This window comes from Lichenostomus cassidix, chromosome 1Aa (assembly GCF_008360975.1).
Source record: "Lichenostomus cassidix isolate B80296 chromosome 1Aa, HeHo_3.0, whole genome shotgun sequence".
NCBI lineage: Eukaryota > Metazoa > Chordata > Aves > Passeriformes > Meliphagidae > Lichenostomus > Lichenostomus cassidix.
In genome coordinates, this window is record NC_139480.1 from 42397820 (window position 1) to 42469908 (window position 72089).

General features: G+C 40.1%; 1 protein-coding gene and 1 long non-coding RNA gene across 3 annotated transcripts; one reads left to right on the forward strand and one right to left on the reverse strand.

Annotated features, from left to right (window-relative positions):
- Positions 1–23969: 23969 nt before the first annotated feature.
- On the reverse strand, positions 23970–26539 carry BTG1 (BTG anti-proliferation factor 1). The gene is made up of 2 exons (XM_085046435.1): positions 26392–26539; positions 23970–25251 (listed from the first exon to the last, which is right to left on the reverse strand). Exons 1-2 carry the CDS (start codon positions 26537–26539, stop codon positions 24887–24889), a joined length of 513 nt encoding a protein of 170 aa, XP_084902561.1. The 3' UTR covers positions 23970–24886.
- A 588-nt stretch (positions 26540–27127) lies between these two features.
- Positions 27128–50369, forward strand: LOC146443533 (uncharacterized). 2 transcript variants are annotated; one of them, XR_014848126.1, is made up of 4 exons: positions 27159–29778; positions 30074–30254; positions 44496–44553; positions 47741–50369. It is a non-coding gene; the product is annotated as an uncharacterized LOC146443533 (long non-coding RNA). The 2 variants fall into 2 exon arrangements; XR_014848125.1 differs by having other exon boundaries at positions 27128–30254.
- The last annotated feature ends 21720 nt before the right edge of the window (positions 50370–72089 follow it).

A 72089-nucleotide genomic window follows, 5' to 3' on the forward strand; every position in this document is an offset into this window, starting at 1 on the left:
GAAAATAAATCACAAAGGCAGGCACAAACAAAAGGCAGGTGAGTTTTCAACTGAACGATTAGAGGAGGACAAACGAGGGGGGGAAATAGGTAAAGTAATCCACCAACTTCTTCAACAAAATTTAATCAGAAAAGTGGTTTAGAAAGGAGCAGCAAATCTACTGAAAACAAAGTTTCAAATAACAAACACCAATAAAAGTACAAAATAAATAATAGCCTCAAGGCCAAAGTCTAGAGATTAGCAGAGCAATCAAAACGAGCCAGAAACAAACAATCATAAGTCTGCAAAGCAGTCTGTCAAGCAAACAGCTCTCAAAAGCAGATTTAGAAAACAAGCTCTGTGGAGGGAATGGTCAAAGGCTGACTGAGAGAGCCAATATTTCCACCCGGGCTGGGATTTCTGGTGAATGCCAATCTAATGAAACAAAAAGACTTTTCCTAAAAAGCAAGTACACATTGCAAGGAAAAGGGATCATAAGGAGCAGATCAAAAGTTTGCTGCCATGATCTTGGCATTAAACAGAGCTCTCTTGGCTCTGAAAAATTTGGGTGACATTGACTGGTGTTTACTCTTGGGAAATACACTGGAGTTGTACTGAGGTATAGAGTATATATTAGCCCAGGTGACAATAATCAATACACCTTTGGCATACAGTCAATCAAAGTACACTCTGAGATTAATGCAGCCTTGCCCTGGCTGTGGATCTGGGTACTTATTTGAGACAAAGTGTGCAAAATGTCCCCTTTTTAATCTTCTGCATCTTCCCAAACTGATGAGATTTGGAGGCTACTACATCTCTCAGATAGCTGTGGATTAGTGTCACAATGTGATCACTTGATCATACATGACCCTTACCTACAAGAAGATCATAGCACCCACAACAGTTATATTTCAGAATATTTCCAGCCCTTGAATCTAAACTGTTGGCAAGTTGAATTTTATAATTTTGCATGAATGTTCCATAATTCACCTATTAAAAAAACCCCAAATTTTCTACCAAATAATAAAAAATCTGATTTTTTTTTCCCCAAAATATTTTTTCTGGCAAATTTGACTTTCACCACTTACTCTTTCCACAATGAGACCCCATTGCAAATCTCCTGTTGCACCCTCCCTGCTGAGACAGGCTGTTGCCACATTTGACAGGGGCAAGTCCCCAAACTTGCAATGTCTGTGGGTATTCTGAACTTTCTTGTGACAACCTCGGCACTGAGGTTAGCAGAACTAATGATGTGCATGAAGATGAGTGCAAGTCTAATCAAGTGTTTGCAGGGTCAGACCCCATTATAATATTATTAACACAGGATCATTTAACTGAGAGACCAGAAACTTTTCTTTGTGTCAGAGGAATAAATTCCCTACTGTTTCAAAGCTCCTGAACAAATAGGGTTTTCATATTTGTCTGTGTCTGCTGTCTATTTTGGATCTTTGTCATTTACCCTGGCCCACATTTAGGCCCAGAGCAGCTGAGAGAAAAGTCTGGACGTGTTTATTTTTTTATTGCCCCTGGAACTGAGCCACGAGATAGTCCAGCCTGCAAGGAAACTAACCCTGATTGCATGACTGATAGGATTGTAGAGTAAAAAAAAAATCCCTTTTAAAGTTTACCCAAGAGCAGTGTCTCTTCGAATAGTGTGACCCCGTGGCTTCATTTAACATTCCTAGGACAGAGTCTGCAAGGTTAATGTGTTAAGACAGTAAAAACTTTCCCTTTGCCTTGGGCACATCACTTCTATTCAGCCAGGCAAACAACACCCACCTACAGCAGGCTGCCCAGAAGCCCAAACGCTGCACAGCAACAAACCTTGCCGTCTCCTTGTCTCCTTGAGACTGACATTGCCTGGGTGCTGAATAGCCTGGTGGGAAGAGTTCAATGCAGGGTTTGCACTTTCCCAGCCATTAGCCAGCTGCCACCGCATTTCATTATCTTAGGGGGTGCTTTTGTACATCAAAGGCACTTCCAAACAGTGAGATGAAGTGGAAGTAACTGAGCTTGGTCCACGTTGCGAGTTGCAGTGTTATTTATTGTCGTTATTTTTTGCGCCCGTCTCATGCCATCTGGCCTGCTAACTGTAAAGGCTGCTGATGGAAAAAAGACTCAACACACCCCTCTCAGTTTCTTGGAGTGAATCCTGCTGAATAACTAGGCCTTGGAGCAACTGCCTGTTGTTATCAGGACTCTTCATTGTTTTGCACAAGGAGCCCTCTAAAAAGCAAGGGGAAAAAAACAAAGGTAGCAGACAGGATCTCATGTGAAAACAAAGTAAGCAGAGCATGAAAAGCGTCACTGAGATGGCTTTTACTTTCCTTTCTTTCTGATGTAGCCAAGAAATAAAGAGTTGAAAAAGATTTCTTTTCAGGCTTCTAAAGAAGTTTCCTGTGAACAAACCAAGGTATTGGGTTTTGCATAAGATTGCCTAAAATCACCGTTCAGCTGTTTTAACTTACTTCAGCTTTTGTCTTATTATGGCTTTCTTTTATTGACAAAAGCCCATATGGCTGGTGATTTATTGTACTTCTCCAGCGTTTGAAACCTGCTTTCCATTACTGGAAATCTCTAATTGATCTATTCACAAAATCCTTAAATTTGCATTAAAAGGTGGGAAAAAGTGAAATCTCCCTATGTGTCAAGACTGCTTGTCTTGTGCCTTGACACAAGAGCTGTCAGTGGATGTATGACGAAGTTGCAAACTTAGTGGGTTGGTTTTACAGACCAGGGAATAAACTACAGCAGATTTCTACTTTGTACCTCCCTGCCACTAAAACACCCTGCTGCCAGGAAAATAACCTCAACAGGAAATGCCCAAACATTCATACTGACATTTTATGACATAGATATTTTGTCTAATGATTTCTTTTGCTTTCCTTTAACCATTAACTTGAGACTTTAGAAATGCAGTAGTTTGGCTGTGAATGAGTGTGGGCAATTGACTGTGCAATGTGAAGGTACTGTGGCTTAAAAAATGCCCCAGACATGCAGGTCACCACTTGCAGAACATTACTTCTCTTTTTTATAAAATCAAAACGTTGTTTTCCATTTTTATTTGCTTACTATTAAATTAAGTATTTGCTATAGTGAATCCTTGTGTGAAAGGCTCTGATTCTGTAAACCAAGTCACATAGGTAAAGCTTTTGCTCATACAGTTTCTAAAGGTGAGTGTGCATAAAGAAGACTTTGCAGCATCAGGGTCACAAACTTGGGTGTCCTTTAGTAGGCTTGATTAACTTAATTTGAGATTGGCACGAATAGGGGCTGAGTACAAGACATTTAATTTGGTCCTAAAATCTCTCTCTGTTTTGCACTCACTGCAGATGACCTGTAGCTGTGAAATATCTCCCTGTAAGCTAGCAACTAGATTGCTATCCAGGGCTGACTTGGAAACAGTAGTCAGAGAAAGCAAGCTACTGGCAGCCAACATCAAAAACAAAAATCCCTGACCTTGACTGTTCTTAATACAAAAGCTCTTTTCCTGCTGTTTTTCAATGAATGAACGAACGAGAGCCAGCAAATTATATAGCAGACACTTTCTTCTGAAAAGATAAAGTAAATTTGTTTTTTTTCTATATACAAGCTGCTGGACAAGCACAAAGACAGGAAGCAATATTAGGAAATTCTTAAAAATATGATTTGTGCTGGATAGAGTCTCTTCCTTCTTCTTTATATCACTTTGAACAAATAGTGAGCCAAGAATTTCCTGAACTTTTGCAATTTGCTTGGAAAATGTATTCTCCCTTCCTTGCTGCTGCTTTGTGACGAGTTTATTCCTACTGGTAGGTTTTGAATTTCACTTAAAATAAAACTGCATCTTCTCCATACTTTGCTCCATCTCTACTCCTGCCACCCTGGCTTTCTTTGTAATGGGACTGAATAGGTGCTGCAACACAGCTTTGTTTTCAAGCTGCACACAGATAATCTTCCTCATTTTCCTTCCTCAGAGCGTGGCAGGCATCCTTTCTTGGGTAACCAAAGCTGCACCACACAAATGGAGAGAACAGGCACAAATAAATAAGTCTTTTGCTCATTTTTAGAGCTATGAGCAAGCCAGATGTATGCAGTAAGTCTTCACCAGACAGGTTTGTGTAGTGCCCCAAATGAGCTGCCCACAGGAGCTCTAGGGCTCACGGGACAGACATTTTCATGCGGATGAACTAGGGGATCTGCTCAGAAGCAATATGGCCAATGCAAGTAGGTTTCCCATCTGTTTCAGGCAATAGGATGGCACCTCTTTTGTCATTTCAATGAACATTTATTCCCCATTCAGGACCAAATGGGTAAAACAGGGTCCCTTGATAGGCTGGACAGGCAGCATTTTACCCCAGTGGCCCCACAAGCTGTTGTTTGGGCTGTGGCACCTGGACAAGACACAGCTTGGGGAATGTCTTCTGCAGAGAGATGGGCAGCCAGCACCACCCTGCTCTGCCAGGGTTCCAGGAGGGAAACTGGAGTAGCATGAAGCTGCAGGGCACAGGGCACTGAACATTTGATTTCTAAATGTTCAGAGCCCAGGGAGTAGAGGGAGAGGTTCCAGGAGGGGCTCATTCTCTGGAGAGGTGTGTACTTGGTCTTGGCACAACATTCGTCTGGGGGGAGAGGCTGATTTCACCCTCTGATGAACTGGATTAGGGAAAGATTCACTCAATTAGCCTTCAGACTCAGTGCCTCACCTGATGAAAGCAGGACCAGCTTTCACTGTCCCCCTGGAGCAGAGCAGCAGCTGAGGATGTGCCCCCAGCACTCTGTGCTCTCCTGCAGGGTCTCCCCTGGCAGAGCAGCCCTCAGACCCTCACTGCAGGCAGGTGCACACTGAGGGCCAGACTGCAGCTTGCCCAAAAACAGCCTCCCTGGAGAGTGGGGTTCTCTCCAGCCTCAGCTCCCCTCTGCCAGTCTGCCTGGCTGTCAGATGGATGCTTTTCTTTGCCAGCTGGTTTGGAGCAACCCAAACTGCTACTGCAGCAAGGCTCTGGAGTGGCAGGAAGGAGAAAGGCAACTGGATCTGGTATTTCCTGGCTGTTATTGGGAAAACGGGAAGGAACCAGAAAGAGAAAATGCAAATGGTGCTGCATTCACAGGTTACCCATAGAGCTTGCCTTCCAGGAGAAAGGGGAATGTGCAAACATGCTGCAGCTCTCAGGATTCCCTGTCAAAGCATGGAGCAGCCCTGGCTGAGAACTGCTCAGCCAGCTCCTAAATCTGATGGTCAGAGGTAAAAGGGAGTTTAAATGATGTATCCCATTCACCAAAACAATGATAGTAGGGTCCCATGTGAATATGTATTTCCTCTTCTTCAGAGTATCTCTAAATACCATGACAGCAAACACTAAAGGTAATAATAGTTCTCACTTTGTTTCAGACACAGCAAACTAAAAGCAGCTTTCTTCAGATTTATATTTCATTAAAGGTCACTGTGAATTATGACTCTCTTCTGAACTGCTCAGCTGTTACCAGGCAGGGTCACTGACTGGACAGCAACAGCTAGTGAGCATTGACAACAAGTTATGAGGCACAATTCAAGGAAACAAAAAACAAAAATGGAAGGATATGAATTCTACAGAGCACACAAAGAAAAAATGGGTGGGATGCTCGTTTCCTCAAATTGTGTATCAACTTCATAAGTTAGCTACAAATTATCCCCCATTAAAGGATGAGGGTATCATCTTACATCCCACCTTTGTGTTCTTTTTCCAGCACTCCACTGTGGATCCACATCTCTGATTCTTCTATTTGGAGAACTGCAATCTTTCCACATGTTTTTGAAACACAGAGGATAGCTGCTGACATGATCCACATGCTGGTCTTACAGCACAGAAAATAAAGGGATGACTTCAAAATATCTGAAAAAAAAAAAAAGGAATCACAGTGCAGACATACACTGACTTATGCTCAAATAGTGCTTGAACTATATTTAGCAAGACAACAAATAAAGGATGAATTACAACATCATGAAAACAAAACAGATTTTTTCATGCAAAACCTTGCAGCAGCTCTCAGACAGTATTAATATGCATTTCTGAATGAGATATTTTTAATATATATTTTAAAAGCTCTAGGTTTATTTTCTTGTTACTTCATTGTCTCTTGTTTTTCTAACTTAAAAAATGCATTTTAATCCAGTTGTTCAGTTTCTGTGTTGCCACTGCTGTCTTCTGCTTTCAACATGATGCACACAGTAGCTAAAAATGCTGTTGTACTGATACACTGCATGCAGTACACAGTGTCCCAAGTACATGTTTATTCTTAATGCTTAGCAGTTCTCAGTCATTAGCTAACAAACAGAACTCTTTTTTTTTTTTTTTTTTTTTTTTTAAGGGAAAAATATGGAAAATCCTGTATCCATTTCAAGAAAGTCCTCTCCTCTGGTATCAAAAGGTTTGAACCATAGGCAAGATGCAGGACTTCCATAATACAATGAGAGGTGACTCCATATAAAAATACTGAATTAAAGATCAAATTTATATATCTTTTGTTCCACAAATATGGATTTGCAAGGCATAACAAATGTGTTATATCTTAAGGTACCTCTTTCTAAGGAAATATTTATGTATTTAGGAGACACTAAACTTATGTTACTGTAAGACACATTACTTAAATATCTCCTCACCATTGCAGCAAATAACATATTTGTTATATGCAAGGGATATAACAAGCATGGGTTTATGTTGAAAGATCAAATAGCAAACATATTAATTTTCAAGACAAAGCAAAATAAATTAATTTTTTCTCCATTGTTAGAATTTCACAAATTAGATGCAAATTCAGAGTTAATCAAATCTAGAAAGAAATGAAACTGAATGAGGATGCTCCACAGCAAAGAAAACTTAGTTTGACAGTGTTAAATAGATAGCTGGGATCTGCTGGGAATACCTACCTTGGTTTCATCTGACTGACCTCATATCATTGCTGTGCTGCATAACTACACCTGACAGGTCATTGATTGTCACCATGTGAAAGAGATTCTTGGGGAAATAACTTGGCAGAGAGCAGCTCCCTGTGTTTTTCACACTCCCACAGCAAAAATTCAAGTCCCTGCTCCAGTATTCAGCACATGCAGAGGAGAAAGAAAAACAATGCCCTACAAAAGGCTTTATAAACGACAAAGATGGTTAGCAACAGCCTCACTTGTCAATTAACAGGTTTCAAGCTCAGCTCGCAAAAATGACAGAATAATATTGATTGCAAATTTCAGAATGAAAAAGGTAACACATTTTTTTCTGTCTGCAGCCCAGCTTTCACTCCACAACTCCAATAACTTTAACACTTTCCATGCTCAGTGCTGCTTGATAATTTTGCCACAAGTATGCAGTGCACACACACGTGCACAATAAAAAACCCCACAGATTAGAATGCTGTTTATTCTGCTGCCACAAAAGCAATTTTACTCTACTTTGTGTGACCAAATGTACCATAATGTTTTCATCACCAAGTTAAAGGGAGTATGCCTAATGGTTTATACAGTCCTACTACACAAGACCCCTATTCAAACATTTGCTCAAGTCATGCATGGCTTTAGTCACATGCATAATAGCCTACAGACAAAAGACACAAGAGACAAGGAGGGCTTTATGTATCAGACTGAAAGTAGTATTTCCCTGTGCTCATACTATGTAAACATCAGAGATCTGCAGCATATCATATTAACATGATTTTTTATGACAGCAAAAGAGAGATAAATCGATACCTATAACGACAGTACCTGTGTCTGGAAAGGATGAACATCATCAAAAATTAGAATAAGAAATTTTGATGTCAACTACAAAAAAACCCCAAAAAAACACAACCCTCCCCCAAAAAACCTCCAAACACAAAAACAAACAAAAAGCCACCCACAAAACTGGAAAACACAACAACAAACCAAACCAATGGTTTTTACGTGTTTACATGTTTACAATAAACTAAATTATATTACTTAATATAGATTAATCAAAAAGCCATTTTGTCAGAATATAAAAGAGCAGTCTTTGAATCTCTTTAATAGACAATCTTGCCTTATAATATGCATATAAATAGAATACATCTGTAGCATTTCCATCTGTTCATTCTGAAGGAATGAGATCAGTACCAATATTCCCATTTTCCAATGGAAATCAGAATATAAGTAAAAGGGAAATGAACTAGCCCCAGTAACTCACCTGAAAATGAACCAAATGCTTTCTAGACCAAAAATTTCTAAGTCCATGTATAAAATCTACAAGAATGTGCTGTCTTCCTTACTGGGACTGCAGGTGACAAAGATCTCACAATGGGTAAGGGTTGCATTATTCTATAAAGAACTGTGAAATGGAAGTCCATTCCACAATGGGAAAAAAAAAAGTTAATTTATAGTAATGGAAACTTTGATGGGAATGGGTTGCTTTTGCTAAAATATTGAGGAAGAAATGGTTGCTCAGGTCCAGAATAAATTTTTTAATTAAAATGAGTAAGAGAACTCCCTAAAATCACTTTGTTGTTTGAATCCCCAAGTACAGTGTGTTTCCCAGTCAATATTTCATACTCAGACAGTATCACAAAGACCAAAAAGACAGACTGGTGACGTGAGGTTAATGGAAAAACTGTTTTGGCATATTTATATCTGCTGTGCTTGTGGCCCACAGCTTCAGCATCAGGAGGACTGAATTTCTCAGGTGATGTTTGTCAAATGCTAATGCTAAGTGCTAATGGCAGATGATCTGATTCACTGCATGGTAACAAGAGGCCAACAGAACCCTTCCTCCAGAGAGAAAAACTGAAATAAGCAACAAAAGCCACAAAAAAGCCATAAGACCTTGTTGGGTCTGCTGCAGGATGATGCACCCTGGGGAGGAAGCAGAGCTGCTGATGTGGCAGTTAGATATGGCAGAGTGTTTTGCAGGATAGTTATCTGCCTGCTGCACACCCTGATACACCCACAGCTACAGGAACACAGCTATTCCTACACAATGCACTTTTTGCTTCTCATAGCTTTACATATGGCTACGAAGCCTGAGCCTTTTTAAGAGACTATCTCCATTTACTACTGCAGGTAGTGTGCTGTTTTGTTGACATTTTTCAGACTGTGTGCACTAACGGTTCTAAAATTAAAGAAGAGACTTAACACATGTGAAATGGCAGTACCCACACATTAACTACACCCTCAGGAACTTAAAATATTAGCAAATATTGAGCAATATTTGCCTGTGATCTCAAATAATTACTGCTCCCATCCAGAGACCCACCTTGTCAGTATTACCTGCAAGGTACTCCCAAGAGCCTGCACTGTGTCACAGCTCAGAGAGTGTGGCTGTGTTTGAGATGGGTTTGAGCTCTCACCAGAGCCACAAAGAAAACCTGGCACTCCCCAGTGCCTGCCCTGCCCATAGGCTTTTTTATTTTCCTGTCTCTGATTGGGAACAGTTGATCAACAGTGCCCTGGCCAGGTATCAGGAATAGATATGAAGCAAAGGAAGGAAACTTTGACAGAACTCCAGATTTCTGCTCTTTCATCCTGTGTCAGTTTGAACAAGGGTTATACCATGTGTGGACCTAAATCCTGACTCACTTATCAGGACTGACCCTTGGAAGAGCCTCAGACCACCATTTGCAGGATGTAAGCCTATATAGAGTGTTTGAACAAGGGAAATGGAAGCGTGTGAAAGCTTGAAATTGAGGTTTTGACCTTGGCTTAAGATTTGTGACAACATATGCAGATACAACAGGCAGCTCCTTTATTTACCACCATACAAGCTGTGCAGGTATATCAGCCTTAGGATTGCACTTTTAGTTCTGACAGGAGCAAATCACTTAAGTGAATTTTCCCATTAGCTTTTAGCATTAAGCTCTGTGAAGTAAAAACAGAGTCTTAAAGCCAGCAATGCAACTATCATAAGCTTTACTGAACTGATCTTCAGGTTATAAGGACCATGAGGTACAAGAAGTAGTTTTTTATTTTCTTAACAGACTGACAGAAAATAATGAGAATACAGGTAAAATACAACTGAGCTTTCATTGTCGAGATTTCTTTTTCCCCTTTGTTTGCAAAAGAAAAAGTAAATCACTTAGAAAGATCTTTTAGAGATAACAAAACTTTTGCACATTTGGACTAAATTGAGTGAATTAATTTGACAGGTTGAAATGAGGGGGGAAAATCAGAAACATAGAAACCTTTGCTTTCTATACTTGCTAGTCAAACCATGTAGGTTTCTGATTGTAGGATGTTTTCATTCAAAATGCTGCTAAAGCAGCAAGAATTTTAATCTTACCTCACTGTCTTGCAGGACCTATTTCACATAGTTTCTTTCACAAAAAACAGTGGAATTCTCTATGAGACTTTTATTTAAGAAAAATAATAAAAAGCAATATTTCTGGCAAAGAAAATTAAAGTAATTTTTGAGCCACCAAAAGCCCCAAATATAAGGTCAATGTTAAGTCAAAATGCAGCTGCAAGGTTCCAAAATTAACTGTTTCCCAATCAGAACAATAAAATGCAGGGAAACCATCATATGTTTGTTAATGCAGTACCTGCATGTCTGACCACAGGGATCACTTCCACGGATCTGACTGACTCACAAAAATGCCCAGGCTACAAGAAATTAGGTTTCTATAATAACAAAAACATGGGTAGGGTACAAAAACATGGCCAGTACAGCTAAAAGACATTAGTTCCTTGTTCATTTAGGTTTCTTGTCTGAACTTGTGTTTAAGTAAAAAGAAATTAAATATGAGCTCTGGAACTGCTTAAATAAGAAACACACCCCACAGTTAGACAGCTGGAAAAGCTGTGTTCTTCTCTTGTCCCCTACAGCACATCACACTACCCTATTCTGGGCAATGTATCCAAAATGCTGCTGCTTTTTAATCACATCTGTTGAGCTTTTATATTCCATTATTGGGGAACCCTCTCCCCCTAGAAGCTACAGCACAATCTGGGTTTTCATGTCTAGTCCCTAGAGTACTTCTGAAAACAAAAGACAAGTTCAATCAGACTCCTGCCTTTCAATACTGTGGTCCATCCTGAAATATTGTACTTAACACAGAGACAGCTCTAAGCCACCAGGAATCCAATACAGGTAACTAATTTGCCACTGAGAAGTGGAAACTGATGCTCTGCACTTCTGAGATGTATTTGGGGCTCTAATACATGTTTAAACATGCATTGAAACATCTGTTCCTAATAGTCATTCAGCCACTTTTCTGATATAAACTTTGGGTATGTTTTGGTTTCTCTTTTCTATTTACCTTATCCTCTATCCACTAAACTGTGGGCTCAAAATGATAACACAGCCTAAGCAAAAAACAGGCATCAAAGCAATGAAAATATTATTTTTGAAAGGTCATAGTTTCAACAGTACAAAAAAAGCAGTAAAAACACCTTTGCCTTTCAAGATTCTTTGAGCATCTCTCTCCCTCCTCCAAGCCCCTCACACCAGTTCATGTGAACATACAAGGCTTCATTTTCAAGGCTTCTGTACATTTCTTTATGTCTCCCAGAGCAGAAGTTTTCTTACATGTCTTCACTTTCATAGTAATGGAAGATTGAGTACACTCAGAAAAGTGGAGTAAGAGCAAGCATCTGAAAAGGCTTTGTTTATTGGCACAGACAGATTGTTTAATCATGCAAGTTTTTTAAAGAATCAGAGCTTAAACCAATTTAGTGAGCCTTGAAAACAAAAGAAGTGTCTCTAAAAGTGTATGTATAATTGATACTATTGGAAGCAGGGTCCTTCCTCTCTAAGAAAGGCTGATCCCTAAATACTCTTATGAAATATTTATGAGGGGTTTTTCTTTTTTTTTTTTTTTTTTTGTTGTTAAGACAGCTGCATAAGGCAGAGTTTGGGAAGAAAGAACAAAAAAACCTGCATACCTTTAATGAACCTTAAACCCATATGCAAAGAATGACTGACTACACAGCATGGTATGGCCAGGATCAAGAAATTGATCAAGGAATAATTACTGATCAAGGAATGCAGGGAGAATGAGAAAATGGCCAAAATATAGAAGTTTAGATATTTGTAAATTCAGTCTAAGGGGAAAAAAAATTATATAATATTTAATGTTTTATTAATTTTTCTAATGTTTCAACCTCTCAGTATATCCAGGCCTCCACATTTCATACAAATATTCAAATAACAAACCTGCTTACTTATGTTTAACTTAAGTATATTTTTCAGAAAGTCACACGGTCTTGACATGCAGCCATCAGGAGATAGGGCTCTTTATTCCTTTGGTGGGCTGCCTAAAGGATTAAATTCTTTGTGAAAAATATCCCATCTACTTTCCAAAAATGCCTCAACTCAGGTATTTCACAAACTTTTAATTATCTCCCTTCCATAAGGCTGTAGGATTCATCACCATTCAGTTTCTGATGCCAGGAAGGTCCTTTCAGGCTGCTAAGTGGCTTCTCAGCTGTCCTTTTGATCTGCTAACCAGGACAGAGAGCTCTTTCAGCCCCATGTCACTCAGGTGGCCCTGCTCAGCCTCCTCCCCAGCTCCTGAAATCCTTACACCAACACAAGAAGCAGTTTCCCAGCATCTGTCACATCACATTTCAAAGGAAAATATCACCTTTCCTTTGCCCAGTTGTTATCCACCCAAGGATAACTTTCTGCCCTAACATTGTGTTGCTGGCTGCTACTCTTGCTCATCTGCCAAGCTGCAAATCCATCCCAGCCACTGGACACAGCTTCCCATTGCACAGACAGAGGTCAGAGGAAACACAGGAGTATTTCTTACTCCTAAGTGAGCCTAAATATCTTTCAATAAGGTCAAATTTAACATAAACAGATTGCTTATAGGCAATACAGACCACTCAGTATCAACACTTTACTGTCCTTGTGTGTGCTCCTCCAAATGGTGGCACACAGGCATTTTAAGAGCAGAGATTTTATATGAACTTTCAAAACACTACTGAAAATCCTTAAGAGCACTTTCCCAGTGCTGGTCCCTGCAGAACCTGACTGGAAGCATTTCCACCCAGCGATGAGTCTCCATTGACAATCTTTCTGAGAACAGGCAGTTCTGCTCCATTTATTGTGTTCTGTGACACATTACACAGTTCTTAACAAAGCTATTAAGACTGGAAAAAATATCCAAACAAATGAAAACTCTGTATGTTAGAGCACCAAGGGACAAATCCTCTTCTCTCTGAAATCAGGCAGAGCCTGGGAATGTTTTTTGTTGAGAGCAAAAGCAGACACAACCTAAAAAATTAAACCACAACTCACTCCTATATTGCCACATTCACAGCGGAAATTAATTTGCAGCACTCAACATCTTTCCCTCTAATCCAAGGTAACAATAATCTGTGTAATCTATGTAAAATATTTGCAACCTGGATATTTATCAAATATATAAATATATATCAAAATATTAGTTGAATCTATGTAATCTGAACAAAAATCTATGTAATATGAATAACATTAGTCAACTGAGAAAGTTATTAGTGGATTTAACTAAAACAACCATTAGCATTCACAAGTATAGACAAAAAGCCAAAACAGAATAGCAACTTACTTTGAAAAACCAAGCTAAGCAAAAAAAATTGAGCTGCAATTATTTATTTCTGTCTATTACTTTACAGGTGAGATAAATTCATTCTATTACCCTATCAACAGATCTTCATGCAAAAACTGTGATATTCAGCTGAAAGGTGGTGTTTAAATACCATTTTGCAATCAAATACACAGCACAAGATAAAAGCAAACCTTTTAAATACCTTTTAAAGAAAACACAAGTGAAATGTAATGAGAAACAGTGAAAGTAAGTGAGCCCATGTGGTGCAGGGAAGATGAGGCCACTGCCTGGCCCTTCTCACCATCACTCATCTTGGAAATTCAGCTGAACAGGCAAACACTAGTAGGAAAAACCATTCCCAGCTTTATTTACAACGCATTCAGTGAAAGATAAGGCAGAGCTCAGTGCACCACCTAAAACAGGGAACCTCTAAGAGGCTCTCTACTGCTCTCTGCTCCTCTAGTGACCCTGGCTACTCTTCTCTGTGATGTCCAAGCATCTTCCAAGCCATGAGAAAGTCCTATTTCACATGCCAATTCAACATGAACCTCCCCCTAGTTCCATGGAGCAAAAAGAAAACAAACACATTACAGTGTGCTAGCAGTCTCCTAAAGTAAGAGAAGAGGGCAGCCACTGTTATTTCCCAAATTTATTTCATATTTCATAATGATGAAGTTACAGTTCCCCTGGCTCCCTAGCTGCCCTTCTGGATTTTAGAGCCCCAAAGCTTGGCAGCAGCATCCCCTTCTTGTGCAAAAATGGACATGTGAGAAGACAAAGATAGCAATAATCTGGAGCTATGGAAGAGAAAAACAAAACAAACCAATAAGGAATGTGTTTAAGTCCTATTGGAGTATTTTTTTCTCAGGAAGCTGTACATAAAACATCCAGTGAGTTTAACTTGATTAGCAATTAACTAACATCAATCCAAAGTGAATCCAATAATTTCCAGTTTACTTTGAAACCAAACAGCAGAATTTGGCCTCTTGTGTTTGGTAAATGACTTTTTAAACCAAAAGGAGCATTAGACGAGGACTAAAATAAACACTTATTTCTTCCTTACATGAAGAAAATAATACATATATGCTAGAGCATAGTACTCTATTCCCTGGCAAAAAGTGTACATGGCCACAGCCACAGAGCACAGGAAGATGCCACGGGGTGAGCCAAACCTTCTGCAACTTCTCAGAAATAAATTTCCACTGTTCCAACTACTCGGGAACATGTTCCCAAAATTCAGGAAACACACTGCTAATTATTTCCTCCAAGGTACTGCAGTTCCAGAGCATTTCAAAACAACCATGTGAGCAGAGTTAGCTGTTCTTCACTCGAGGCATTAGGAGTTAGTAAAATGGGTGAGGGTATCTTAATATACTGCAAATAAAGAACATTACCTGTAGGACCATTCAGAAGGAGAGGGTGAGACTTAGCTGATGAGGTACAGTCAGTGATATCTCAGCAAGCTCTTGCTCACTTTATATGAAGAGAAACCCAGTGTTTATTCTAGAGTGCATCCCCTCCAGCCTGGGACACTGAAATCTGCTTGAGGATTTGCCTAGGAAGGGTCTGTTTCTCCTCTTCATTGACCATCAGGAGAGTCTGGGGAACAGGTCTCAGACTCAGGCATGGAAATTAACAGAGAGGTTAATATTGTGAGAGAGGAGACAACAGGCCAGGGAGAGGCATTCTCAGCTGGATGGCAAGCACTAATAAGAGAGGTGAAAAGCCTCTCTGAAACTATTTTCTTCACCTATGGATCACTCTCTCCAGCTCCTGATAAAAACCAACCAAATTAATGTCAACTCAAACAACACCTATGTCACAGATAGTTCATAAAGGGGCATTAGTTCATGGCTCAAGTATTTTGCAATGACATTTAACACAACCTAACTTTAGACTTTCATTTGACTTTCCACCCTCCAGTTTCTCTTGTTCCCTCCTCTCACTGCCATTTCTCCAAAGGGAAGAACATCAGATAAAAAAACCTCTGTATAAGAATTCTCACCACATTTCCAGGGAGAAAGACACAGGCTGTTTTCTTGCCTTTGGTTGTGCCCACCACTTTTTTCATAAATATTTTGCAATAATAATTGCTTAACCATATCATAGTATTTGCAGAAGCTTCTCGCACATTTTGTGCCATTCCAGAATGTTCTTTCATGGTAACAATTTAGGTTCTTGTATACTTGCATGGATGTACCTTTATTTAAATGCAGTTTATAAGTGACTGAACTGTTCAACATTTGAAGTAATTTGACCATTCTTGAAAAGGGAAGGTGGTGTGCAGACCCACCACAGGAACAGCCACTCAACCACAATTACCTCCCTCGGAATAATTTCCACTGAAAAGGGTTCTTTCTTTAGGAATCATTAGCCAAAAATGTCTTTGTGTAGTTTATATTATACCTCACCACCACCAGCAGCAGAATAACTGCCTTTCCACCCCTGCAGCTGCCCAGGCTGCTGACTGAATGTTATCTGCAGCTCGGGCAGGATCCACACTGCCCACAGCCACGTCCGGAGAGCAGGCAGCAGAGAAAACAATCCCTTCAGAACCTCATCCCAGCAAATCAGCACCACCATTTATCTTGGCCTTCAGCAATATATATAGCAACACTGGAGGCAGTCAAACACATAGCAAACCTGAGCATCATGAGGGTGAAGGATGGGTTTATCCCCTGAGTAGGGAATGTGCAAAGCTCCCCAAAGCAGGGCTGCTGAGCAGGTAACACCAACGCTGCAGAGCAGTGCCCCATAATCCCACAGGTGCCCTAAAAGCAGCTCCACAATGCTGGTAAGGTTTCCAGCTAGCACACTTAGTTCACAAGCAAAATTTGCCAGGCTTATTAGCACAGGAGCCTGGGGCTATGAGAGTTAGAATAAATGGAAACTTCCAAATGCACACAAGAAAGAGGGAAGCTGAAATTGAAAGCTTGTTGGGTTTATTCCCCCCTTGTAAATTCCCTCATTTGTCCTCAAGGACAGCATATAAACGTGTACATTGCAGCCCATGTGATCAGACACTCTCTCAAGAACTATAAACAATGCAGCTATGAATCATTATTAGGCTGGAATTGCGTTCATTTCTTTCCCACTGACTCACCATATGGATCATTTGTCTGGTCTTTCGCCTTCCCCCTTCTTTCCCTCCCCCACAGCTCCTCCATGACCCCTTCCTGAAATTCCAGCACAGTTTGCTCAGCACAGCCAGCTCCAGGTGACAACAGCAGCTCACAGCACAGGTGCTCAGCTCATCCTGCTTCCCCCTGCCAGAGGCTCTCAGCTCCCAGCACAGCTCCCACCCTGGCTCAGGCATTCCAGCCTGACGTGACACAAGTCTAGCAACCCCAACAACTTCAGCTCATTCTGAGCAAGAGGCAGAAAAGCCATTTCTGCCATCCCCACCTACCAGAACGGTAACTTCTTACAAAGTGGAGGAAGAAGTGGGTTTGGATAGTTCCACATCTTAACCCACTGCAGTTAGGTGAGACTGAGCAATGCATCAGTCAAAGCTTTCATCTTTCATTTAAAAGAGAAAGGTAAAGCCAGTTCCTAGCCTTCACAGCCGTAGAAAAAAAATGTGTTGAAGTTATGACTTCCAAATCTTCAAAGGCGGATCGTAAATAAAAGCGCTGACATTTATTGCTTTTAAGCAAATCACATACTGGAGTGTGACTCATGAACATTGGAACTGGCAAGCACCAAGGCAATCATGTTGAGAATGAGATCATGATGCAGTAGGTGTGCAGCATTCTCTTTTCAGCCTATTCACTATCTCTATTCTACAGTAATAAAGAAGAAAGTTTCTTTTCAGTCAATAATAAAGATTTTAATGTGCCTCCCAGTGCCTATGGAAATAATAAAAAGTACATTTCTGCCTCACTAAGAAAGGTTTTGACACATACTTGATCTCATAAAATACTGAAGGGCATATGACGTATTCACATGAATAAGTCAAAAGGCTTCATAGTACCCATACCAGTAAAATTAGGAATGTGCAAAGGCTGAAGTCTCATCTTTTAAAACACTGGAACTCCAATCTTCATTTTATTGTTTGTAAACTGCTTACAAAGGGATGTTCCTGTAGAGAGGAGGGTGTAACAAAAGGGGCAAGAAAAAGAAATTACATATCTGTACTGCAGAATTAGTCATGGGGTTACATCAGTTTAATAATTCAGGAGACATTTTGTACATATCAGGTTGGCTTGGAATTAACTTCAACTTCAGTAAACTCTATGAATAGTGATTTCAAATTTGAATGACATGCACGTATTTTTCTACAGAATAACTGCAGAAACTATGGCTTTCAGTATTCAGAGCCAGGGTTCTGCTGTTCACAATGCAGGACTTGTCAATTCTGCAAGCAACAAGCTTTGAAGATAGTCACAGGAACATTTGGATAAACAATCAAGCAGATATATTTGTTCAGCTGTCCCTTCTAAAAAGTACTTACATATTTGCAACGTGTTTTTCCTCAATTATATTACAAAAGCCTCACCTACATTAAAAGTATCCAGACAACAAAGAAAGTATGATAAATACCATCAAAATTTGGAGTCTGGTACCTTCATCACATAGAAACAGGTACTTTACAAACACTAAACTAAATTTATCATTTTCTTTAATGTCATCATGATTCAGGCTGATCCTGCCATTTCCACTGCCTTCTTTTTTCCCTACTGATCCACAAACAGAATGACCTCATGCTGCCTGCAACCAAGGGAGTTAGACAATAGGCTGCAGATGACAAAGGAAGCGGGAAGATAGGGGTTAAAAATGAAATTATTATAACAAAGACTACATCTAGAGGTGGAATCACAAAGCTGGTTAGTATCACCAGTACAACTTCATAGCATTAGATGTACCACACGAGCACCTTGATTTTATTTTGTAGCCAGGATATAGAGGTTTTCACACCTGTAAACAAATGTCTGACTTACACACTATAGAATTTGAATGTTACCATACAGAACAACAGTCCTGGTGCACCCATCTAGGGAAGGGTGCTAGGCTCAACCAAAATGGACCTTTGGTTGGTTGTTCAGCCAACTGCTTACCAGAAACCACAGGAATCTCTCTCCAATATTACAAATGATTGACATGAATATACAAACTAAAAAGGTATCTCAGCTTTATTTCCTGTCAGCCCTGTATCACACTGATTAAAATATTGCAAAGATTCCTTCAGACAACTACAATTTGCTTTAGAACACAGAAAATCCTTAAAATCTACTCATCAGAGTAGCAAATTTAGTCAAGCTGCAAATTTACATACAGAAAAATTAAACAGAAAAATAAGAATACATGTTCCTGTTAATATAAGGAGGATCATTTCCCCCCAGCTATGCAAAATTACAATCTTCAGAACACCTGCAGTGACTTGAATTAAATCACAGCCAGCAGGGACTTCAGGATGACCCACTGAAAAATAGTCTAATAATTAAATGTGTGTCTATATATACATTTATACAAGAAATTTACATATGTACCCCGTGTACATAGAAAAAAACTTTAAACTTCAGTGCAGAGAAGGAATGCTATCTTTCGATATTCTTTTTAACATACAAGAAACTCATTAACTTGCTCCCAGCAAAACTCCAAACCCTCCAGTGATTACATGTTCTGACATTACAAAAAGCAATAATTGAACTTTATAGAGCATAGGAAAGCAAGGGCACACTGCTGGAAATTCTTAATTGCAGCCACTGTCATCAGATGACAGCACTGGTACCAGAAATCTGTCTTTAAGCTGATCTGTGAGCTAGAAGCTCCATGTTAGAGCTCCTCAGGTAAGTTTTGCTGCCTGGAACCCAAGGGTAAATGCTGGGCAGCACCCCCAGCCCTGGCACTGTGGCTGGGCATTCCAGACACTGCTGCTCTTTGCATCCATTCACAGCTGCTCCAAGAAGAATGAAGTTCTCCTGCCTTGCATCCTTACCATGCTAACAGGTTCATGTTTATCGTTTCATTCTGTTATATAATCAGTGAATGAAACAATCACACTGGATTTTACAATGCCCCAGAGAACCTGAAAGCTAGAGGATGTTTCCTGATATCTAAAAGGTAAAAGCTATACCTCTCAAGAAAACTTTAGAATATTATTGCAAACCACGATGAGACACTGAGCAGCTGATCACAGGAATCACTTCATTCTGCAAAAACATAATCGACATTCCCTCAGCCTGGTATTTTTCTGATCCAGTATGATCCTATTTCCCTTCCTTGTATGCTGTCACCAGTCACGTTCAGTAAAGAAAACCTGGAAACTTGACGGTGCAGCATTTTAGTTGTTTTCCTTAGCTGCGAGTCATTTCTCCTTGCCAGCTTTGCAGTCACAGAATTGCAATGCTACAAGGGCAAACATCTGCTGTCAGGCATGCAGCGCTACTGCTTGTGTGGATTTCTTCCCAGCAGCTGGGGGGAAATGCTCCTTCTTGTTTAGACAAAAATATCAAATGGTTAGGAAATAAGGAGTTAGGAAAAGCTGTATACAAGGTTCACGCTTGAGAAACACAAGAGCACAGACTTAGCCACTAAGAAAATTCCACTAGACATGAAGTTAACAATAATTTAGATCTGTTCATTTATGGTAAGTCAGCCATTTTACTGTTGACCTACTTTGTATCAGCAATAATTTGTCACAGTGCATTCTCCAACTGCTACTGAAAGAAAGGTTGAAACCATACATTAAGAGCATAGTGTCAAAGCAACTGATGTTAATTATACCCTGCAATTCCTATGTTGATGAAATTGTCACTGCTAACTATTAATACAGCATTTATTGTCTAAGCCCAGCTTGCTCTACCAACCCCTGAAAGCCACTGAATTAACATCCTGCTTCTCAATGTTCACATTGGAATGTAAACCTGAAACGTGTAAAAATAACCTCTGCTATTACCCCAAGAATGTGTAAATACACATTCCTTTTTGGGAGAACTATTTATCTCCAGTCTATACATGTTTCACTCTTTAAACTAAAAACAGCTTTAATGTTCTTCAGTCAAGTGGCAGCTTTTGCCAATATAAACTATTTTCCCTTAAAATTATGGCATTAAGCTGAGGAAACTTTGTAAAATGTAGAGTACTGCCTGATTTATGGACATTCAGAAATAAGCTTTACACAGACACACAGAAAATAAAAGCAGCAATGTTCTTTGTTGTACTCATTGCTAACCTGCACAGTAACAAGAGATCATATTGTCCCAGCATAAATAAACAAGGTTAATTAGAAGGACACCTTATGCGTATTGAGTGTTCATGTTCAGTGACATCTGCTTAATTTGGTGACAGAAATGTTTACAAGCATCACTACAAACGAGCCATTCCAGGAGCACTAACTGGATTCTTTATGGTTTGCACATCAGTAAAATGTTTTGTAAGGTTCTGTTGCTGCAGTACAGTTGCCCCTGCTTCTAAATCATCTCTCAAGCTTTTCCTTTACCCATTTAAATTGAAGGCAGTCAAGAGCATACAGGCTTAACAATATTTAGCCTAGAAAATTGTCATCTCTAAGCTATGGCATGAGACACACAACTTGGTATGATCCAAGAAGAATCATTTTGTGATGAACAGACTTTTTGATCTTATGAACTGATCCAATATGAGATAAAACAAAAGTATAAGCCGGTGATGGTATTTTCACATCAGGAAAGTGCCTCATATTATTTCCATGTTCTCATGTAGATTGATAAAACAAACCAGTAAGAAGAAAATCCTGTGGCATAATGAGGCCTGTCATATACAGATCTACCTGAAAATCTTTGCAGAGTCAGCAGAAAAGTGGAAAAATAATATCAGCATTATTAGCAATTGAATGAGAACCCTCACGTCTCTATTCAAACCTAAAAAGGACACTAAGATCTACAGGAATAAAAAAATTATGGTCCAAATGGCTGCTTAAGCCAGATGTACATCTCCAGAACAAGCAGGAAAAAAACACATGACTGTAAAGAGAACAGAAAAACAGAGCTTCTTACAGGATAGATGTAATACAACTCTCTACAGGAGGAGCATCATTACCGAGCATGAAAAACAAAAGTAGTATTGAGTGGTAGGATCTGATACCACACAGTAGCACAGTGGGGGAACATGCTGTCAGAAAGAAAAAAAAAACATTTTCTCACCTGGCATAAACTAGCAAGCAACTTTTTATAAAAAGACATTCACTGAATGGTCAGCAAGGCTGAGCAGACTGGTCCATCATTCTGGGAAGAGCTGTAACACTAGAGCCGCGTACAGCTGACACTGCCCTCGGAGCACCAACAGAACAACAGATTATTCAGTGCTCCTCAAGGAAAGTCAGCTCATTTAACCAACCTGCACTGGGCAAGCAGGTCTTGAATGCGTTCTCATCGCTAACATTTGCATTAAAATAACAGCCTGGCTGGTTTCATAATGGCACCTTAAACGAAATTCAAAAGTGACAAGCATTTAGCTTAGTGTGCTGTTTGTTCTACCTGCAGCAAAACAGAGGATTGGCAACAGCCTTCTCTCAGAGACATACTCCACTTCTCTCAATGCCCTGCTGCCACAGTATGCTAAGTACTTTTAAAATCAGACAAGGGCACATTGTGTGCACATTGGGGTATATTTAAATTCCAGCTGGAATAAATCCCAGCAACTCTGAGGACATGGGTTGTACCAATTACTAGCTACAGCTGCAGTTAAAAATTCTGCCATGAATGACAGCAGCTCACCGTAAAAGGACTAAAATGTTAACCATCTAAGGGAGCAGGCCCACTCTTGGTTCAGTGTCACATGCCAGTCTCACAGATGGAACACTTGCTGCCTCACAAAGCTATGCTTAATTTACCAAAACGAAAGTACTGACAGCTGATGCTTTCATAATGTGCATAGCTCACGTCAAAGACCAACTATACAGCTACCCCTTCTGATGCTGCTCTTGCTGTGCAGCAGAAAAGACTACAGGCAGCACCACAATGTGCCAAGCATCCTTCAGTCAGCAGTGAGCTTCATGCAAGTTTAATACAGCTTTAAAGCCAAGCTCAATGTTTTCTTTCTACTCAGATACACTTCTGCTGTCTGCAGACATGTAACAAAACAGAAATGTTTTCAAGCACTCTTACCACTGGAATAAATTTCTTGCTTGCAGATTTAACAATTTAAAATGTCATCTTAAGAGAATTTTAAAGGTATCAAAATGTGAGCCTAAACTTTGACTCTATGCATGAGTTACACCTGTACTTTAACACAGGCTCAACTACGAAGCTTTGGTAACAGATCTTTTACTGTCAGATCCCTACAGAGCAAGGCCTTTAAAGTTCACTGCTTCAGCAGCACTTACACTTTCACCAGCCTATGCCAGAAAGTCACAGTGCCAGATAAGCCCTAGAAGTACTTTGAAGCTCTGAATATTCCCATACATATGTAGATCATGCTAAAAATCATACTGGTGAAGCTGAACTTTCAAAAAACCAGAAACTGGTAAAAAAAAAGCTGGACAGTTCAGTCTTATGTTTTGCTTATATCAGCTATATTACATATCAGCTATATTACAGATACAAATTAGAGATACAACACATTACTACTGCCTACTTGTAAAGGCTCATAGTTGTGCAGGAGCTGCAACAATGCCTGGCAAGTCTGATGCTCAACTCTCCCATAGGTTGCAAGTTTGGTTGGCAAGTGATGGCTTTCTTTCCATTCAGAGCATCAGCAGCAGTTGTTGCGACTGAAGTGACCGAGCTGGGCAGGCCTTTTTATTAAACACTCACAGAACCAAGTACACAGGAGATAAGGAACAGAAAAGTCTTGAGTTTTACTCCAGCACTTTAACAAGTGTAGAGTGGTAAGGGCTTTCTCTCGGATACATCTGCTGTGCTGTATACAAATGACATCAGTGTGGTGCTTCAGTGAATCACATCTCTACATTACCCACTATGAATACACACGTAACTATGGGCTTCTCACTTCGCCTCAGCCAACCTTTTAAGTTTGGGAAAAAAGATCAACATACCTTTTGTTGAATCCAATCTTAATGATTTCTAAAGTGAAAGTCTTGCATCTGAAGAAAGCAAAAGGCAGCAAGCTGCTCTTAAGGCTAAGGGACACTTGTCCCAACTCTTATTGTGCAGGGAATCCATCAGGTAAGAACTGTGAACTCGTGAGCAAGTAGGTCAAAATGGACATTTAGGTTTTGCTATATCCTTCATCAGGAGGCCAAGTAAACTTTAATCCTCTGGATTTATTCAAGTCATCTTTGGTGGATGTTATTTCTGTACCTTTTCCTCATATCCTGGAATTATTTGCCCTGGAGTTACTTCCACATTGACTGATTTTAAAAGGTTTAAAGTGACATATACATCATCGTGTTCCCCTAAACTTCCCAAGCATTTATATGTGAGGTCTTCATTAATCCAGGTCTGTACCAAGTGTCCCCTAGCATCAGGGTGCCATTGATGTTTTTAAGCCTTTATAGTACCTATTTTATTTCTACTGTGAGACAAAAATAATTTAACTGATCCTATGTAATCACGACAAGAGATTAATTAAAATGCCAAGATAGGAAACAATTTATTATAGAGAGAAGAAAAATTTCTCATCCAAAATATAGAAATCTGTACAACTTTGCCACAATCAATATACATGAACTGTACAAATTTACACCAGTTCATAATTTACCAAATAAAAGATGACTAACAAAGTTCACAAAATAGATGGTGGTTTGTGGAAAAGACTTTTACCCAATTAAGAACAAGGAAATTACAAACCAGACCTCCACTTTCTAAAAATAAGAAGTTTACTCAGTCTTAGAAAACTACAAGCTAGCAAATGTACAGATAGCTGGCTGGTGCTAACACCACAGTTCAGACAGTGTCTTTATATGGTCTTTTTAAAGCCTGTTGCCATGGCAGATTCTGATCACTTGCTACTTTTGAGGCCAATGTAAAGATCTGACCATTTCCCCAGGTCATTCTTACTAGTTTATCTTATGTACATTTATACATATTTGTAAGTGCTAGGTAAAAGTCTGAAAAATAAAATTTCCAGTACTATGGTGTTCATAAGTCTTGTTACTGAGCTGCCAAAAATGCTAACAATTAATAAATGTAATAGTGCAAATTTACTCTGCAAGACCTACTGCAGAGAATCACTTTATAAATACAGATTGGGGTTGAAAATTGGTGTAGAAATTAAGTCAGATGTCTTGGAGAAACTGACACTTCCTAGATCTTCTTACTCCCTAGCAAGCTGCAATCATTTTGACTCACAGGCTATTAAATCACTGAAAGGTACTGTCCAAACTATGGCACTGTCACTTTAAAAGTATACCACTCTAACGTGTGCCAGATCTTCACAGCTGTGACATGGTTTAAATTCCATAATCCATCCCCAGAGGTGCCCACCCAAAGTAAAAACCAAATTTATCCATCCATTTTAAGGTGATCCATCCACAGACTATATCTTAACCTGATACAGTCATCATATTGTAGCTTTTGGAAGGGCTAGTTCTGCCCAAGAGAAGTTCCTCCTTACAGCTTATTCTGCTGTCTACCATTTGCATGTTGGTGTTACTTTGGCTACCTCCTGCTGGTGCAGCTTCGTACAGCACACAGATGGAGCCATCCTCTCCAATGCGATAGGACACTTCGTACGGGTCAACCCAGAGAGTGAGTTCGCTCGGAAGAAGCTGAAACAGTTCCTGACTGCTCAATCCAATCCGCTGTGCTGCCTGTCCAATGAGAGGATCCATTTTATGGTTGATCCGGATACATCGGTAACCTGATCCCTTGCATGGCTTTTCTGGGAACCAGTGGTGTTTATAATGTTCTATAAAATAAAAAACAAACATTATCCTCCTTAGTTCTGTATTCAAAGATACTTGCAGTGGTTATCGGTCTCTTGCAAATTTCACACCTCAAGATCTTAAAATGCTTATTATTTTAGCATCAAGTGACTTGAAAAATCATTATAGGCTTTATTTCTGCCGATGGTTTACGTAAGTGCAATGTCCCTTGGGAGGCACTCATGTACAAAGTTACTGTTTTGTGCTACTGTATAGAGAACAACGTCCACCACCGGAAAGGAGTGAAAAGCAACCTCCTGGCATTCTCAAAAACAAGTACAAAAAATACAGAAATTATTACATATGTAGCAGAAAAACTCAAGAGCTTCAAAACTTCACAAACCAGAAAGGAAAAAGACCCTTTCCAGCATCCTCTTGAGATCACACCCATGGTTAGCTTCTCACATTCTAAGAACACCCAAAAATAACTAGGGAAGGAGCTGGGCAGCATTCACCGACTGACTCAAGCTGTATTTCACCACTGCTCTTCCCAGCCTGTTTTCCATGGCGAGAAACCAAGGACTCCACTTACCTCCGGAGTTTAATCCCACCCAAAACCCTACCGATCTGAGGGTACTGTAGCCACTGTCGAGCCCACTGGGACGCAGGGCTGGCATTAAAAACCCACAGGGCAGCGAAGGAACCTTCGGCATTCGCTCCTAACCGGGGCTGTGGGGCGGCTAAGAGACGCTTCCAGAAGAAAGGGGAACCGAGACTCATCGTCCATCGATGAATTTTACTTGACAAAAAAACAACTTCGGGCCATTTTCCTTTGTGGAAATCGGGCGGTTGAGCCCTTGGCGCGGAGCTGAAGTCCGGGCTGCTCGAAAGCTTTGTCTAGGGAGCCAAGGATTGCGGGGGGAGGGAGGGAGAGAGGGAGGGAGGGAGCTGCCTGCCTGCGCGACGCCCGAGCCCCTTTTGTTTACAGCCCGCTCCTGCCGCCCGCACCCGCCCGAGCTGCCCGGCACCGAGCGGCCCGCAATGGGCAGCCACGGCCGCGGGGCTGCAGCCGCTCGGAGGGGCCGATCTTCGCCTTCCCCCTCCGGCCGCCCGCGGAGCCGCCGCACCGCCACCAGCCGTGCCCGGCAGCGGCCCGCGGCCGAGGGGGAGCCCAGCCGCCTCACCTGCCAGCAGCTCCTGCAGGCACTGGCTGAAGGTCTGCAGCTGCCGCTCGTTCATCAGCCCCTTGGTCCGCAGGAACTTGGAGATGAAGCCCACGGCCGCGGCGATCTCACGTATCATGCTGGCCCGGGTGTACAGGGCGGGATGCATGGAGGCGGCGGCGGGCGGCAGCCAGCTCTCCGGGTCGGCCGGCGCTGGGCGGGACGGGGCGCGGGGCGAACGGCGCGGGACGGGACGGGACGGGACGGGGGCGGCGCGGCTCTAACTGGGCGCGGAGCGGGCGGCGGAGCCCAGATCACATCCCGGGGGCGGCAGCCTCCGCCTCCTCTTCCTGCGGCAGGGGGGCGGCGGCAGCAGCGGCGGCCGCGGCAGCGCTCCCCGCATTTCCTGCGGCGAGGGGCGAAGGGAGCTGCGCGCCGGCCGCCGTCTCTTATAGCCGCAGCCGCCCGGAAGTGGCGTCACGGCGCAGGGGGCGCGCCGCCGCCAATCCGGCGATCGCACCATCGTGACGGCGGGCGGCGGGGCGGGGCCGGCCGGGGCGGGTGACGTAATCGGCTGTAAACAAATAGAGCCGGGGGCGCGCGCGGGGGGTCGGCGCGAAGGGTCGCGTGCCCGCGCGAGGGCCGACGCGGGCCGGGGCGCGCGCCGTTCCCGCGCGCAGCTCAGCGGGGCGGGCAGGGCGCCGAACGGCGGCGGGGCCGCGCGGCGTGCGCGAGCGGGCGGGCGGGGCTGCGGCGCGCGCGGCCGCGCGCTGTCTCCGGGGAGCGCGGAGCCACGTCAGCGGCGGGGGCGGGCGGGAAGCGGGAAGCGGCGCGCGGGGGGCGGAGAGGCGCTGTGGCGCTCGCTGGGCCCCTGCCGGCCCTGTGTGCCTGCGCGCCGCCGCCTCCCCACGCAAGGGCGGCGCGGCAGGACGTGGGCGCTCCCGGACCGCCGTTCGCTTATGCCCGCAGGCAGCGGAGGTGATGCGTCCGTGCCCCCGCTGCCTTCTCTCGGAGCGCAGGGGTGCTCCGGTGACACCGCGCAGTGCCCGGCGGCCCTCACGCTTGGGAACCGTGGCTTTCCGAGCGCGCCCACGGCGGGGTGTCCGGGCGGGCAGCCCCGCAGAGCGAAGCCCTTCCCCGGCAGCCGGCGGCGCAGGGCCGTGCCGGAGCGGCGAGGGGCGCGCTGTGCCGCGGCTCGGCCCTGCCTGCGTGCGGTCAGCACCAACACCGGCTGGCCCTGCGCGGCACCGGCACTCTGCGCGTTCCGCCTCGCTCTGTGCTGTTAGCCCGGCTGCCCTAGCCCGAAACCCCTGGCGGGACTGGGGGATCAGCTAGTGGCTGCCAAGAAGAGTGTCAATCTCAGGCCTTCAGTGCTGTGTCTCCCTTTTTGCAAAACAAAAGCAGAGACAGAAAGAAGCGGCAGAAGTTGTCTGTTTGGTTGGCTTGTTTTGGTTTTGTTAAAAACACAAAAGTATAGCTTCTTTGATAGAAACCTTATTCTTTCCCAAGGGTATGTGCCCTGCCCACATGCAAAGCTACAAATGAAATACAGCCTGATGCCTGATATTTGCATGTACAGAGTTCTTACAGTCAACGATCAGAAATCAGCCCAACAAAGGCACACATAATGCACGATTTCTTTTTCAGTGAAAATAATTCAGTAATGAAATAGATAAAGTTACACGTGTAAAATAATTTGAATAAAAGATGAAAGTACATGGTTTGTTTGCTTATCTGCAGTGTGAAATCTAACTGTTTAGTGTTTTTGGTCTTTTCTCTACATAGGGGATCTATTCCATCTTGGGCTGCCAGCCTCAAGGGACTCTCTTTGACTCTATACACAAGGGAAATCTGCAAAACACCTTCAAAAGATAATCCTGAGAGCTTAAACTCACAGCTTTACTGCATACTAAAAATGTTGATGTGTGGTTTAGAGCACAGTCTTGCCCATTTTCCCCCTGCTAACTTCTGAGTATTACATTAACAGTCATGAGCTGACCCTCTGTTCTGTGAGAAGGGAAGAGCTGCCAACCTGGCCGGTATTCTTGCTGCTCCTTAGGTGCCAGCCATCCTTTCTTCTCAATGCTGCTGTGGGATATGTGAGGTATACCCAGAACTGCCATTTCTGCTCTGTTCATAGGTTGGAAAGTGCTGTGCTCTTTCAAACCTTGAAGCAGCAGATGCTTCTCTTCCCCCTCACAGCAAGGTCCACTGTCCTACTGCAAACTCACTTACCTTGTGCAAAAGCAATATTCAAACATCACAGTTACAGTAAAATAGTTGCTGGAAATACTTCAAAAAACAACAAAAAATAGTGTAATGTTTGCCACCTTTGCTTGGACCTGAGCTTGATTATCTGGGTCACTTTCTCATCTCTTCTACTTAGCTCCATCTAGAATCATGCTCAGAAGGAGTTTTAGGAACTCTCACGTATGTAAGTGGTCTTATACAGTAGCACCCCAAAACATGAGGTTTAAAGAGCTCTCCCCAGCCATAACTGCTGTGGGCAAGCAAGGCTGTTCAGATTTGTATCATTCCCCCTGAACTGTGCTTTTAAGAACATAACGTGGCAACATGTACTTCATATCACACTCTATGAGAGGGGGAAAAATTTAAAAGATCCTATTGTTAGCTTTTTTCCTCTAAAAAAAAAGAAAGCTTGCTGGGCCATGAAAGAGTTTCTCTCAAATCTCCTGCAAAGCCAGTAAGTTCAGAACTCTTTAGCAATCAAGTTTTCATAGTTCCATTGATTCCACGTGGTAACAGCTTGTATAGAAACAGTCTTGTCTGTGGAAAGGGTAAACCCTTGTGCATACAGATCCAGTCCACTGGTGAGCAATGAACTGCCTTGGTGTTCATTGCTTGCAGCCATCAAGCTGTTCAAGTACAAATTTAAGGCCAGGGCTTGAGATACCTGCCAGGAGGATCTCATCGCTATCCGTGGGCATGAATGAACAGGGTAGCTGGAGCTGCTGATGCTAAGAACTGTCTTGTTTTCCCAGTCTAGACACATCCACTTCCATCTCAGCACTCTGGTGGGACAGCAAAGGAGCTGCTGCCATTTCCAGCCTGTGAAATTCTCCCAGAAATCGTCATCTTTAATGTCTACAGGCTCTTATTAATGAGGAAGACTTTGGCATGCAGCTCACCGGATCAAGCAAAGTCAACTTTTCTTGATAGATCTTTAATGGACAGCATCAGGACAACTGTCCATGCTGTATCCTGTTGCTGGTTTGTAACTTTGCTTCCTGCCAGTTGCCAGCATGTTTCACTGATCTGTCATGCCACACTGAACTTGTTTGGCACTTCTACATTTTGGGATGTATGAAATGTTTTTTTTTTCCTCTGGCCAGGTCCCAGCTGTCTACTCCTGTCTCTGCAGCTCCAGACAGAGGAGCAGTTTGCTGGGTTAGTAGTGCAAGATGCTTACTGATACCTTAATGGCAGGGTGCTGAAGAGGATAAATGTAAACATTTAAGAACTGCCTTTTTCAGCCCATCTGATACTCTGAATGAAGCAAAGGCCCTAGGGGGAAAAAATAAAGAAAAAGAGTATGTGATCATGTAATTAAAGACTAGATCATAATGGATATGCACGGAAGGGTTGAATTAAGGTTATACTGGCATCCCAGCTTCTGATATTTCCTAACTTTTAAGGAATACAATGCAACCTTTACAACATGTCTTTTATGTTGTTTTGGCAGGAACTGTTTCTTGACATTGGTTTGGAGAGAGCCTAGCACATGGTGAGTTCTGTCATAATGGAAATAAGCAATAGAAATACACTTTTTTTCTGTGCCATACACACACATACACACCCTGCAACTATTGCAACATGCTCTTTTCACAGCTTTTTCTGAAGGAAGCTACTGAGTGTTCTCTATGGTAAGTGGAAAGATTCAAGAGTTCAAGTGAGAAGAATTAGAATTAACTGATGTTTTAAAAATTTGCTCTGGTCTTAGGGTCTGAATTAGTATATATTTGTTTATGAAAATAAATACACTACATATTCAGCATGGATATTTTTTCTTGTTTGAGAAATTATTCCTGGCAGAATAAGGAAATGCAAGAAAGTGTGAAAGCATTATAGGCTTTTTATGTGGTATCTTGTTAAAGCCTTTCAGTATAAAAAAAGTGTTAGGTCTCCTCTTCCTGTTGGCATTGTCAGTTCTAGATAAGTTTTCACATTGTTTGGCATTGACCTAATTAAGACATAACACTTGAGAAATAACTGGCATTTGTTTCCAAAAAGCTGTATATGTGCCTTAGATTGGCATAAGCTTTCTCTCACCTGTAAGCTGAAGAGTACTGATTGCAATACAAAAAATACGACAATCCATTCTATGTATAGAGTTTAGTTTTGGCGTAGGTCAATATAATTTAATTGCCACAGTATTTTTATCATTTAACAAGTATTTGAAAATGTATAAGAGGTTGCTTCTTTTATTTTTTTTCTTTTTTTATTTTTGGAGAAGAAAGCTTTCCATGGGATGCCTAAAACATTTTTCAATGTTTTAGCCCTTTTCAGTCTTTGCATACACAGTTTCAGCTGTAGTGACATTAAGCTGCTGTTCCTGGAAGCAGATGTAACCCAGAGTCTGTAGCCAGCCCTGCATGTCATGCTGCTCCTCAGGGCACCCCACAGCCTGGTTGTGAGTTCTCACCTTCTGTAAAGTTTTCAAGCAGACATTCCTCAAGCTACAGTGCTAATGTGGGAGTCCTCCCTGGAAAAACTTTTGTTCCATGGCTTGGCTGTAGACAGAGCCAGCAGTAGCCAGTCCCCCTTGCTGCAGGTGAGTGCCCTTACCTACCTTCCAAGGGAGTGTTGGCCCTAAGGCCTTTTTTGCCTGGAGCCTTGAGAGCAGGCTGTCCTTCCTGTTGAATGCCCCCAGAAATGTTTGGGCTTGAGCTCAGGCTCAGACCTGGGCTCAGAAATGTCATATGGATCCAGCTCACTGGCAGAGCAACATTCTGCAGCTAGGAGGGAGTAAGGACTTTTCAGCTCCCATCCTAAGCCTTTCTCTCAACCCAGAATTGCAACACTGTACATAACTGCAGTGTTGGAGCAATGTGTGTTTCATCCTGAAAAAGTGTGGGGGTGAAGTCAGTCACATACTCTTCCAAAATGGAGAAGTCTTGTATCTGAAAGGATAAGAGAGACTGGTATGAGTCAGAGAAAGGGCAAAAGTCTGATTTGCGACCACACTGGGAACTTCCCTCTCCCTTCAACATGCTCCTGCTTACATGCAAACCCACACGCCTGCAGTCTGCCTTTCTAAATTGGTCTATCAGGCAATGAATTCCTCAAACCACTTCTCACATAAGTAGAGCCCTGTTTAAGCAAGTGTGACTAGTCCTGTAAGCCAGAGTCCCATTCTGCAGTCCAGCAATCGTTTAACAAACATTTCTGCCACTGCAGGAAGCTCAAGTGGGGATGAAAAGACTCAGAGGGGCAAGGGCAGGCTGTCAGCATTGGTTATAACTATGGCATGCTCATTTCAGGAAAACCATCTCATGACATCCTAAAATGACAAAACTCTGCTACAGTTACTCCATACAGAAAAAGGGTTGCTCTGTGGGGGAGACGCTTGATTTCAAAGGGGCCACTCACTGAGAAGATATTCCTTGTGGCGTGAGCCTCAGGTGGCAAAAGCCAGAATCTGGCCAGGACAGATTCAACAGAAGGCTTTTCAGGCTTTTCCTATGCTAATGCTTTGAATTCAGCAAACAGCAAGTGACAGCATGCACATGTAGCAGATAAAAAGCAAATTCAGAACATAGTATTCTGTTTTGATTATAAAGATGATTTTTTTTCCCTAAATGGGGTAGTAGCAGGTGTGGCAGCACATGGAACACTTGTTTTTTAAATAAAGAAATCATTGTTTGGATCCAGTAAAAACAAAAATTTAAGAAGACAATAGAAACAAATCATTTGCAAGCTTGTCAATAGAGAGAACTCCTCACAACATAACCATTATTACACATGCAGGTTTTCATTTTTATGAACTTATGAATAAAACAGGAGAGACTAATATAGATGAGATAAACAATCAGACATTGCAATCCTGAATGGAAGTCATTAGCAATACTATTAAAGTGAAAGTAGCTTGTAAATGAAAAGAATTATTTAACTGTTTGTTGTGCTCTGCAATGAGATGATGTGGTCTCAGATTCCAAATTTTTACCTTTCCTGTAGTTTTTTGTAGTAAAGAAGGGATGGGAGGGATGCTAAAGAGGTTTATAGTTCTCTGTTTCTCAAGGTTGTTTTTTTTCTGGACTGCAGTATAATGTTAGGAAGACCTGAAATAATTTCAAGCTCCCTTGTCCATAGTGGCTGTAGATGGGCTCTTGCACTGCCTGGTGACTGCGAGAGCAGCCCGTGTTGGTCAGCACGGGGCTCTCTGTCACCCTGTGGTCAGGCAAAGGAAAAAACAGGAATTTTTTTATGATACTTTTATAACGCTGTTTTCTGACTATTAGAATTAAAACTGTGACTGTCTATAGATTTTAAGTGTCAAATCCATTAAAATACTTAAAGATTTTAAGAAACCAATATGTTGGTCTCACAAGTATTTTTTCCTTAGTATTTACACCTCATGTACTTTGATTTATGATGTAATTAAAAATCTAGAGATATTTTTAAAATCCTTTAATAAACATCTGGGAAAAACCCCTTTATTTTCCAATGATGTCATAAAAATTTCTTAAGCAGCTTTATTAAGATTTGTGATTTGGAAATCAGGTAGACTTTAAAATAGATGGCTCCTTTGGACCAGTTAGTAAGTATTAGCAACAAACCTTTGCCAAATCTGATTTAAAAATGCCTCAAAATAGCAAAACATGGAGATATAATGATAACACTGCAGATTTTAGGCCAGGGCTGCACAGACTACAAAGGATATTACCTACTATGCACTTACTAGGACAGAAAAGAGTAAAACAGTGATTGTAATATTTAGCTAGACATACGCATGTACCTCACTACACTCCCAACATCTCTTCACCAAAGCTGGACATGGGGTTTTTGGGCTTGTAAATCAGATGTCTCTGCATGTGTTTCATTTAGAGCAGGGTGTGGCTTTGGAGGTCAAATTAATTCATTTTAGCTGGGTTGTTGTATCCTTTTATTGTGGTCTGTCTATCTAAATCTGGCATATCAATGCAGTGAATATTTTGCTGCAAGAACAGGCACTTACCCTTTTTTTTTTTTCCCTCATTTTTTTCTAGCCAACACTTGCCACAACTTAGTCACTTTTCCATTGTCATTTGTAGTCATGGCACTGCTTCTGTTACAGCTTTTTTTCTCTTTGCAATGGTATCAACTCCAGCATTTTAATCAGTCTCAGACAGAATTCTCAGGACAAAATTAATATAATTAGTTCTCTAGGACAGATTTGGCAGGCTGAGGGAACATCACATAGAGAGTCTGTGTATTACCTTCCTTTGAGTACTGAGTGATTTTCGAGATATTATCAGGTGGGAAAAAAAAATTAAAATCACAGCTACACAGTTCTTACTTGATTGTGTAGCTGTATATACAGTGCTGTTCAACTGCATTTAGGTGTGAACAGTTCAATCATGCTTGTGTAAAAGTGTAGTCACTCATCCCTTTAATGGGATTGCAGTGTGTGTCACATGCTGAAAATTGAGCTGTTTGGTTGCTCCCCATGCAACTTGAATTCTTTCCCCAGATGTGATGAAGAAACCTGGACACTCAATAAATTACTTTCCTAAATTCAGTCATGTGAGTAATGTCCCTGACAATGATGAGATTATCCTTATAATTGCAAATGAACAGGGTTGTGATTTTAGGGCACATAACCCAAGACTTTGAATATCAGAGCTCCCACTGGTTTTGCTTCTTTCTGAGACATGTGCCAGAAACTGAGGAACTTGCTTTGTCCTATACTGCCTATAAATTGCCTATTACTAACAAAAAACCCTAAAAGATCAAAAGACCAACCAACCAAAATCAACCAACCAATCAAAAAAAAAAAAAACAAGGAAAAATAGGTTCCCGTTTTTTAATGGCACTATTTTACAGGAAATAAGAGCTATCTGATAGTTTATACAAGTATCTTATATGAGCATGCTTGATAACACTAGAAAAGCAGGGAAAGGGGCCTAAATACAAGCAGAGACAGTAATCTACAGTTACTTCACAAAAAAAAAGAAATATTTTCTTTCTTTCCCTCCATTTTTTAAAGGAAATCAGAAAAGGCTAATGAAAATAGAAACAAAAGCCTTGAGAGTAGAAACATACACCTCTAGAAAATTAGGCCATTGGTTCTGACTTAGATTAACCAGATGTCTTAAACTGTGATAAAAACAAGAAAAGCATAGATTTTCAATTTTAAAAAAGGAAAAGAAAAAAAAATAGGGATGTATAGCATTTATTAATCAAAAAATCCCAGCCTTTTGATCTAAGTCTTTTCGTTTTCTGCTTCTAACAGCACCTTCTGTGACCATCTCCCCCCTCTCTTCCCCCATATTTGTGCATCTCTGATGCATTTTCAGAGAGAGAGGAACAAAAGCTGCTTGATACCTCTCTTACAATAGAAAGGAGATGTGCCTGGCTGTGTGGGAGGAGCTGCTCAATTCTTCCATGTAGTGCTGGGTACACATGCTTCGAGTGGCATTAAGTGTTCCTGGGAGCAGGGAACAGAGTGTTCCAGCAGGATCTAACATACAGGCAAAGATAGAAAGCCATTTTCTTCACAACTATGCAGTGCATTAGTACATGATCCCAAGCTTGCAAAGGATGAACCTACTGTTTCAGAACTTTTTCTTTTCTTTTTCGCATCTTAATTCACTTTTAAATTATTTAGGAGGACTCTGGGGTTTTTTTGAAACATGATTTTTAAAAAATTCACTGCTTTATGAAAGCCTGCTTATAAAAAATTATGTAAGAAATATAGCAGTTGTATAACGCATCCCTTGAGGAACTTCATAAAATGTCCCTGCAGCCACATTTTCCTCCCTTTGGGTTTTTGTGTCCCACAACTCATCTAGCAGTAAGTGGAGAGGGAACAAGTAGAAATCCATTTGAGATAACAGGGGAGAAGGGAGACCTGAAGTCATGTGCATCTCCACTCCGGAACAAGACCACGGGGCTGTGCTCCACCCGAAGCAGGTGGAGTCCCAGCAGCTGTCTGAGCCCAGTCTGGTGCCACGTCACTGCAGCCAGCACTGACCTGAAACTGTGCTGCTTCATACCAAGAAACCAACATGAGCAAGGCCAAGGCAGGGAAAGTCGGCAGCACATTCCTTCCCTCCGCGTAGACATGCCTTTATTGTTTCCACTCGGTTTTGTTACCCTGGAGCTGTAGGGTATTTCCTGCAGAGTCATCTCCTCCCACCAGCTCAGAGCTTCAGTCTCATCTATCAGGCAGCATGGTTTCAGTAGAGCTGTGCCAGAGCTGGTGATGCCAGCACCCAAACACTGCTGTTTCACATAAGATTCAAAAAACCAAAACACAATAACAACAACAAACTTTCCCAATTGTCCCCCTTTCCCTGAAATTTCCAGATCTGTTCAAAACTACTTCCAGGTGTGGGTGCATACCCCCTGAATTTTCTTTGCTGATATCACAGTACAAAGACATTATTAGGGATGTACTGGAGTGATCAGTTGCTCAGGGTTGAAGAGAGCACTAGTTACAACCCTCAGCCTAACACAACACCTATGAGGGTTCAGTATGTTGTGAAGTTTTGATGATATGAAGACTCTCACTTTCTTTGGGTGCAGGTGGAAATTTCACCTTTTGCCAGACTGGAGTGCATTAGATAACTGTGGATCACATTTCATTTTTAATACAATAATCTCAAATCTGTTTGACCCTGTGTTTGTAAATGCCATAAACTTGTTTTACATTCCCAGTCCGACTATAAAGCAGTTAAAATGACCACAGAAATGCCCATTTCATCAGTGGAGGTTTTAGAACAAAGGTGGCAGCAGTTTTACCACTCCTGATGAAGGTAAACACCATTCTTTGTGAAGACAGATGAATAAAAGATTACCTGTAGTAAATAAAGTTATGGATGGTCACATAAAAATGCAGTAGTGTTGCTCATTAACTCCAAAGATTGGAGACCAAACAGCTGTTTAATGGAGGGTGGAAGAGAATTTTATGTGCACTCATTTCTGAAGCAAATGAAACAAAGGTAGTGGAATATTTTTGTTTTATAACTGCCATGAGTTCTCTCCAAGTATTTTTATACTTATTGTTACTAACTTCTTCATTGACCATGTGTCAGTCACATTAACTCCTTGAAAAGAAGGTGGCCAGCCTATTTAGCCATATCTTCCTCTTCTGGAAGCATAAGGTCAACACACTGGCATGCACTAACATCAGCAGTTTGCTGGTGCTTACACATTCTAAATCCAACTTGCTCTCTTCTGGTGTCAGAGGAGTTTTGCCATGAGATTCTGTGGAAAGATTCTTCACTGTGTTGAATGACTTAGGAGCCTTGCCATTAAAATTTACCAAGCCTATTTCCTTTTTTTTCACTTGGTGGCTTTTAACCTATTGGCTGACTTTCATGCTTTTTGGTTTTGTTTGGGTTTTTTTTCTCAGTTTTAACTGACAATGCATTAAAATGCTGGTAAATAGATGAGTATGAGATCAGGAGTTGTGGAGAGGCAGAGTCCAGAGGATGCTTGTTAGGAACTGTATCTTGTCAGTGGTCCTTTAGCAGGTAGCACAAAGTCCTGTGAATTGAGAACTTTCGTTACTCTATGCACATGACAAATGGGTTTAAAGGCCACCAGATTTATTGGAATACTGAAGGGTCACTTCAAAGGTACTTAGACACATATATTATTGAAAGAACAATTAGTTTTATTTCTAGGGTGGCTGAATGAACTGATTTTTCCTTGGAAATCAAACAACACAAACAGCAACGAATACCATGCCTATGCTGATTTGCATTATTTGAACCCCTCTACTAATACTAAAAGAACTAAGACTGATTTTTAAAAATTGGTCCCAGAATAGTTAAAGTTTTTAATGGTATATTTTTGTTACAAAATCCAGGAAATGTTAATTTTTAAAAACCTGCAGATTACAATATGGATTACAGCACTGATAAAACACATTCCAACAAACACTTTCTTTGATTTAGATGCAAACAGATATTAAATGCTAAAGAAGTTTGAAAGTGTTTTCAGTTATCAGAATTTGAAGCTTTGCTGTTAAAGTGGGACGATTCTATTAACACAAATAGTCCCACTCTTTAAGAGGACTAAATATATTCCTACTTCCAATTTCAGACACACAGGTACTTTCAAGAGAATCAAGTAGGTCTCCTAATGGCCAAAAAAAAAAAGAAAAAGAAAAAGCACTTTTCAACCTGCCAGGACAGAAAGCGAGGACAATGTATAACTGCAGAGAGTGAAGCATTTCAAATTTGTTTAGGTACATAATTTGTACATCCCAGAGCTCATAAAAGATGAGTAACTGTTTTCACATCCACTTAGAAAAGCCATTTTGAAAAAGAAAAGAAAAATAAAGTCAGCCCTTTCCTCCTTTCAGATTCATGCATGCTCTCCCATCCACGTTCTGCTTGGCCCCAGTTCTGTCTCCCCTCTGGAGAGCCCCGTGGCTGACAGGACAGAGGGAAATCAGCCACCTCAGAATATTTTTGCTGCTTGCTTGTGGCAGCTACAGCAGCCAGGCCACTGGTGCAGTGGAGGATCTGGGCTCTCAGCAGCAATCAGGTCCCCCTTGCAGCTGATAATGTGGCTGTCTAAATATATCCATGATTAGGGCTACCCTGCATAGATTAAAGTCACAGCTCTGTATCTCCCAGCTGAGGCACAACAGTTGGCCTGATGACAGCACAAACATGAACTTGATGACCTGTTTTTTCAAACTGTTTTTTAGAGCATGCTTTAAATGTACTGGGTCACTGTCTGTAAGAGTGGATCGCAACAAATGTAATCCCTTCTCCACGGATGGCTTCCTTCAGTTCTGTAAATTGTACTAGGGTGGAGCAGGCAACATGATTAGGAGGTCATCTCTTTAATTTTTCAGATGCCTCTAAGTGTGCCACCTTGTATTTTTAACAGCAAAAAAGCCAAAATCAAAAACAAATGGTAAAACCCACAAAAAACAGCAAAAAAACAATTTTTGTATCAAGCTTTAAGCAAATCTCAAATTCAAGCATTTCGTTTTATCACCACTATAGTTATGATGCATAAGATATCCTGTTTTGTTGTAATGCCACTTCTTATGCAGGGGCCTCTTTTAGCAGTCTTACCCATTTCAGGGGACAGAAATTGATCCTGTGATCTTGAACAAGCCATTCTAATTGCTTCTCTGTCCAGAGCTGAATGTAAGGCATTGCTGCCTTCACAAACAGGAGTCCCTTTGCTCTCTCTCAGAAATTCCCAATATAATTATGGAAGATTCAATTCTTCATGCATTTTTCCCTAGGCAATGACCTGCTTTGCTAGTATGGCAAAATCAACTGCAATTTTTTCATCTGGAGGATAACAAAGTTGCCTTATCTTTCCCAAATAAATTGGGAATTGGGAAACAAGAAAAAAAAAAGACCTTATTCCTTTAATTGTTCACTATTTTAGCATGGAGTTATACACAGGGGAGCCTTGAAACTTCTTCCATGTTCATACCCTTTAATTCAATTAGGGCCCTAAGCTAAAGCAAAGAGCTAGCAAGAGTCAGATACTATTGCTACTGATAATGTAACTGCCAAAAAAATTAATGGCATATAAACAATTCAAGTAGCCTTTTTGTTATGAGATTCCCCTTCCAAAGCAGGTTAGTTTGCCTAGGAGATGACAAAATTATTGATGAATTCCTGACTGACTTTCTTCAGCCCTTGATTTAAAATAGGCCACTGGATTTAGGCACTTGAGGTGCAAAGAAGTATTTATATTTTCTAAATGGCTTTCTGTAGTCTGAAGAGATCAATTGCATACATTTTACTTGCATTGCCTGCATTTGGAGCCTAGGGGGAAAACAAAAGCACAAATAATGGATTTATTTAGATGGAATTTGAGATTATAGTCTGAGGATTTCAGACACATTTGAAGGATGTGTAAGAGGTCATGTAAAGATCCAATGATATGTGAGGTTTCTTGTGGTCAAAGTATTGCCTGACAAATGTGGGACTTTACAGAAAATGGAATTTAGGCTTAAAAAACAGATAGTTTTATCTTCTCTCACTTTTCAGTCTCAAGTATTGAATAGGATCAAACTGTTCAGAACATTCCCAGAGAGGAACTCATAATGGACTTGAAAGCAATGACACATTGGCAAACTGGTTAGCTCATCATCTCCCTGAAACTCTTGAGTCACAGAATATCTGAAAGTGTGAAGTGGGAGGAATCTTCTCCTTATACAAATGTCCAACCTCCTTCTTAGGACAGCAGTGTGGGTCCTGTCGTTTATACGAGTTTCTTCTGCAGGAGCATTGTATAAGAAGTAATTCACTTTTAGTGAAAAAGCTGGCTCTTGGACTTTACTACACCTCCTTAGTATGTCCATGCTGCCTGACCTCATTAATCTTGTTTTTCATGATCACTGTACTGTGCAGTTATTCCATTAACATATTGTAGTGCTGCCCGAGGCTTCTTTAATGTATGTTCTATTTTATATGTATGTTCTAATTTATTTAGGCATTTGTAGTGCATTGACCACTGTAGGGTTTACCTTTCCATGGGCAAATGAGGAGAGCATATGGCATGGAACAGTGAGCTATTGACTGTGTTCATGGGAAGCCCTGGAAAAGGGCATGGATATTCTGGCACAGAAATTCTTCACACCAGCTCAATTAAAAAAAAAAAGTTTAAAAAATTCAACAATTTTCCACATACAGAGCCCTTTATATGTATTTAAGCCTATGGATACCCTGTGCTGAAGGAAGAGAAGAGAGAAAGTGCCTATAGCCTACAGTAGGTATTTAAACCCCCTAACAAATTTGGGATCCAACTCAAAGAATAGATGTTGCAGAGCTCAGAAGCAGACCATGTTATATGGTAATGCATTGAGCAACACACAATTCAATCACTGTACATTCTGTTTTCTGTCATTTTTAGAGGGAACAATAGAACTGGCCAGATCCAGCAAACCAAGCAAAAAGCCATGACAAGGCGCTAACAGAAATAGGACTTCTTTCCATGAGATCATCTCTTCTGCATTTTACATATATACATACATTTCCTTGCTTGGAAAAAAAGGTCATAATTTGGTAATCCTTTTTTGCTTACTAAATGTGTACATGGTCTCTTTCTTTAGGAACACAAAAAAGCTCAAGATGTCAACTGACAGAACTTAGAAAGCATGAGAAAAGTCTTTCTAAACTACACTTTGGTTTAACATATGTTGGGGGAAGTTGAGAATCACATATAAATGATTTTGCAAGAATATATAAAGCATAATCTACTATTAAAATATTTTAATATTGAATTGTTTCATATCTAATCCTTAACAGCATCTTAGTTTTTTTATTAACTGTACTTAGATGAACAAAAAAAGAGAGAAAGCCATACGCGTCACTGTTTCATTCTTACATCATCAGTGTTTAAATTCTATTCCATGTTTAGTGGATAATCATCAGATGGTACCTGTAGTACATTCTGAGTTGTTTTTCCTATTTTAAGAAAAATATCAACATTTGATGACAATTTTCAGAAAGGGTTAGTGTCTCTGGGAGCCAAATTTGAGACCCTTTTTTAAACAGCTGTTCCCATTGTTACTGTGAGTAGAGTTCACACCCTAAAAAATCAGCAGGATAGTAATAGTAAGAAACTCACGCCAAGCATAGGAAAATTAAAAATCAGCCAGTGCCTTTTGCTTAAGCCTTAAAACATCCACTCGTCTCCAAAATAAGCCAGGACAGCACTGCTCAAAATAATGAAAATCCAGCCCAAGCTTGCTCTAAGTACCTGTCACCCCTCTGTGGCTGTCACTACATGTTCAGTTACTGTAGGCACAGGGAAGACACTTTTAAACAAGGGAGCTTTTAAACAAGGGAGCAGTTATGAGCTCACAGCCCTGCCTTGGCCATTTGTCCCTTATTAACTGCATGGAACAAGGCAATTGTGAAAACAGAGCTGAGTTCTGCTAGAAGGGTAAGAATACCCTGAAAGGCTCAAAAGCTTGTTCAAATTGTTTTATGGCAACAAAGTAGCCTTTGAAACCATTTGAATTACAAACAGTGAAAGTTTATTGTTAAACCAGTCATTGTTTCTGAGCCATGGGGGGCATATGAACAGGGAGAGAAGAGCTGGAGCCAGATGGAGGAGGGAGTTCCTTACTAGCGTGTTGCCTTCGTGGCATCTTAGGCAACCCAAAGATCAGATACTTGCTGGGGAGAGGAGAGCCCTCGAATCTTCAGGATTTATTTAGCTACCAGTGCTGATCAGCCTGGTGCTGAGCCCAGGCTGCAAGGGGAAGGGGATGCTATGGAAATATGAGAGGGGGGGATGTAGAAGTATTTACTTTCCTCCCCAGATGCATTTTCATCTACAGTATCACACAAAACTTCATCCTCCCATGTGATTCTGACTTCAGTTCTAGGTGGAGCTTCTGGAGGTGAGGAAATACTGAGAAAGTGTTGAAAGACAGAAAGTACTGTTTACACCTTGTATGTCCTGAGGGAACTGAGTTCATCTTCTCATGGCTGTAAAACCTAGGTGCACAGCACAGTGCTGTGCAGCACCTACACCACAGGATCATATGGACATTGCTTTGCTGCAGGACTGATCCTTTCCACTGGTTCAGGTCAGGAGAGAGAACACATCCTCCTGGGGAGAGGTTCCAGAAATAATCTTGTATAGTGCACAGGGAAAAGAAGTTTAAAAACTCCTGTACATGTAGCTCCCTGTTATGATCCAATTATTAAGGTTCTTTAGAAATACCTCTGCCCGAATTAAGGTACAAACGAGACCATATGCCAGTCAATAGTATAAGTTTTATTTGATAGAAAATATGAGAGAGAGAGGGAAGAAAAGAGAGAAAAAGAGAAGTAAGAAAAGAGGTGGGGGGGACAGAAAGAGAGAAAGAGAAAATATCACCATCCATGGATCCCAACGATGTTGCGTTGATCCTCTCCAGCCGGTCTTCTCGGTGGTGGTGGTCCCCCCAAAAGCACAGATTCCCATGGGTTAATATACACTCAGACCAGGGGCAATGTCCAGGCATGTCCCCCCGGGGGAGGGGCAGCCTCTAGCCGCAGACTCTGCTTGCATCATCTACACTCCTGTGGTGCCAGGCCTAGCACTCTGGGGGGTCTGAAACCCCCCCACCCCCACAAACCCAAACAACCACACCCACAAACCCCACCCCCCCCACCCCAAACCACCAAACCACACACCCACACAAAAAACAAACCCACAACCACAACCACCAAACCCACAACCAACAACCAACAAAACAAAACAACAAACAAACACACCACACTCCCCTAACATGAATGACCAGATCTCCAGAGCAAATGAGCCAATCCATCATTCCATCTGCAATTCCAGCCTGAGACAGATTCTGTGTCCGCACAGAACCCAAATACAGCCACTTGTCCCAGGGATAGGAGCAGATCAGCCCTAAGTCCCTGACAATAACCGTACAAGTGCATTCTTGTAACAGGAAAATGTTATTTATTCAGAAGCTGATGTCCAGAAATTATATGAGTGCTGGCTGATCCAAGTAAAAAACTGCTATTTGCAAGTTTGAATAATTGCCATATACTTCTGCTGAAAGGACACATCATAAATGAAATTATTTCTTATTCCAGCAAATTACTTCTTATTCCTGCTTCCAAACAAGACAAAAGCACATTATTGGGCAACAAGTAACAACTTCAGCTCCAGATAGGATATAAAGAAACCAACTGTGTGATGAAACGTGGGAAAACCTGTATAACCACATACATTACACAAAAGAAATTAAGAATTTATACCTCTTTCACATAATGCAGTTGCTCACAGGAGGAAGCAGACAACAATACTGTATTCACTGAAGCTTTAGGAAGACATTATTTTCACTCTGCTTACAACAGACAGTTGCTATCAATGGCCTAAAGGAAACTGTAGGTGTTAGCTAGCCTCACTGTTGTGGCTTTGACTGCCAGTTTTTTATCATAGTAAGGTTGTACATGCTTGCCTGCACAGCTAAATGTCAAACTCCCTACATGCATTGCAACGCAACTGGGTCATGTTAATGAGATCTTCAAAAGTGTGTCTTTAGGTATTCTCCCAGCCAAACCAGCTTTAATCAAAGTCTTTCCTCAGCTGCATTCTCAGTAACAATAATACATACAGCTGTACTTTCCTCTTACCCTCAGTGTTGTCAGAGCTCTGCCTTGACGGTCTGAGATAAAATGGGTACACACAGGTTCAAGCAAAACAACACCGGCTCTTATTTCATGAATGTCAGGACGTTTGTCTTTGGAAATGTGTTTGAGTTGCTTATTTCCTGTCTGAGCTTTGTGGAGGTGTCTCACAGTGCGACTTGGGGTGAGTGAGTGATACTGCATGCAACAAATATATGCCCAGGTCATTGGTATATTTGCAAATGCCAACATATTCATTCCCAAAATAAAAGAACTTAGAACAAGTTCTATCTCTATTTACACGGACTTTTTTTTTATTCTCTTTCACCTGACATGAAGTGGTACCAAAGTAAAAGCTGTATGCATGGTGGAACTTAATTCAGAAATAAAGCATGTGACTACTTTCATGACATTATTATTTTGTATGATCTTTAAGTTACTGAATGATTATGCAAGAATTCAGACATCCATACAGTATTTGCCAAAACAAATTTCATATTGTTTTCTCTCTCTCTAACATCCAGTATATAATTTCTGACCTATATAAATGGCATACAAAAATGCCCTTCCATGCCTTTTCCAAAGTTTAATCCAACAATCAAAGATGACAACAGCATAGATAAGCACAAAAGTCAGCCAGCTGCACACTAGCACAGACATCTCTCACGGAGAAGGTGGTAACACTTTTTTACAGAAGAAAGGCCGATGTGGAGTAATGTTTGCTTTCCAGTATATGTGTTCGTAACTGTTTTGCATTGCTCAGTTTAAAACAAAATGAAACAACTGCTGCTAGCACGAAGACAAGCTTCAAGTGACCCTTTTTTTTTCTAGGTCATAGTTTGTTATCTTGATGTAACACATGCACACAGATCTGCTCTCATATGCAGAGGTAAATTTTCTAAATATTAGCAGATTTTCTAAGTGCTCAAATGCTGTCGTTACAAAGACTGTTCTCTAAGACAGAAGGAACATTTTAAGGCAAATGTAATGATTTTTCTTAAACTACACTGAAATTTTGCCCTCAGAGGCTAAGGACAGGGAAAGCATGGAAAGAAAAAAAATAAGGACTGCTCTTTGGGAAGGGGTGGCTGGATTCCAAGGGCATAAAGGAATACATGTCAGAGCAGCTGCAAATGCTTGAACTGGGATTCAAACACATCAACCACAGCCCTCATGGTGATTAAGGAAAAAGTTAACTCTCTGTAGAAAGATCTATTATTTATAATGTGCAGTGCTCAGCACTGTGCAACCAAGGAGGGAAGCACCAACTCTGCTCCTTTTCTCCACTCTGACATTTATCAGTAGTTCTTGGATCATTCCAAGCACACGCTGCACTTGAGGCTCAGACACCTGGTTATACCAGCTTTCTTAATCATGCATTTTAAATGTATTCCTCCTCTGATTTTATACTTTCAAACCAGTTCAGCTATCACCTGATTGCAGTTTACACACAACCCTAATCAACATATTACAGCTTGGGAACTGCTGTGCCATGTCATTCCATTTAAAGGAAATGAGCTGTTCCTGTAATGCATCCGATTGCCTGATCACACAACAAAGTCAAACTCTCAAGAAAAAGAAAAAAAAAAGAAGAAGAAGAAAAAGTAGATATTAAACACTTTTTGAACAGTGCAGCCATATGAGGTTAAGCTTTTCCCACCCTCTCCATAATGCTGCTCACACTGTGCCTCTGGAAATCTGTGCAGCTGTGCATCCCACTACCTGGAATCACTGGGTTGGTGAGACAGGATCTTGAAGCCACTGACATTGGCTTTCAATACACTCCTTATTTCTAAGTAAATATTCTGCAAGCATGTGATTTTTTGGCACTGCCTTAACTATTGTGGCATTGCCCTGAAGGACAGACTAACCCAGTTTATAGTAAGTGTATTTAATAGTACAGAGCTCTATAGCTTGTCTAATAGGACTTTAACCATGGCTTTGTAAATGATTTCAAAATCAAGTTGCAAACCAGCAGGAATTATTTCATTGGCTATTTTTTAAGTAATAATTTGAAGGTTGCTTTGCAGGTTTTTGTTTTTGTGAAGCATACATGTTTATTTACCTGTAAGCACATTTGTGAAGGCATCAGATTTAATTTTTGGTTTTGAATCAGAACACAAGTTTCTGTTTAAATAAAGATTTTTATATTGAGCTTGCTCAAAATATATGCAGACAAGAGGAAGACAGACCAACTGACTGGTCCTCCCCCTCCTACCCACATACAAAACCCATATACTGTGGCCAGATTGTAAATCCTGTTTCAGAGGGAGGTAATTTCAACTTCTTTAGTTTATGTCCAGCACATTTGTTGTGTTTTATGTCAATGGCAATGCACTACAGAAGGGAGATTCAAATGTTTAATGTCAAACATTTAGTTGTGTTCTTAGTAAAGGACTTCAGGTTTAGTTTGTGTACTAATAATGAAACGTGCTTTAAATACATCTGTTACTCTGTCAGTGTTTTAAAACAGTAAGAAAAATTGCTGTCTTCAGGAAGAAAATAGCCCTGAAATTATTCAATGTGGACAAAAATTACCCAAATAGTTCAAAGGGTTTCCTAACAAAACCAAAACCATGCCAATTTTTCGTCTATGACCAGCATTTGGACTTGGTATTGTGTAAGGTGCATATGCTTCTTTCAAAGATTCCACACTGGATTTTTGCTACATTTCTTGTCAGCAATTGCATAACCAAATGATGGGAAAACTGTGGTTTGACAGTCTAAGCAAAATCTAGAGACTTTGAAAAATGATGAGACCAGGACTACAAAAACTGGCCCAGGGTCAGTCTCCAAGTACAGAGTATTAAGGACCAGCATACTGCTTCTTGCTGGATACAAATTTCCTTTTATTCCTGCTCTTGGGGAACAACAGATAGAAAGTGATTTTGGAATCCAAGCCATTAAATATTATGATTGCCACAGTAATCTTCTTCCCAACGATTTTGTTTGGGTGGTAATGCTATTCCAATTCCCATAGTAATTCTGCTTTTTTGTGTCACATCTGGAGCATGGACAATGAGCTAACCCCAAATAACAGGAAAGTACAGGTTTGTATATGCACATCACTGTCTGTTTTTGTTCATTGATATTCTTTCAAACAGTAAAGAATAATTTTGTTAGCATAGCCATCGACAAAAACACAAGAATGGAACTATTAGATTACATAAAGTAAAAAAATGTATTTCATTGTCCCATTGTATGCAATTCTGTCTTGTGTATGTAAGATGCAACTAAATGTTGTTCTTAACTGTTCTTTGAATGGGATTTCTAAGGGCTATTAGAAAACTGCTGAAAGACATTAGAAATGCAGAATGGATGAGGCCAGTAAATCAAGGGGAAACACAGGTTTTTTCCTTGCAGGCTCACCTTTGATGAACCAAGATATAACTTTGATGTATTTATATTGGCCTGGGTGTGGTCATGACAATTGAAAGTATTCCACTTTCTAAGTGAGCATGAAGACTTTGCCTCTCTCTACAAACATGACCAAGTGGCAATTGCAGTATCAGAGCTCTGGTGTTTAAGAGTCCCTCAAATACTTGGTAATGCTTGTGGAGACAGCAAATAAGATGAGATTTTGTTTACCCAGTATATTTAAGGAAGAATCAGTACTCAGGAGACAGTTGTCTGGACCAGGGCAACAATGCTAAGTGGCCTACCATCTGACAAAGCTGGTAACATCAGCATAGCCCCACTCACATCAGCCAGACAAAGCTTCACAAAATCCTAATTTTGCCTCATCAGCAAGATATTATTTTTGTCAGGACGCAGACACCAGAAAGGTGGTACACAGATGGAAAGTAGGTGAATCAAAGGTGAGGAGATATGAGAGGAAGTGTTTAGTCACTCTTGTTTCTTGAGGATAAGATTATCTGAAGTCATGCATTTTCAGTTGTTTATAGATGCATATTACTATTTGGTTCAAATATTTACTAGACCCCATCAAATAATCAAGCAAGTGAGAATTACTACTGTTGTTTTCAAAGCTGATTACAGAGGACAGATATTGCTTGTTAATCTTTCCCATTCCTTGATTATACATTTAGAAGATATACTCCTGTATCTCTTTTCAGAGCACAGATGCTGAAACCACAGGATGTCATTTTAATCCTCAGTTACTGTCACAGCTACGGATCCAACTGGTTTTATTCCAGGCAAAGCACAGCCAACTGCAATATGTCTGCTTGGGGTAACTGTCATCAAAGCAAATAATATTTTAGCTGACCCATGCACAAAATAAATCCCTCCCTTTTAGATATTAAGCTGATAGTGTCTCATCACCTTACATGATGGGAGAGGTAGGGGCAGATTGGGAAAAAGGTGTTTTTAGTCCAGTTTTGGTACCAGGGCACAAAATGTGGGGCTTATGTGACTTGAATGGAGCCAGACTTTGACCCTGGCCAGCAGGGAAACACAGCTATTGAGCTACTGCCAGAGCTGCAGATGACTCTAGCACTTTAACTCTGAACCCATTAGAGAAAAAAAAAATAGCTCCTGAATTTGACAAAGTTTCAGCCCCCAGGCTGTAGCAAGACTCAAGTGTGCTGAAAGAGCAGCTTTATGTAGTGATAGAGAGCAACTTGTATGATGGCAAGTGAGAATGCAAGCACATTTAAAGCATTTGCTTCAGTTTGGAAAAGAAACCTAAAGAACATACTTCTTGGGTTCAAGCCTTTAAAGAAAATATTGATAGCATATGGCTAAAAATGGCTAGCATATTTTAAAATATTTCTTAAAGTAACAAGGGGGAAGCAGCAGTTAAACTGATTCTTCATTAATTAACAGAGCCCTGGAAATGAAAATGTTTGCCAACAAATAATTAAAAACATATAAGCTAAACCATTTTTTGAACTTGAATAATTTCTTCAGTTTAAAACTTTCTGATTAAAACATGACAAGCTGTATTAGAGCATCCCAGCTACACATTACAAGATTCACAGAGAAGAATGTATCCTTACTGTGCTGAGTACTGGAGGATGTCTATCAGCCAGCAGCACGTGTGAGATCTTTCTGCTCCTACAGGTGTTCACACAGTATTTTTCCCTCAACAGCTGGAGAAAGGGCTGAAAGCACCCCAAACCTCCTGCAAGACCATATTTCTGCATAAACACAAGCTGCACACATGTGCCTAGCAGGCAGGTGCACACCTGCCCACACACTCCGCAGTGTTTGGCACTGTTTTGGTTTATCATCCCAAACCGCCTCTTGATGGTGTGGGGAGTAAGCTGTGGCAGCAGAAGCTGAGGTGCCCAAACCAGGGGCTCCTTTCTATGTAGTGTGCCAGGCAGCAGAGCTGGCAGCTGTCTCTGCCAGGGCAGTAGCCCTGTGCAAACAGCCGGTGAGGAACACACATACCCTGGGCGTTAGTCACGGTGCGCCGTGGGCTGGCGTGTGTTCACACAAGCAGCATAAAAGTCAACAAACCCATAAAAACCCTGCCCCTTGGTCTCAGGTGAATGTATCCCAGCAGGAAGATCCATTTCCCATGGGAGAGGAGGGACTGCAGGACAGCTGCCAAGCTCCCTTTGGCCTTCCGGGGTGGCACTGTCTGCCACTGCCAAACCCTCCCTGCTGAGCAGACCTGCAGAAAGACTGGTCCTGAAGCCACCCATGCCCTCCAGCTCCAGCCCAGCCCTGAGTCCACTGACGTACAGCTGTGGGCCACACACAGAGCAGTGCCTCAAGAAATTCCCACGGGGCTAAATCAAAGAAGAAAGGGACATTTCTGCTCAGTTTTCCCCATATTGTTAATGGTGCAGAGGCAGCATGGTACCCTTGCACCATCAAATCACCACCCCAAACCTTTTTCCTTGTTTCCTCTCAGTCCCTTCAGCACTGCTCTTTATCCTTTCCATTGTGGAGCACTTGACCTTTCATGGACCAACCCACAGCAAAAAAAGAAACTTGCATTTCTTATAAGCCTGATGCAGACCCCCAGATTTACTTCTCTACTGTAAATCAAACATTGCTGAAGACCCTGGAGCAAAAAGTGCCCTAGAGATACTTTGCAATCTTCTATTGGTGTAGGGTATTTCCCAGCTAAGATTTCTCCTGAGAAATGAAAAAAGGGTACAAATGAGGAACATAAATTAATTTACAACAATTTAGTAAAGCAATATCAAGCCATTGGAACCCTTTCATGAGCCTCCATGACTCATGTCTAAACAGGCAGATAAAGTGATTCATCCTGCAGGGGAGTCATGTTTAAATATGCTGCTGCTATCACACTTCCAGCCCCAGAACAGCCACTCCAATGGCTTTTCTCATCCTGAGACACCACTCATCCAGACAAGGAGCAATGCAAGTTCCTTCACACTTGCAAACTTGACAGTAAGCAGACTGACACTACAAGGCAGATGGATAAAATCGAATCAAAAGAATCCCCTTTACAGCTGCTCTAGGTGATGGCAGGGGGAGGAGGAGGAGGAGGAGGAGAAGGAAGAGGTAACTGGGCTCACTCTTATGCTTGCATTCAAGTGAGCATTTTGCCTTTACACTTCACAGATCCCTGTGAAATCATTCCACATAAACTTAAGAGGACATCATCCAAAAGATTTTAGTCATGGAGACGTCTAATAATTGGTAACAATACCACAGCTGGGAGATCTACTGCCAAAGAACCAATGTTTTAGACATATGTTTCATTTTCAAGAGATGGAGAGATGCTGCCTATTTTATGTCTATTGATAAAAGAAAGGAAAAGGAAAAGGAAAAGGAAAAGGAAAAGGAAAAGGAAAAGGAAAAGGAAAAGGAAAAGGAAAAGAAAAAGAAAAAGAAAAAGAAAAAGAAAAAGAAAAGAAAAAGAAAAAGAAAAAGAAAAAGAAAAAGAAAAAGAAAAAGAAAAAGAAAAAGAAAAAGAAAAAGAAAAAGAAAAAGAAAAAGAAAAAGAAAGCTAAAAATATTTAAAGTAGTACCAGCATTGATTTAATATAGTTTTAAAACATTCCTATGTTTTATTCAGGATCAATAGAGAGACACATTAACTTTTCTGAGTATGTAACTTCAGAGCAGAAGCAGGGAAAAATGACTACATGCTCAACAGTACCAAAGTCATGTTGTTTCAGCAGAACATTAATTAATTTTTTGACCCTTCAGTCTCTCTGACCCAGTTCTGAGAAGCTTGTTGCTGTTGTCAGGTCAGAACTTGCTTCAAAAAGCCAAATGTTAACTTCCCACTTACAGATTATGCTGGTAGGAGTCTGTCTGCTTGCATAGGATATGCCTTTGTCCTTGGTCTGCCTTGTTTCTATAGTTCTCTAGTGCAGAAACAAGAAATTACAACACAATTTATAGATTACATTGATCAGTGGAATAAAAATTGATAGCTGGTCAGTTCTTTAGGCCAGTTGATAGCTAGCCTTCTTTAGGAGTTAAGGAGAAAACAAATTTTCCCTTTAATGGATGGATAACAGAAAAAAAAAGTTGTCTGGGAAATAGATAAGGTGCTCTGTTGCAAAAACAATATACAGAAATGAAATGCCTGAAAACCTGTAGGAATTATAAGGCTCGGTAAATAGGATGGATAATCAGAGGCCCTGGAATTCTAATGTGTACTGGGTAAGTTCGACCTACACACAAGCCTATTTTATTGAAGAACAGTAAAATGGCACTGAAGATGGTAAAAGAAACCCTGTTTGGTCTTGTGGTGTGTTGTGGAAATTGAACCTTTAGCCTGTATGGAATATTATGAAGGAAAAACACATTTGTAGAGTTTGCCTTTTAAATCAGAGCATCAGTTGTAAATACTTGAAGCTTATCTCAAAAGGCAAGAGAGTGAGTGATGCAGGCACAGGTAAAGGCATATGCCAAGTATTTGTATTTTAGAGATAACAAATGCAGTTTTATGTTAAATGCAGCAACAACACCAATACCACCACCCCAAAAAACCCACATCTAAGAAGCAGGGTGCCAGTGAAGCCATTGCTTTCCAGAGGGAGCTCTCTGCATTCTCAGATACATCATGCTGTCTTTAGAAGTGTGTCAATTTGGATCCCAGAAACTGAGGCACTTATCAAATTACAGATGGTGTTGAAACACAGACTGTATTTAGCTCCATATTTTGCATATGCTTTTTTTCCCCTTGCAGGCCAAAGAGATTTCTGTAGAGGTGTTGTCATTAAATAGTTACAGTGTGATGTGGAAAACTAGATTGTTTCATACAAAACAATTTCCTATTAGAGATGTATCCATCAAAGTCATGAAAGCTACTGATAAGCACTGGTAAATTCAGCTTGTGACTCTTTATTCAGATTTACTTATATCAATTTTCTGCATCAATTCAAACAAAAGAGTGTTGCCTTTGGGAATCTGTGCTTTCTTTAAGCCTGTGTGAGAAGGAACTTTTTTGCTATAACTTCTGAGGGAAATCTAAAAAATTAAGCTGCTGTAGAAGAGCTGCACAGCAGCATAGAATTTCAGGGAGCACAAAGCAGGAAAAAAGAGCCAATAGATTTACCTGAGGTTCAGCTGTACATCCCTCTGTACCATATAAGTCTTACTAAAGGATTTTGTGAGCTCCTTAGACCCAGCAGTGAGACCATGCCAGATAAAAAGCAAAAGCTGTTATTCTCTTCCAGAATGGCAAACTGTTCTGTCACTACTTTGCTTTCAGCTTCCCTGTGTCCCTTCCTCCTTCTATGTACATTTTTTCATTGTTAGGCTTAAGGCGGATACTTCTTAACCTGAGCTCACTAAGAAAGTTGTGCCAAGTCAGCCCTTTCAGCTTTCATGTCTTTGGCCAAACTCGTCAGCAGATCAGCTTGCTTGTATTTTTCCCCCAGGGATTTTACTTACAATGGAGACCTAAGGATCTCATTTCTGAGGGGCATTCTTGCAAAGACAGTTGCTGCCTGACACAGCTGTTACAGGACACCAAGGAAATCACACCATGAAAATAATACTGCCACCTCTGGGTATATAACGTATATATCATTCACGCAGCGCTACGGGCGTGATGGAATGGCACATGGGGGTAATTTTAAAGTCCACCTAGACTGTAAAAACTTGCCCTCAGCAGAAAGCAGGGCAGATCTGCATCTGTGTGCCTTGTGGCAGGGTAGGATGGGAAAGGCAGAAAACAATAAAATGGAAAAATAATAGCCCTCTTAAAAAAAAAAGTATTTTATGCCCCATATGGACGTGGATCATTACACTGCCCTCACTGGGGCCTCTCTCTGCTCTGTTTGCTCTGAAGTCATCTACAGAGAGCAGGGAAAGGGCTGGATTAGCTAAGTGTGGCATGCTCCACGCTGTCTTGGGAGCATTAGTAATCTCATAATAATACCAACTGCAAGGCATCCCTCAGTGTAAGAGGGCGGGGAGCTAAAACAGACAAAGGGAAGAAGGATCACTAGCACAAGATTGAGACAACACAAAAAATGAAAGAGGATCAAGAGGCAGAAAAACCACAAAAGGACAGAAATAGTAGAAGATGAGAAGTCAAAAAGGGTGCAAAGTTAAGCACAAGAAAACAAACACAATTTTACACCAGATTGAAGGGCTCATGATATGCCAAAGGGCCCCCTGATCTTTTGGCACCTTTGTGATGACAGTAGGACTAGCCCCCAGTTCTTTTGGCACCTTTTAGATGACAGTAGGACTAACTACTGTGTCACAGTGCTGAGCTGCAAATAGTCATCTCACACTGACTTTTAATCACTGACACCTCAAATTCAGAGTGGCACAGCAAGAGAGCACCAAGAGGTCTGCATATCATCCAGTGGCCATACAAGGACTTAATCACCTTCCTCTGGTGAATTTACAGAGCAGCTGCTCTATAAGGCCCCAGTGCTTAAGTGTGAATAATGTGGTTTTAGTAATACTACTCAGTGCTGAGGAAAATTACCATGCATGTCCTTAGCCATGAACATTAGGAGATGAAAGAGCTGTTCTGCTTGACCTTTAATGCAGAGGAGAGAGAATTTTGGAGAGTAAAGTGTGATTATTCGTATGTCCCATTTTATAGCCTACACAATGCTTTTCCAGCTCATGCAGCTGTGTTTGACTGTCAGAGAGAAAAGCTTGCAGACTTTAGCACTTTTTATACCTAAGGGAATGCAGTGTTGGCCTCCCTGGTGCAAATACATGCCTGAAAAAGAAATTACCAAAGATTGCTTCCTCTTCCTTTGTTTCCTCTTAAGAGGCACATTTAACAAAAATATTAGGCAATACATACACTTCCTCCCTGTTCTGGTTATCATCGCTGCAAAAGTTTTGGCAATTTGGGAGAGGAGGAAAAGTCTTACATGTAAAAACCAGCCTGTAGAGAAAGAAACGTCTTTTCATGTACATGCTGGGGTTTTACACTTACCCAGAAAGATATGTGCACCTCCTTTGGGCTGGAAGAAGTGAGTTTCTGGCCTTGAAGATCATTCCTTTACATGGCAAGAAATAAGATTTGCCTAAATGTTTATGAGTGTTGAATTTTGTTGGAGAAACTGCAGGAAAGAAACACACAGAGAAATCTTCTCTCAGTTTGTTTTACTGAGTTTCATAATAGGCTCATAAATACCATGCAGGAAAACAAACTATCAACTTTTTAGTTTTGTGCATAGTAAAAATCCTGCTATGGCCTTCAGAAAACCAGACAAACAGATAAATGGAAGTCGAAGACACAGAATATATCAAAAATATATCCTGTCATGATTTAAGATTTGGAAGGCTCAATACCACCCTAAACTCAAGCTCCAGAGTCAGTGTTCCCAAAATGCTCTAGAAGCTTTAGTAGCAGTGTTACCTATTGATAAAACAGGACACTGAGAAACAAGGTCAATTTGTCATTTAGAGCAGCAGAGTAGAAAGTGTGTAAACCATTGGTAATACCGTTTCTTGAATTTCTCTAAACCAAAGATTTTGAAAGCCCTGTTTGAGACAAATTATTGAGCCTGCTTTTTGGAAAATGGTGGTCAATGAAAATAAGTAATTTTGAATGATTTGTAACGTAGCACTCATTTTAAGAGTTAAAGTTTTCCTTTCTGTGTGTAAATTGTCATATTGTAAAGACCTTCATAATTTAGTTGCCAAATAAGCACTGAATCAAGCTTTGCAGTCTCTAAGTCACAAGTTGTCTCCAATTTCCAAAAGTAATTGAAGGTAATGAAACTATTTGCAGGGGGATGAGTAGCAGGAGAAGGTTTCAAATTAGAAGGGTCAGAAACATCTTAACAATTTTTATGCTACATTAAGCCAGAAAATTATTTCTATGCTTGTCATGCTTAACTTATAGGGAAGGCTTCAATGCATATCTAACATACCCATAGTTTTTAAAAAGCTTTAAAAACATGAGTAAAATGAAAGACCTCATGATCAGTCATTACTAATCATTTTATTAAATAATAAATATATATCTTCATTTCAAGACTAGTACTTTCCATACTGATCCCCAGCACAAATGGAACATACAACAGATGATATTTTGAAATTGCAAAAAATTAATAAATTTTCTACATATGGGTGTTGCTAAGGAGAGCCAAGATTTGATCTCTTTTTGTGTGTGAGGAAAATGAGGAATTATATCTGCAAACAGGCATGCCTCTGTGTTATGAATAATTACTGGCAATTGAATAGATTCATTCTCATGACTAAGAATTTCTGGTTTGAGCATCATGAGATATACCTACCATAAACAGCTTATAACAAGAACTGCTTGACCTAAATAGGAGAGAAAAGAAGATGAGATGCCAGACATTGATAAAGTATTTTAAACCTCAAGAGACTTTAGCACACCAGACATCACTTTAGCCAGAATACCAGAACTAATAGCCCTGCTCTAAATGAAGATGCCCTGGTCTTTCTAATATCTCCCCTTTTGGGTCAAATTACTTTGTCTATAGTACCACACTGCTGGATGAAAAGGAAGAGTGATATTTTATTAACTTAGTCATTTCTGTGACCAAATATGAGTCAGAGCTGAACAAAACATTTTGTAAACAGCTACGGTCTAAGTGAAAACCTTCTTCTGTTTTCAGCTGTCTGGATGAAGTGAGGGTCATAATATTTGCTGTCCTTGCTTGCTTGTAGAAAGAAAAGAGGACAGCATTCCATGCGAGCTGGCTTGTGTTAGTGCAGCTGTGCACAAGAGAGTCATGGCAAAAATCACCTCCAGCCCGTTGAAAACACTGTCACTCTGCATTATGGATTAAATATATGACTGGGGGTATCTTGCCATAACTTCGCTGATTTCAACAGAGCTGTGATGATCTATGCCATGGGAAATCGAACTTGTTGGACTATCATAGCCAAAATTATGTTTCCTGTATCCATGCATACAAACAAAGAAAATAGATACCAAAAAAAAAAAAAAGGGGAACACATGAAAATCCAAATCTAATTTGGATTAAATTTAGAAATACTTTTCTCCACTTCAAGGTACATGCGGAGAATATTTTCCCTGTCTCCAAGTGTTTTCTGATGAGGAGCTGCCTCATCTCCCACTTAAACTTGCATGGATGACAGTCTTACCATGATTGATTAGCCTGGGGTCAACTTGAAACAAAAGATGTAGAGGCATTTGTTCATGCAATGACACAGATCCACGTTCTCTTTTCTTATTTTTCAGCCCCTTAAGTGTTCTCCGTTCCTTCATTAGGAACCTTTATCGGAGATCATATCTTTCACATATTTCAAAGTGACATTTTTCCCTCTGTTATGTTAGTTATCCTTTCTCGTCTACTATTACTCAGAAAGTATAAAAATAAAAATCACACTTCCCAAATAACATACAACAAAGAAAAATAACAGACTTCTCACTTAATGATTGAATTATTTGCCTTCCTCAAACTGTCAACAACTTCTTGATGGAAATATCTGTGATTCATTTCTACCATGATGTCATCTCAGGGAATAATTTCTCTGCTCTCACCTTAAGATACAAAGCTCTCTTGTTTGTTAAGGGGCCGGTTGGCTGGTTTGGTATTGGATACCATGCAACTGAAATACATCCATAAGCAGCTCATGTGATCAATTCTATGAAGCGAAGAAACATGAAGTTCACTGATTTAAAATATTCCACTTGAGGTCAACCAGGGCTTGCAGAGTGTCACAGTTGATTTCAGTGTGCGCCCCTGACTTGGACCTTGGCACAAATGCGTCCCTGAAGTCTCAGTGGTTATGCCAAGCATTCAAGCTCAGAAATCCCTCTTTTTGCATATGTGTGAACAACTCCAGCCATTTCAGTGCAGCTTTATCCACCTTTAATAGTGTTTTGAATATGTGAATTTTCTAATGCTTTATATGCTTCGTTTCAAGAATCATCCACTTGGATTAACTAATTGGCACTTTGGTGATGATAGGATTGTCACGGTTTTTTATATACTGCTGTTTGTCTGTGGTTGGTTAGTGCCAACAACATTCAGGATAAATCATTTACCTATATATATTTTTATGCCTACTTATATGTAGCTCCTGAAGATCAGTCATTATGAAAATTGCAAATCTTTGCTTTGGAGTGGAGAAGTCTATGTCTGCCCCTAACAGTTCTTATGAGTAGCAATCCAGAAATTTCTCTTAGATATAACCAGACAACTATTTCCCTGAATTCTCCGTGAAAATGGCTCATCAGAGATTTATTTGATGAAAGAAGATATACACAAACCCCCTTAATAACAAATAGATTTTTCGGTTATTTTTTACTGAACAAAAAGCCCATTTCCTATTATAAGGTGAAAATGCAATCTGATTTTCCTAAGCATTACTTAGTCTCTTGTTGATTTTTTCAACAGAAATGAGGAGAGCAGCAGTGTTCAGCAGCACCACACCTAACAAAGGCAGCTGAAAGTGCTGTGATGCCTCTCCAGCTGCTGCTTTATTGAATCCTCTCTTTACAAGGCCTATTATCCATGCATCATACTACTCGTTTCCTCTTCTTCACCAGCATCTTCCTTACCGCAGGTGGCCACTGCTGGCCCTGAATTGAAATTTTCTTGTGCAATAGACCCTGTAACCTCTCCTTTAAACTGCACAGCCTCCATTCAGTTTGCAATATACTATGAAATACTGCTCTTCCTTTCAATTATTGTGCCTTCAGCATTATATCTGGTCATTATTTCTCTCCTGCTTTCTCTTTGTTACCTCTTTAAAATCAGAAAATAATGTTTCTGATCATTGCAGACATGTAATCAGGACAGTCAAAGGCAGTTCCTGTAGGTTGTGAAGATATATTTTAGAAAATAAGACAACCTAAATATAAAAGTATTGGATTAGATAGTTTTAAACATGTTTAGATAGATGCTTCTAAGCATATATCCTCAAATGTTGTAAATACAGATCTCAACACAGCCTTCAGACTGTGTGTTTTCAACACAAATTCTTAACCTGGTGAGAGAGAGAATGTAATATGTGCTTATAATGTCAAGAATGGCAGTAATCAAGCCCTTTAGGTTGAAAACCATAAAATGTAATGCACATTCAAGGACAGCTTTTGCTACATTTTTATTTCACAAGAGCTTACTGTGTTACAAAACTACAACTGGCCTACAGGTAGAGCAAGAATGTGATCTGGCAGTTGAACATTTGAATTTGGATGAAATTTTTTTTTTTTTTACAGAGTTTTCTGGACCAGATCCCATTGCCTAAAGAATCAGTATGAATAAATAAGAACACTTTTGCCTTTTGCAGTTTGCTTCATTTAAAGATCTGTTACATTTTGAAAGGATATAGGTTACAGTCACTAATTTTCTTACTTAAGGAAGAACATGCAGAACATATGTAACAACACATATGTTGACTTTTTAATTTGGTTTGAAATATGTCTAATCTGATTTGTGAATTATCCTTTCTAGGGATGGCCTCTAAACCATTCTTCATATGGACTCTATCAAATTTAGTCCAGAATTACAATATTTTGATTAATTGAGACTGAGTGGACACAAATTTGAATACGCACAAACTCAGCCCACCTGACTGGAGACAGCCGTTCATAAATTCCTTAATTTTCCTAAATTCCATAAATTCAATGAATTCCATCATGTAGGAGTCTCAGCCGAGAAGAATCTATTCCCCTGTCCTTCTTCTTGCCCATCATCCTCCAGTTCAGGATTAGTGAATGCATTTTCCTCAGAAATGTCGAAATAAAATAGTATCATGTAAATTAAGACCAATAATTTTCAATCAGAAAGGAATAACATGAAAAATCCAAGTGCAAAACCAAGAATATATTCACACACAGTCCCTCAGTATTTAATAAGCATGTTTTGAAAGAATCTAGGATTCTCAGTTATGGCTCAGATCTCATTTTGCAATGTTTTGTGTGCAGAAAAGATAATTATTTTATTCAGATGTTGCAAATCCCACACTTCCACATAAATCTATGTGTGAAGACAGTTTTTGCCAAATTACGGTTTTCCAAGATATATGTGAGATTAATGTGTTAGTCTGACATTTGAGCATGCTGAAGATCATAAGATATGTTTTATGGTGCATTAAAATCTCATAATAACAATTTCAGAGAGTTAGCATAATGTATTATTCAGAGTTAAGTACTGTCTTGAATGATAAGGGCTAACATGCCATCAGGCTATAATAAACTACAGCTTTGAAATATCAATTTTCATTTATCAGTAAGGTCATTTACATAGCTAAACCAAGAACATAATGATGTACTTTTTCATTATCTAGGAGCAAAAAAAAATTACACTTCTTTTCCAACATTCAGAAAATGAAAAAGTATTCTGAGAAAACTGTTATTAAGTCATTTAACCTTTCATATAAAATAAATTGTCATAGACTTGGTTATAAAACTACAAGTACATGCATCCTGGTTTCTGATACTGAATGTAAGTAAACTGATTTAAACTGTAGGAGAAATGCTGTATTCAGGCATAAGTTTATTACTCTAACTGGGGGGTTGACAAATTGCGTTCATTTATCTGTTGTTTTTGTAAGTGACACAGAAAAGCCATGCCACCTTGCAGCATTCCTCTACAGCTTGACCCCAAGGACGAATTCATCAGCATGGGTTACTGAGGGCTGCATATTGTCCTTAATCCACATACAAAATACTGTATTTTAAGGCCCTTAAGCTGATAAAAGGGTATGCTCATACAGTTAATGGGGTGGAAAAGAGGGCAGCTGATACAGGAGATGGTGAAAGGGGCGCCTGATTGAAAAGCACAGTTATCCTCAATCTCACTCTAACTAACCTCCTCCTTCCTCATATGCTTGAAGAGCCACAGGAGGCACTGCTGTTGTGCCCACCCCTCTGGAGAGACTCAGGCTATCTTCAGCTGCTCTGATGGCCAAAATTTCCATGCTCAGTAGCCATTCCTTCAAAAAACACATGGCCATGCAAGGTAACAGCCCACCAGGAATGTGTCCAGACTGCCATGTGCATGTGTGCCCTGGGCAAACCACAGCTTTGTGCACCCCATTTCCCATGCTGCCAACATCTTATTACTTGGCAATTCACTTTTGGCATGTACCAGCTTATGCACACACACAATTCCTCCTCTGCCCTCAGCACAGAAACAGAGTGAGGACACTGAAACCTGCGGACATGAGCCACAGCCCAGAAAAAGCAGATGGACTTGCACACGGATGTTAAAACCATTGCTATGGGAATGCAGTCGGGCAGAGACATGTCTGGTACAAGGAGGTGTAGCTTCACCTTCCACAATGTGCTGAGAGACACACAGACCACTAGACCAGGAGCATTATTATATTGCCCAGAAAAGATCAGAAATTCCTCTGCACCTGGCTGGTGTGGTCATATGCTGATGTGGTGACAGTCAGTGCAGATGTGCTCCTGAAAACTCTGCTACAGAAGCTGTGGAGAAACAACTCCTGGGCACAACAGGGCTGCACCCTTAGAGAGAGAGGACAGATGAGGCTTCCCATCCACAGCAGCACTTGACCCACATCAAACCAGTCAACCTGAGTCACTTGTGCCTGGATGGGAACTGGCGCAAATGGCCCTCTACCACCGTCTGCTGTGACATCTTTTGTCTTAGGACTAAACTGATATTTACACAACAATCGTAGCAGCAGGCTGGCCAGATCTGAAGCAGTCACTAGGCACAAAGCCTATGAGAGTTAAAGGAATGCCTGGATGATAATTGTACTTACATGGTTAATTTTAGGTAGTCCTGCAAGGAATAACAAGTTGGACTTGATAATCCTTATGGGTTTCTTCCAGCTCAAGATTTCTATGATTCTGTTATTTAAATAGTTTCCAGGGCTTACTGCTTTTGACTTAAATGTGGAAGTTCAACCACTTTGTCACTCTCTCAGAAGTGTGCACCTGAAAGAGAATATTGTGCTATTCTCTTTGTTCCACCATGAGAGAAATTCAAGTCACATGTCATAGTCAGTGTTGATTTTGTAATGTAATTTTGCAAGACTCTCAACTCCCAGGAAGCAGCCTACTGCATGTGCACAAAGTCCACTCATTTAAATAAATAAATAGGCCGCTCCAGAAGCAGTGGGAGACCAGAATGCAGCAGCACCTGTATCCTGAGTTTTGATAGGATGTTAGCTTTAAGTCCAAAAGCAAAGATAAGGGTATTTTCCACCAAGTATAATTCAATTCTAGAGTCAGGGTAAGTTCTTGCCAGCTACTATTCTTTATCCACAACATCCATTTTTATCACCAAAGTTTCCTCTGCATTGTGGTTTCCTTGGAATTCCTCCTCTTTCATTCATGAATCGGACCAGTTCTCTGCTCTTTTCTTTCCTTTTCTTTTTGTTTCCTTTTCCTTTCTTTTCTTTTCAGCAAATGTGATATAAAAGAGACAGGAAGGGTAGATTTCATATTTCAAATAAAAGCTAATGCTAGGCTTTTTTAACTTATTTTATCTCAAAATGCAGTTGCAGGTGCCAGTCACTTTTTACATGCTTCTGTGGAGGTGACAAACAGGCCTTCAATAATAGAGCAAGTTTAAATTAGTATTTGAAAGATATGTTCTTTCTGTACCTGTAAACCTTTAACCTCTTCTATTTTCCCCTTCCCTCATTCACCTCATATACATCGACATTGCTGGGTTTTTTTATTTTTATTTTTTGTTACTGGCCCTATTAACAATGTAGTAGAATGAGAGACAGTGATGGGCCAGTATAAAATAAAAGGATGTTGTTAGGCTGGTGTCAGGTCAGATTGGACTTTGAGGAAAGGATCAAATGGTATCCTTTCAAAATGATTGATGCCTTCTTCAGCTTTAGCTTAATAACTTAGTGCATTCTTATCAACAGCTTTGGGTTTGCTGCAGTGAAATTTCCAGGACTGCTCTTGTCAAGCCTGCTGAAGTGGATTGTCAAGATTTTCTTTTGGCTTAGGCTAGTGCAGGGCACAGAGATTAAAACTCTGTCAGCTCCTGCAAATTCCCCTCAGGGTTTCCAGCCTACAAATGGAATATGCTGCGAGCTGGCAGAGGTAACATCACTACTAGGAATTTAGTTCTGGGTAAAAATTAATATCCCTGCTTTTAAAATACAAAGACATTACTCAAATCCACATTTAGTTAAGTGAATGTTCCAATTTTGACTAGTGCTTAGAATTACAAGGCGTGCAGTACACTGATGGAGAAAAGGAAATAAAAAAACAGACATTGAGATGTGGAATTAGGAGTCAAATTTTCGCCAGCACTGTCAGGTCAGAACTCCACCCCAGCTCCAGGACAACCCTTGATATGAGCACCAGAAAAGTGACATCATGCTGTAGGATTTGATTTCATCTCATTTGAAAATGACAAAAGAGCAAAGTTCAAGCGAAATGCTAGGGTGTCATTTCTTACCAATAGTGAGCAAGACTAGAGACACCTCCTGCAGATTAATGACTGGTTGGAACCAGCTAATCACCTCAAACCATTAACCCTAACTATTATTAAGCTCTAGGAACTAAACCAAGTCCTCAATCACTATTCACCCCTCCTATTTACAGACCCAACTCCCAAATTCTCCTGTGAATCTCACTCCAAAAAATCAGCTCAAAATTTCACGTGGGAATTTGCTTTACACGTGTTCAGGGAGATAAAAGCCAAATACACAGTTAACAAAGTGGTCCATTTTTCACCTATTTCAGAGCAATTTTAATTGCACATCACATACATGTCAGCACAAGGTACTTGTGGGCATTTAAAACCTGACACATTAGTTAATCAGGGCTCACTGCTCTTTCCACAGGGTAATTTAGTTTATAACATAGCAGGAAACAAGAGGAAAAGAACTGAGGGAAAGAAACTGAGGGGAAAGGAAGCAGAAAGTGGGGGGAAAACCTGCAGGAGATAAATCCGACCATTTGGCATTCTGAAGAGGAACCTATTCATAAAGTTCATTCTTTATGTATTCTGATAGACTTTTGTTTTGGTTTATTTTATACCCCTATTGTACAGTAGGCAGCCTGTTGTTTGCTCTAATAATCTGTTTCCATGACCTTCACCTTCATTGATTCAGTTTCCTTCTAAGTTTAATGCAGTCTCTGAGATTAAAGCTATTTTTCTCCAGGATGAGTTAGTTAATAATAGATTTGTTTTAAGCAGCAGAAATCATTTGGGTTAGTAAAAAAAATATTTTTGCACAGAAGGTATTTCTCAAGTAAATAAAACCTCTTTACAAAGATAAGCAATAGAAGGGGAATTCTAGCACATAAACAGTCAGTATAATTTTTAAAGTGTGAAAAAGTGAGTGAAATAAATAAAAGCAGCATTCCTTATTGTATATTTATTAGTGCTATCAAATACTGCAGATTTCAATAATAAGGTGGATGGGATTATATTCTCCACACTCAGATGTTATTTTAATCAGACTTATAGTTACAATAGGTAGAGAATTATACAATGTGAAGTAATTTCCCCTGACAGATATAGTAATATAACTCAGTATTTTGCAAGTATAGCTGTAGAGATTATAAATCAAGATCAGAATTTATTGCAAGAATACAATAAACCAAATCCTTTACAATTTATGCTTCTGATTTGATTATAGAGCTTATATGCTTGTCTTTATTACTGCACTAAACTGCCTCCTCCTTGGTGATAGTTCGTTCTCTAATGTCCACCGCAACCTCCTGTCACACATTTTGATAAGAAAAGCACCCAGCAGCTTCTTGCACACAGCATATTAAACACTGCAAGCTGCCATTCCACAGTCACGTACACATGGATTGGATTCTGCAGCTCCTTTACCTCACTTGAAATCATAATGAATTATCAGAGATAAACAGAATGAACCAAACCCACTGCAGAAAATGGAAAATCATCTCTTGACCTTGCAGGGCTTTGAACCATTCCTCCCCTGACAGCAGACATTCATTTCCTGCTCTCAACCTATGCCAGGGCAATAATAAATGTATTACCCAACTCAGCTCTAGCATTTGGTAGCAAAGCAAACCAGAGAGCACATGCAGTACAAATTAATATACCTATGTTTATTCTACCATACATAAAATACAGAAGGAAAAAAATGGTAGAGTTATCGTAATTGAAAAAGAAACTTCAGATAAAGCTTCACTAACAATTTTTCTCAAATAATTTCTTGCCATTATTTTTCCATTACCATAGTAGAATTCCTGGTAAAAAAATACTCTCATGAATTAATTATACATTTATCTTATAAATATTTGAACTACATATTGCTTTCTGTTAAAATGGTACAGATTTACTGGAAGAGAAACCAAATGGCAGCTACAGAAACACACTTCCTGTCGATAACAAAACCTGAGCTCTACATGCTTACAAATTATCATCTGTTGTCTGCAGTTTGCCCTATAGTGCTTCAGCTGTGTTTTTCCCAGCTATTGTTTTGTTTTCATCTCTGCGAGTTTTCTAGAATTCCTCTGAAACTGAACAACTGGGGGAAAAATTGTTGAATGTTACTATGGTAACAAACAAAAGAAAAAAAATAATAATTTAAGCAGACCAATGAATCAGGGCACAGACCAATGCACTGGTGTTTTGTCCACAAGTAAAAGCAATCTGGGGGCCTATTTAAAGGTGTCAAACTCAGAGAATATATTAATAATGTACTCTTTTATTTAGAATTGAGCATTTTTCTCTACTCAGCAGCTGTAAAGTTTTATGTGTGGTATTAATTAGCACATATATCTTTCTGTAATATATCTCCTCCTTGAAGACTATTTTAAGACAACATCAAGGTCACATCATTGCATGCTCAAAAATAAAAGTCAAAACTAAAAGATAGCAACAGAAAAACAATTACAATTGCGTATGAGATTTTTTTCCCCCTCACGTACAAAAACAAAAGATTAATTAGTCACTCAAATGCTATTTCTTGTACTCAACAGCAGAAGAGGCCTTCTGGGTTAATGAGACTGATCCTCAGCTATTTCAAGCAACCACAATTGCATAAACAAAGATGTAAAAACACTGGACTCCTTAAAACACCCATGAATTTTGCAATTATGATCCTGTCAAGAAGCTGTCCCTGAGTTTTAATCCTGTGATGTCTCTAAACCATCTTCCTATTTGCATTCATATTTATTTTTTGCCAAGTGTTCTCTACCTTTTTTCCCAGAGCAAGTACTGTCTTTAGCTTAAAAGACTCCTCTCCCTCTATGGTGTCTGAAGTAGCTTCACACAGCCATACAGAACCACATTTTCCTTCCTTGGTCTTTGTTCTATGAATCGAAACAGTTGGGTTTGGTCATCTTTATTTCTAACATCTACTCTCCTTTCACTTATAGTCCTGTAGACTACAATCCTGCAGCCCTCTTCAGTTGTTCCTATTTAATTCTGTTCCCATTGAGCAGCAACAAACTCCAGGTATGTTTTACCTGAACCCTGTTTGATGGGATTAACAAGGCTTTGACATCCATAGGAATCATTCCTCTGACACATTGTGGAAGACATCCACATACTATCTTTCTCTTAGGCTGTGTATCAATTAATGTGTTTGAAAACTCTATGTTTAACTATGCTGGAAAAGAGTATTATGGCATTACATCTTTCCATGGAAATTAGAACTGAGACTTCTAATTTATCCAGTTTTCACCTCTTCCCTTTGCAAGGCAGTATATTTTATCAAAATATCTCTACCAAGTAAAATGACTTTTGTGAAACCCAATGTTAATCAGCCAACAAAAGTCCTTATTTATCCTACATTCAGAAACACAAAAGAGAAGACATTTCTTTATTTAACATGATAGTCACAATATGGAACCCTTCAAAGATCAAAACAAATGAAAGAAAAATGTTTCATTCTACTTTTCATATGCTTGGTTCACTATATATTCCATATGTGATACTCGTGCCCATATGTGAATGATGATGTAGTTATTCTCAAACCCCCCTGTCCATAGGAAAACCCCTGAGAAACAAGGGCTCAGAAGAGACAGAAGAGAAAAAGAGGGTCTTTTGATGGTAGGAACTCATTAGAAGAGATGGTGGCAGATTTTTGAATAGCTGAACAATTTCCATCATCTTACTTGCAAAGAAAGCAAGCAAATAAAGCCTTGGGAATAATGGTCTATAAACAGCTTGCTTTAAAAGTAATTGACAACCTCAATTGCTGTGATACTTCAGTCTCAGGGGACAGAAGCTGAAATGCTTGCAGCACAGTGTTGAAAACCCTTTTTCCTTACTGACTGCAGGAAAGTGTCATAAGTATTTTATCCTTGTGTTGCACATAATAATAAAGCAGGTGCAACACAAAATACAACAGCAGAGTTTAGAAACTAAGAGCAGATTTGACAGAGTTTTCGCCACAAAAGCAAGTTGTTTAAATCAAGTGTACAATTAAATTCCTACAATCATAAACACTTTGATAGGGAGTTAGTCTATGAATGTGCTCAGCATTTTAGCTGATACTTTTCTCTTTCAGAGCTGCAGTTTTAGAGTTGTGCAAAAGCTACAGAGTACAGCATGGCCATTGACCACCCTTCAGTTTAAAAACACAGATCAGTAGCTCAATGTCACTTTGAAATAACACAGGGCTGCATGGGATAATGGATCTGTATATTTGCAGTTTAGAGTTCATGTGAATGTGCAGCTAATGGCATTAGTGAAAGCTGGGCAAAGCATCAGCCAGTGAGTTGTAAGCTTTCCTTGCCTCAGTCAGGGTCTCTTTCACCCCTATTGCTTCAGGCCAGGGCAGAGACTTCCAGATGTGTCACTGCTGTGGCAAGAGTTCCTAATGATCAACAAAGAGCCAAAAGTGAAGCCAAACTCATTGTCTCATGTTTTCTCAACTAGAATTCAGTTGCAGATGTCTGGAGAGGAAGTTTTAATTAATAATGGCAAAGCATTTCTTGGCTATAGGAAATAACAGCTCAAAAATACAAATTACTGCACCTTGGTATCCCACCACTATGACATGACTAAACAGATATAATAACATCTTTTTAAAAAATCAGCATCTCAGCTGTAGAGAAGACCATTACAAATGGTCCATTATTAGGAAGAGATGACTTTGCAAGGCTGAACTTCACTCCTTTTTCAAAAGAGGAAGCTCTTTAATTTGCCACCCAAACCCCTCCTAAAGCTAGAAAAAAAGTAAATCTGGTTATTGGGTAATTAGTGTTTCAAATATGCAAAATTATAAAATTCTTCCACATCTACCAAATAAAAGAAGGCTAATTTGAATTTTTATGTTTTCTTTTGTCATCTGCTAATGAGCCTTGAACCAATCCATAGAATCATACAGAATAGTCTTGGGATTGTATCAATATTACCTTGAAGCTGAATGCACTCTTAGTCACATTTACCTGATACTTGTTTGCATTGCAATATTTACCACACAAATAGGATTTTAATTCAACTCAGACCTGCTTAATCTGTGTCGCTTATCCATATGTCTGGCAAGTTGAGAGACTTAAGTACTAACTAATCTAAACAACATATGTGCCACTGATTTATTCATCTAATTTTATACTAATGCAAGTGAAAAATGACCTTAGCAAGTGTGTCAGAAGAAGCAGGACTGATGAGTACTCTGTAAAATCTAGAACTAAGTTGTCTTAATTGATCCAATTTGTTGGGTCTTCTCATTGTTTTATACTTATAGACTCAATCCAGGGTAGAAAAAAAGGAACAAAAGCTGAAAAAGCCCAGGTTTATACAAATATATATATATATATTTAGATGTTGTTCTCTTATAGGGAGACACAAAAAGCACTAATTAAATTACTTAAGGAATACAACTCTGCAACTTCATAATTTGGTTATAATAATGCAGAAGGCTTTGCTGAACATGAAAAAAAGAAACCCTTAGTCAATCATAGGTGTGTACTGAGCAAGGAAATGCTCCTGATCAGAGGAATGACACACACTGAGACTTTCCTCCTGTAGCATGTGCTGCTAAATACTAATCTATTCCCATAGAGATGACAACTGAGGATGAAAGACAAAGCTAATCTTGCCTAGATTTTGACCTATGGCTCTAGGAAGATTAGCCACTTTAAACAGGAAAAGCTCTAAACAATACTACTATTCAGTACCTTTTTTTCTGTGTTTATGTGTCAAATCTTCCTTTCACCCTGAATAAAATGCTTATTCAGCCCTTTACCCCTGAAATTTTCCCTCTTTTCCCTCACCTATTCTTTGTACATATTTCAGCTTCGTTGTTCTCAGGTTTATCTAGCCTATGCATAAATCTGTTTTCTGAGGGTGGCATGTCTAGTATACATGGGGAAACATTCTTGTCTTTCAAAATTCAAAGAGCATCTTTCTAGGTAAGAGCAATATTTGGAGTATGTACTCAAAATTGTATTTTATTTCTTTACACCCATATGAGTGTAAAGAAACCCATGAGACAGTTAAATCCTATTCCTTTTGCTCAGTTTTCTTATACCTACTCTATGCTACATCAATCCTATTAAGACCAAGGTTTGGACAGAGAGGAGGGCTCAAGCATTTGTTCCACCTTTCAGGTTATACATATAATCACTGAATCATTTAGATTGGAAAAGACCATTGAGTCTAACTCTAAGCTCAGCACCACCATATTCACCACTAAACCATGTCCCTAAGTGTCACATCAAAACTTTTTATGAAGACTTCCAGTGATGGTGACCACTTCCCTGGGCAGCCTTCTCTAGGGCTTGAGAACTAATTTGGTGAAGAATATCCCAATATCCAATCTAAATCTCCCCTGGCACAATTTGAGGTAATTTCCTCTTGTTCTGTTACTTGTTACTTGGGAGAAGAGATGGACCTCCACCTTTCTACAATCTCCTTTCAGTAAATTTTAGAAACAGACAAGGTCTCCCCTTAACTTTCTTTCCTCCAGGCTAAACAACCCCAGCTCCCTCAGCTGATCCAGATCTACAGCTGATTTTTGTGATGCACAGACAGACACGTCTTCTCTACCACTTCACATACAGTCCTCTCCCTCCCTATCCAGTCTTCCTTGATAAAAAACTGATTCCAGAACTAATTCAGAGAGCAATATGGACTTGCTGCTATAGTAAGGCAGTGGACATACTTACATTTAATGTGATTAATCTTAGTCTGCGTGGATGCAGAAACATACACTGGAGTGCTAATCTTCACTGCACAAAACCCACCACTTCCAAGGTCATTTATCAGCAGAGGCAGAACCAATTGAGCACTTCCCCTGCTTCCTCTGCCTTGTTACTGAATCTGGAAACATGGGTCAGATGGAAGTACCAGTGTCCTGTAAAATGCCATACACATCAGCTGCTACATTTCAGCCTTGCTGATGCCTGTGCCCAAAGCATTGTGATGTTATTTGTTTTTCTGAAGGCTCGGAGTGATGTTTTAGGGAGCTTGTAGCTAGCTGGTGGAAAGTGCCTAAGTCATGACACAGTACAATCCTATTTCAATGAGAACCTCAGCTGTCCACAGCACCACCTCCCAAATTCTTGTAGCCTGCCAAAGATGCAAGATGCTATTAAGGCAGGGAATAAATACAAAGCTGTTCCAGGCAAAGCCAAAACAGATTAGAGTGAGCTATGGAAGTGTTTTCTAATGGAAATCCTTCATATTTTTAACCCTCTGTTCTTGCAAGTGCCTTTTTCATTTTGCCTCAAGCTTTCTGGAAAAAATAGGATCAGGTCTGGGAAATTCAGACAGTTTTTTTGGTTAGCTAGAAATTAAGGATGAGCCAAAATCAGGCATGAAATTGAAAACTGTTGTCTTAGTGATAAGGAAGGCTGTCAGAAGCCTTGGATGAAACACTTGACCTAGCAGCCTTTCCATCTCTAATTTCATTGATTAAAGTGATCATTAGCAATTTTCTTAATTATGCATAATATTTCTGGTTATCTGTATTCCTTGCTTTCTCCCTATCAAGTTCTTGCAGATCAATGTCATCATTCCTTAGTTTATTGCTAGATTTTAATAGGAAGATGAATGATATAATTACCTTCATTGCATGTCTGTAGAGCCTCCAAATTTGCCTACAATCTACATGGAAATAGCTTTGATATTTTACAGTATCTCCAGCTTCACCCCCACCAATAATTTAATTCAACAACAAAAACATAGCATTTGAAAAGAAGAATTAATGTAAGTAATAAATTCTTGGCAAATGCAGAAGATGAGAGAAATGATCATGCTAGATTTTTCTGACATCAACAGCCTGAAAGGATTTGAAGTGTACAGCTCATAAATGTCCTTTACACAGTTACTAGTCAGGGAAGACAAGGGCTGAACAACCCTGTAAAGTTGCAATGCGAGTTTGTCTGACCCACCTATTCAATTAAACTCAATTTTAGATAAGTTTTAGAACTGAATTCCCTTTAGTCCTCAAAATCCCCACAGTTGTCATAAAGCATGGATGCCATTTACCATGCTTGTTTTACCTGGAACAGCTGGTCCCTGCTATATAGGGATGTTCTCTCTAAGCTGGACGCTAACACTGAGCCACATTGCTCTTATAATTAAACGTCAGATACATGTCATCAGCCTGCCGCCTAATACTTTTTGCTCAGCTTTGGTGATTCCTTTAGGGAAGGCTATATTCATTGATGGAAACAGTGATGCTTTAAATTGATGTTTCCCAGACTTCTGTTTGCTCTTATCTCACTCTTTGGAAAACAACACTAGCTGTTTGTCCCAATTTCATCAGAAGATAAAGTCATCTTCCCAAGATTTTGTCACATGTTAACAAATAGGTATATGCCTTCACTGGGGTGGCTGAGATGATTTTCAACCAACTTTTTGCTTCACTTCACTGGCCAGAACCACTTCAGTTTTTTCCAGCTATTTTTCATAAAAATCTTGCATAACAAATGCAAAAGACATTGGTTTTAGCAAAATGCCTTCCCCATTCTCTCAGCAGCCACAATGTGACATTATTTTGTCCCAGATCGTAAACAAAGACCATATTTTATTCTATGATCTTCTCGTTTTGATCTGAAGTTTAGTTGATGCTTTGAGCAATATTATGAAAATATTAAACACAACAATGAAGCGTGTGATTTCCATTTCATGGTATTGCTGCCCTTTGAATACTGCTACTGTACCTGCAATGGAAAAGGACTTGTCTTCAGGCCACCTTAAGACACATTAGTGACGTGAAATTTAAGACAAAGAATGGAAAGTGTTTCTGGGTAAATATTTGGTTTTTTCAGATTTCACCACATGTCAGGAATTTCAAAATAATTTTCTAAGGAAGGATCTCCTAGCCCCTCTCTCTTCACACAGTAAAGTTTGACACTGTGCTGTTCCTCCAATACATTAGATTTTATTTGCAGGAGCAAAGGATAAGTCTTCCCAGAAAAATCTGTATTTTGAAAGTCTGTTTGCAGAGTGGTATCACCTTGCAGAGAAGATGTGAAAAGGAGAAAGATTTTGCTTAATAAGGATTCTTCTCCCTTCTCTTTTTGCAGTTGTAAGGCCTGCACTGAAAAGAATGCACTAAGAACCTTGAACTGAAGAAATGTCTTACACTTCTTATGACTGGAGGGCCCAAGTGTTTCAAGACTGGGATCGTAGAAGAAGAACTTTTGGGAATCACTTATTAACTTAATAGATCAGTATGTTCTGATTGATATGCGGGTATTTGTACCCTTTTGGTTTGGGATGGGGTTTTTATTTTTTGTTTTCCCTTTTGAGTTGCTAATAATGATGAGACTTGTAGCTGATAATACGGAGAGAGGGTGATATTATGACAAAAACGAGAAATGCTGCAAGAATGACAGCCATAGAAAGAACTTTTTAAATGTCCTTGTCATGCTGCGATTGCCTGCACACCTTTCTTTTAAGCAGGTATTAAAAAGTATGAAATAATTCCATCCATTCTATCATAAAGCAGGAGTTGGATATGAGAAAAAAGGAAAAGTGTCTTGCCACTCTTGAGCTAACCTCTCATAGAAATAAATGAGAAATAAATCATGTTCAACAAAGAGGAAGGTAATGGACAAGAGAAAAACTTTTTTTTCATTGTGCTTCATGGCATCAAAGCCTAAGCTTCTTGTCGAAGAATAAAAAAAGTAGAGATACCTAAGGGGGAAAATGGTAATCTCCCAGCATACTCAATATGTTACTCAAATAAGAACCTTCTCTGCACTGGCCC

Coding starts and splice junctions, on each gene's coding strand:
- BTG1 (XM_085046435.1), bottom strand. CDS start 26,539: ATGCATCCCGCCCTGTACACCCGGGCCAGCATGATACGTGAGATCGCC. Junction 25,252..26,391: donor CCTGCAGGAGCTGCTGGCAG/GTGAGGCGGCTG, acceptor TTTATTTTATAG/AACATTATAAACACCACTGG.